The sequence below is a fragment of the Cucumis sativus genome, chromosome 2 (genome assembly GCF_000004075.3).
Source record: "Cucumis sativus cultivar 9930 chromosome 2, Cucumber_9930_V3, whole genome shotgun sequence".
Lineage (NCBI taxonomy): Eukaryota > Viridiplantae > Streptophyta > Magnoliopsida > Cucurbitales > Cucurbitaceae > Cucumis > Cucumis sativus.
In genome coordinates, this window is record NC_026656.2 from 14,869,181 (window position 1) to 14,938,868 (window position 69,688).

General features: G+C 29.9%; 6 protein-coding genes and 1 pseudogene across 12 annotated transcripts; 3 read left to right on the forward strand and 4 right to left on the reverse strand.

The window, feature by feature from the left end:
• The first annotated feature begins 264 nt into the window (after positions 1-264).
• On the forward strand, positions 265-4,680 carry LOC101217224 (terpene synthase 10). Its single transcript, XM_031880681.1, has 8 exons — positions 265-469; positions 860-1,003; positions 1,864-2,134; positions 2,342-2,717; positions 3,031-3,249; positions 3,622-3,760; positions 3,864-4,112; positions 4,198-4,680. The coding sequence occupies exons 1-8, from the start codon at positions 326-328 to the stop codon at positions 4,498-4,500; spliced, it is 1,845 nt and encodes a 614-aa protein (XP_031736541.1). The 5' UTR covers positions 265-325; the 3' UTR covers positions 4,501-4,680.
• Positions 4,681-7,971: 3,291 nt separating this feature from the next.
• Positions 7,972-12,529, forward strand: LOC101214342 (terpene synthase 10). 2 transcript variants are annotated; one of them, XM_004148424.3, is made up of 8 exons: positions 7,972-8,191; positions 9,558-9,698; positions 9,861-10,125; positions 10,244-10,619; positions 10,962-11,180; positions 11,513-11,651; positions 11,765-12,016; positions 12,106-12,529. In XM_004148424.3, the coding sequence occupies exons 1-8, from the start codon at positions 8,033-8,035 to the stop codon at positions 12,400-12,402; spliced, it is 1,848 nt and encodes a 615-aa protein (XP_004148472.3). In that variant the 5' UTR covers positions 7,972-8,032; the 3' UTR covers positions 12,403-12,529. The 2 variants fall into 2 exon arrangements, with proteins under 2 accessions (XP_004148472.3, XP_031736437.1); XM_031880577.1 differs by having other exon boundaries at positions 10,331-10,619; positions 12,106-12,422.
• A 3,409-nt stretch (positions 12,530-15,938) lies between these two features.
• LOC101214580 (serine acetyltransferase 5) lies at positions 15,939-19,741 on the forward strand. Of its 3 annotated transcripts, none has more exons than XM_011651086.2 (3): positions 15,939-16,268; positions 18,185-18,579; positions 19,026-19,741. In XM_011651086.2, exons 2-3 carry the CDS (start codon positions 18,187-18,189, stop codon positions 19,515-19,517), a joined length of 885 nt encoding a protein of 294 aa, XP_011649388.1. In that variant the 5' UTR covers positions 15,939-16,268; positions 18,185-18,186; the 3' UTR covers positions 19,518-19,741. The 3 variants fall into 3 exon arrangements, with proteins under 3 accessions (XP_011649388.1, XP_011649387.1, XP_031736927.1); XM_011651085.2 differs by having other exon boundaries at positions 16,009-16,268; positions 18,157-18,579; XM_031881067.1 differs by having other exon boundaries at positions 16,010-16,268; positions 18,220-18,579.
• A 4,658-nt stretch (positions 19,742-24,399) lies between these two features.
• LOC105434621 ((-)-alpha-terpineol synthase-like) lies at positions 24,400-30,786 on the reverse strand. 3 transcript variants are annotated; one of them, XM_031881064.1, is made up of 7 exons: positions 30,528-30,786; positions 26,826-27,114; positions 26,063-26,444; positions 25,651-25,869; positions 25,410-25,548; positions 25,048-25,296; positions 24,400-24,948 (listed from the first exon to the last, which is right to left on the reverse strand). In XM_031881064.1, the coding sequence occupies exons 1-7, from the start codon at positions 30,765-30,767 to the stop codon at positions 24,652-24,654; spliced, it is 1,815 nt and encodes a 604-aa protein (XP_031736924.1). In that variant the 5' UTR covers positions 30,768-30,786; the 3' UTR covers positions 24,400-24,651. The 3 variants fall into 3 exon arrangements, with proteins under 3 accessions (XP_031736924.1, XP_031736926.1, XP_031736925.1); XM_031881065.1 differs by having other exon boundaries at positions 24,708-24,890; XM_031881066.1 differs by lacking the exon at positions 30,528-30,786 and having other exon boundaries at positions 26,063-26,430; positions 26,826-26,984.
• LOC116402284 lies at positions 28,995-29,113 on the reverse strand (annotated as a pseudogene).
• Positions 30,787-43,318: 12,532 nt separating the features above from the next.
• Positions 43,319-45,980, reverse strand: LOC101217683 ((-)-alpha-terpineol synthase-like). 2 transcript variants are annotated; one of them, XM_031881331.1, is made up of 6 exons: positions 45,709-45,980; positions 44,946-45,327; positions 44,534-44,752; positions 44,257-44,395; positions 43,895-44,143; positions 43,319-43,795 (listed from the first exon to the last, which is right to left on the reverse strand). In XM_031881331.1, the coding sequence occupies exons 1-6, from the start codon at positions 45,968-45,970 to the stop codon at positions 43,499-43,501; spliced, it is 1,548 nt and encodes a 515-aa protein (XP_031737191.1). In that variant the 5' UTR covers positions 45,971-45,980; the 3' UTR covers positions 43,319-43,498. The 2 variants fall into 2 exon arrangements, with proteins under 2 accessions (XP_031737191.1, XP_031737193.1); XM_031881333.1 differs by having other exon boundaries at positions 43,594-43,737.
• Positions 45,981-57,251: 11,271 nt separating this feature from the next.
• On the reverse strand, positions 57,252-62,292 carry LOC101208179 (terpene synthase 10). The gene is made up of 7 exons (XM_011651864.2): positions 62,158-62,292; positions 61,646-61,916; positions 60,961-61,339; positions 59,349-59,567; positions 58,403-58,541; positions 57,645-57,890; positions 57,252-57,548 (listed from the first exon to the last, which is right to left on the reverse strand). Exons 1-7 carry the CDS (start codon positions 62,290-62,292, stop codon positions 57,252-57,254), a joined length of 1,686 nt encoding a protein of 561 aa, XP_011650166.1.
• Between the last annotated feature and the right edge of the window lie 7,396 nt (positions 62,293-69,688).

Below are 69,688 nucleotides of genomic sequence, written 5' to 3' on the forward strand. Positions count from 1 at the left end.
ATTTAAGTTTTTAATTTAGTTTAAGAACAAATGTGAACTAATATTCTATTAGTTTATTTGTGATAAACTAAAGGCGTCAAAATTGACCATTCTCACAATTTAGTACATAAATAAATCTAAAAATGATGAGAGAGATAATGCATGCTAATCATAAAAAAGACCTATGAACTTAAAATATTCAATAAAAGCAATGAAATTCACATGCCATAATTTGTACAAAACTCATCCTTACAAATACTACCCTATTCTTCCACAAGATTAGGCATTAAGAACCTTATACACAAAAGGAAAGAAATTACACAGAGAAAGAAAAACGATTGTTTCAATGTCTCTCGTTTACTTTCGTCTTCCAATTTCTAAATTGTCCATCTCTTGTAGGGTTTTCAATAAAGCTGTTACTGTCATTGGAAAAGTTTCTAACAACTACAATGTTCGACGATATGCAAACCATCAACCTCTTTTTGCAATGGTAATTAATACTATCGATTGTTTGTATTAATAACATCAAATTTATTTATTATTTGAATTCTTTTACTATTATTATTTACCCTTTAGATAGTTTCTTAATCCCGTAAAAGATTAATTCAAATAAGTCATTAGAGTATGATATTTTAGTAACAATGTGATACTAAAAGATGAGTTATGTAGGATAGTAGTTTTTAAAGAGTCTAAGAACAAGTATTATAAGTGGATAGTAACAATTTTTTCATTAATACAAGTGGTTTTTATTTATCTTCTTACCACGATCCTAGTCTAATTTTTTTTCTCACAACTATTATAGAAAGAAGAATGTTTGATCCCCTTCTTATGATAATTTCTAACATATAATTTAAACAACTTGTGACATAAAAATTTTCAGTTGAAATCTAATGGAGTTGGAGATGGGATGTGCTTAAAAGCATCAACACAATCTGATGATAATGTTGTTGTGAGGCAGAGTGCAAATTATCAATCTCCTCTGTGGAAAGATGATTTTATTCAATCATTACATAATGAATTTGGGGTATGTATTGATGCATTATTTTTCTCCTTTTGATCATTTCAATATTATTCTTATGTAAAAATAAAAATATAATAATAATTATAAAAAAAACATCGAAACCCATAGAAACAAAAAAAGTTTTTAAAGAATTATTTAAGACTTATTTGAATTGATTAGAGAAGAAATTTTTTCAAAAGGTCATCTTTTGTATAAACTCTTTATATTTATTTCTTTTAAATTCAGATTGGCTTTTAGACTTTTAGTTTGGCCTCTTCTCTTCTCTTCTTTTATTTTCTAATTTAAATTACCTTATAATATTTTTTTTCAAATACAGTAAAAATTATTAAAAATATTTATAAAATATAATCATCTTTTAGATTCTATCCCTCATCCACGTATGATGATAAAAGGTATAAAATTTATAAAATGTATAAAATTTATGTTCATAGAATTAGAATTTAAAATTTTATTATATTTTATAACTATTTTTATAATTTGCACCTGGAATAATTTTTCATTATTTTTTTTCATAATTTAACCAATAATATGTATTGAGAATTTGTTGTTTAAGTAGTCCCAAAGTATCTTTTAAACTTCTAGTATATAATATGTTTTCATTTTTTTATTTTCTAATTTAAAATTACTTTAAAACACTTTAAAACAATTAGTAGAAGTGTTTCTTTCACTTACAATCTACAATGCTTTTTAATTAGTGCTGTTCTTAAAATTTTCAAAACCCATTTTCCACATTGCAATCCAACCTTAACATTAAAACTTTAAAGAGACTCAAATTAATTAATTAAACCCACTTGTAACTACTATAAGAGCAATGCCCAAATATATTGATCTCAATACAATATGGTCTTTTATGTTAATGTTAGGGAAAAACATATAGAAAACGGTTCAACCAACTCAAAGGAGAAGTTAAAACATTGCTTCGAGAAAGAAGAGACTCTTTAGAACAACTTGAGCTCATTGATGTTTTACAAAGACTTGGAATATCATACCACTTTAAGAGTGAAATTAAAGATATCTTACAAAGAATAAGCAACAAGTTCTATGAAGAGGATGAAAACGAGAAGAAGAATACTCTCTATGCAACGTCTCTTGAATTTCGACTTCTAAGACAACATCAATTTCATATTTCTGAAGGTTAGTGACTTTTTTTAGATAGAGATTTGACACATCCGTAACATCCTCATTATGATTTTGTTATTTATACTTTAAAAAATAATTAGAGTACATGTTCCCCATATATGTAGGTTATTCACCCATATAACATAAATTTTAATTACTTTGAAATACTTCTTAACAAATAACATTATGGTTTTTTTTTTTTTATGAAATTATGGAAAACAGATGTTTTCAATGCCTTCAAAGATGAGATGGGGAATTTCAAAACATGCTTTTACGACGATATAAATGGAATGTTATCTTTATATGAAGCTTCATTCTTATCAACTAAAAGGGAGACTGTTTTAGAGGAAGCAAAATGCTTTACAGTAAAATATCTAAATGAATTCATCAAATCAAGCAAAGATGAACTCAAAGTAGAGATTGTAGAGCATGCCTTGAAGCTTCCTTTACATTGGAGAATAGAAAGATTGGAGGCAAGATGGAGTATTGATATATATGAGAGAGTAGGAACCCTGAATCCTATTCTTCTTGAAATTGCTAAGCTTGATTTCAACATGGTGCAATCTTTTTACCAAGAAGATCTTAAGTATGCATCAAGGTAAGGAGTGACAAAATTCACTTTTATTTTTTAATTTAGGTTATAGAATTGTTACTATTAGTTTTAGTTTTTATGGGTAAATCATGAAGGTAACACTTTTAAGGCTAAAAATTTAGTGGAAATAGTAACATTTAATTTTTTTTATAAATATAGCTAAATTTATCTGTGACATGTTTTTTTATCATTGATACGATCACTAACAGAGTTTGAAACTTGGATTTGGATTAATTTATTATACCTATAATTTTGTTTGTATAGTGCTATATTTGCAATTACTCCTTATTCTAATGACATATTTTTTATGTATAAAAAGTTGGTGGAGAAACACAGAGCTCGGACAAAAATTGAGTTTTGCAAGAGACCAACTGATGGAAAATTTCTTTTGGACACTTGGCATTGGATTTGAACCCGAATCTACATATTTTAGAAGAATGGGTACAAAGATTGTGTCATTGATAACAATGATCGATGATGTTTATGATGTTTATGGCACATTGGATGAACTCAAACTCTTTACAGACGCTATAGAGAGGTAATTTAATCCAATCGTTAATTTGGAAAAAATATTTTTTAAAGAAAATACATAATTAAGTTTTAGGATTTTTTTTCTCCTCATTAACAGTAGATCAATTGTTTGTAAGTCGATAATGATGCCCTAAAAAAGTTTTATATATACTCTTTCTTTCATATCAATGCATCTTTTGAATTTTTGGATATGATAGAGAATGTTAGAGAGGTGTCAACCTCGACATGTGGAGATATCTCGGTGCCCCTAATATATCCCTCTTGTCGTGTAGTTGGATTGTTGAAGAAAAAGTTATATGTATTCGCTTTCCCATGCTATTGTTAACATCCACTTTGGAATCCAATTGAGATCAAATTATCTTCTTAATGGTAATTTTAGGTGGGATATGGCAGCAATGGACCAACTTCCTGAGTACTTGAAACCATGTTTTTTTACTCTCTACAATTCAATAAATGAGATAGCTTATGAAGCACTAATCAACCATGGAGTTGATGTCATGCAATACCTTAAGAAAGTGGTATGGACTTGTAATACAAATTTCAAAATTTCAAATAAACTAAAATCTTTTTTATATAAATTATTGTTAAACTTTATAATCATGTAAATTTTCTGTGGTGCAGTGGGCGGATTTGTGCAAATCTTATTTAATAGAGTCAAATTGGTATCACAGTGGGTATAAACCAACATTTGAAGAATATATGAACAATGCATGGATATCAGTAGCAGGACCAATTATGTTAGTTCATTCATATATTTTTGTAGCATCTCAAATATCAAAGCAAGAATTGGAGAGATTGACAAAATATGAAGATACAATTCGTTGGTCATCAACAATTATGCGACTTGCAAATGACCTATTAACACCCTTGGTAAGTGAAGAACAAAATTAAATTTTGACAACTATATATATTATAAAGTTGACGAACTTTATGTTTATGATACTTTATGATTTAGGATAAACAAAACATTGGTGATGTTCCAAAATCAATTCAATGCTACATGAATGAGACAGGTGGTTCAGAAAAAGAAGCTCGTGAATATGTAAGACATCTAGTAGATGAGTTATGGAAGAAGTTAAATGATGAATATGATGATGAGAAGAGAGTATCCACTCAAGCCATCATTGGCGGCATGTCCAAGAATCTGGCACGAATATCTCAATATATGTATCAGTACGGAGATGGGCGATTCATTGACCATAACAAAACAAAAGAAAGTATAGTGTCTCTTCTTGTTCATCCTATCAGTACTCGTTAATATAGCCAATGTTCATATAGTGATATACTTGTATTTGGAAGAGGTTCAACGAAGTCTTGGATATAATATTTAGATGGATTATTGATGGATTTTAAATCATTGCTTACCATCTCTCAAAAATGATATAATGTAATGTGATTAACTAGATAAATTAAATGATTATTTGGAATGCATATCTCATTCATGCGTTGTTCTTATACTTTTTTTTCGTTATAGTTCTAAGTCGATCTCTTAGAGATCGAACTCAACTACTATCACTATAAGAATTTTTCTTTCTAGGGACAATTTTGCTTAGCAAAGAAATTTTTTTAACACAAATATTTTTTTTTAAAAAAAAAAGCAATTACTTTAAAAATAAACAAAAATAAAAGTTGCATGGAGATAGATCCAACCTAAGGGCACCTAAGGATTTTTCATTTCTAATAATTATAAATATATGACATGCAACCAAAGAAGTTCACACATTTCGTAGTGCTTTTTTTACGTTTCACTTTGCCGTCCATAACTTATGACCATTCTGTTAGATCACACGTATTTGATTTGATTTGATTAATAATATGCAGAGCAGTTTAGAAATTGAAACTCTATTGAGTCCTAAAAAAACTAGTTGTAATAGTTAAAGAACATTTTTAGGGTTAATAACTAATCACATGTGCCAATATCAACAGATCTCATGCTGTACACATACACATACACATAGCCATTATATTTAAGCCAAAACAAAAAAATAATAAGTGAATTTTGTTTTTTTCAATGGTGAATATTTTAAGTTTGACATTTATATATATTCGGCCAATATGAGTGTTATATATATTTGCCTCTGTTTTATTTAATTTTATTTCTTACTTTATCAAAATGGTGAAACACATGTGACTTCTTTCAAATTAATTAAGATAAAGGTCAAAAGCCAAAAGTCACATTTGTACAAAAGCAAAACAACTCCACGTTGAAAACGGGGCTATGACATTAGCAAAAATGAAAAGAACAAATAAAAAGGACCAACTTGGATCAAATTTTGTCCTATTAACTCATATATTTTTAAATATAATCAAATTAATTAATTTATTAATATATATATAGTCTAATATTAGTTTATCACACATATAAGCACTTTTCAAGAAAATTAATTTATAAAAATAAAATATATTTTATACTCTAAAGTAATCATAGACAAAATGGAAGCTAATCATTCATCCTTTCATAATCCTAATATTTTAAAAAGTAAAGGATCTTAAATCCACTTTTAAATATATTAGTTACTATAATATTTGAAATAATTTATAAAATCAAGAAGTAATAACGAATCTAAAATAAATTTAACTGATCGACAATTGACATTATTTCGTTTTAAGAATTTAATCCGTCGATATGGATGATTCTTTTTCTTGATAATGAAATTGAATTTTTCATCACATGTTAAGAAAGAAAAAACTTGGTACTTGTAGTTTTTATGAACAAGAGGATTTACTTCTCCTTCCTCCTTTATTTTTCTACTATCTTTAGAAAAGAACTGTGTAAAATTTTATATACTACTTTTTGGTAGATAAGTGTTATCCAAATAATTTTTGGGCAATCTTTGTTTTTTTAGAAGTGATTGTCTTAGATCTCATGGCAAACAAGAAAAGTAATTGGTTTGTGATTCAAAATAGTTTTGCAAAATAAAGAGTTTAGTAGAGAATAAAAAAATTTTTTTTTTTCCTTTTATTGGATTATAAAACACGTTTGGTTAAATTAATTTGTTGAATTTATAATTAAAATTTTATGTTTGATTGTAAATTTAGAAAAAATAACATATCCTATACTTATAAATTTTTAAAACAAAATTAAAAAAGAAAGTAAAACAAAAATATTAAAAGACATATAATATTTAATCAAACATTGAACACATTTTAAATGAAATAAAAATATTTCTTATAACATTAAATTGAGAAGATTGAAAGTTTGATCTTAAGATTATTTTATATTATAATTAAATTTAGAAAGAAATTATTATAAATGATAAGATTATTTTGAAATATTTATAAAAATGTAGTAAATTTTTAAAATTTTATCCGTAATAAACCTTAATAAATACTAATAAAAAATGTCATATAGTTGAAAATGTGGTAGTAGTTACTATTGATTTCGTACACATTTTTAGTATGAACAAAAATCTCAATTCATTTATGTTAGATGTTAAATAATATTTGAAGATGTGGATGAAAATTTGATCCTATGAATGGATGAAAAGAAACAAAAATCATTAAATCATGGTGGGGTTTACCCAAGCCCCTGCACGGTGGACCCAACGTTTTTAATCACATAATTCAAGGGAAAAATGTGTTGATTTTAACGAGTCACGATTATATTTATTTTTTCTATAAAAATTGTGACATACAAAATAAATCTCTCTTTCGGGTTCTGATCAAAGTCCTACATCAATTAGATAAATGGATGATCTTGATTATATAAAGAGGACAACTATCTCTATTGGTATGAAATTTTTAAGAGGATGTTGTATTCAAAGGGTTTGTTGTCTTAACAACAATTTTTGTATTTTTTCGTGCTCATGTCGTGTTTTCTAATTTATCTTGTTTTATTTTCACTTTCACAACTCCCACTCCCTTCTCTCTCTCTCGCTCAAGTCTCTTTGGCTCTCTTTTCTTATGATCGTGCACTCATCTCTTTTTCTTTTATGCTTTCCAACATCTGTCTCGTTCTGCAACTTCGTCCTCGTTGGACTTGGGCATGATCTCACTCACTGAAGAAGGATTGTGTAATCCAAAGAAGAAGAAAGTTGAACGAAAATCGAGAGAGAAGAAACACTAGATCTAGATGCTCTCAAAATTAATAATTGGAAGAAGAAAAAAGAAAAATAAGAAAGAGAAAGATAGGAGTAATTGTGTAAACTTATTTGAAGATGATGTAACCAATGGGTTAGAAAATCTAGAAGTTTTAGTATAATAGGGCATTTTTCATTTTGGACCTCCAAAGTAGATCACGTAGATCACGTGTCCCATTTTTCTATCAATAACTCAAGATGATTTTAGTAAGAAAAAAAAATTTTAATTTTGAAGTCCTCGTTCTAATTTCCACCTGATAGATAAGGAAATATTAAATAACTCAACACTACCAATTTCAATTGTGTTTATTCTTAAAACTTACATATTTACAGATAACTCTAATGTTTTCTTTTAACTCTAAACTAAACAAGTTTACACCCTAATTAAACACACATATTTCAAACTCAAAAATATTAACTCTAGACTTCAGAACTCAACCAAACGTATATACAAAATATTCCTCAAAATTTGATTACAGTAAAGAAATGTACCTTCACCGACATTTATTTATGTTAAAATATATCTTCACTCACATTTATTTATGTTAAAAAGTGATAATAACTCAATAATTAATTAAAAGATTAAAAAGCATGTGCTAAAAAAACTTCACAAACTTATCTATATAAGGCCAACCAATTCTCCAAATGATGGGCAACTAAGACAACCTTACCAAAAAAAAAAAAAGCAAAAGAGAGAGAAGTACAAAGTGTATGGTCTCAATGGCTCTTCTCCACCTCCCTCTTTCTTCTTCATTCTCTTTTCATGGGGCTGGTCTACCATTGGCTCTTCTCCACCTCCCTCTTTCTTCTTCATTCTCTTTTCATGGGGCTGGTCTACCATCTACAAACTATAAACCTTCTTTTACCATGGTAATATATATAATTTATGAGAACTTTCTTTAAGTCGATCCTTTTTTTTCCCTCTTTTAAGTACTATCTTCAAAATAATAATGATTTTCTTATGTGTTTTCATTATGAGCAACCATACGAGTATTGAACGTCTTTTATCTTTTGTTTGATGACATATGTCATTATTTATCAAGTTACGATCATATGCTAACGTAAAAATTACAAAAAGTTTACATGATGATCAAGGTTGTATCATTTAGTTGTGTGACTAATTAACGAAAACAAATTCAAAAAACTAAAGTTTGATAATCGTTAGGTTTTTGAATTTTTGTTTACGAAACTTATCCTTCTTTTATCTTTCAATATGGTTTTCGTTTTTCTTTTATTAATTGTTTTTTTTTGTCATATTTAAAAATTGATTTTCTTTAAAAGAAATTTCAAACACATGGTTTAGGAGAGAGAAAAGAAGAATGTGGGAGGATATATGAATTTGTTAAATTCTCATGGTTTTGGATCAAATTCACATTTAGTTCTCCTCTATCATATGGAGAACATGGACCCTCAAATATAGCGAAACATTAGACTTTATTTTGTATTTTCACCCTCTTACTTACAAATTTTACGTCTCTCATTATTTTTACTTCTTTGTACAAATTTGTAACTCGTCCAACTTACTCATTTAAGGGCCGTTTGACTCTCAGAATATGAAAGAGTGGTAGCTCACTCCATGTTTGCTCCAAGGATTATCATAATCTTAGTATTAGGACTATTCTACTTCTTATTACTTTATCTACGTTCCACAAAACTATAATAACTACATTTCAAACCTCTTCTAAAAATACATGTTTTGGGTGTGCTTTTTAAGCAAACAAAATCACTTTTCTCACTGTTCAAGTTGTCTGCAAGTTGTGGGTTTAATTGAATTGACAAAAGTGATACAGTTATTGCAAGTGGTCGGTTTTATTTGGAAAGTGATACAGTTTATGCAAGTGATCGATTTTCTTTCCAATTAAAACATGTATAAATTTGATGTCATTTCAACCTCTATTATCATGGGGGACCTAACTGGCTCCGTTGTATTGGAGTATTTATGTGGTTAGAAGTAGAGATCAGATACGTTTTTTCTTTTCCAAGTTTGAACCAATATTTTCATGAATACGATAGATGGCATTACAGTAATTTCAATATATAGGGAAATGTGTAAATTTAAGAAACAATTATAGATATTAGAAATAAAATTCAAAGTATTTTACATAAATAACAACCCAATATAAAAAATTTGTAAACTATATCATGTTATTTTTTTCCCAGAGAAATTGCGAGTTACATACTTTTTTCTTTATTTTTCTCTAACGTGTTTCAAATTGGTGGCATACAAATATTGCAGTTAAAATATGTTGTGATTGAACGTGGAATGTGCATAAAAGCATCGATACAAAGTGGTGATGTTATTGTGAGGCAGTGTGCAAATTACAGTCCTCCTCTGTGGAAAGATGATTTTATTCAATCATTACATAGTAAATTCAAGGTATGGTTTCTTTGAAGAACTGCAGAACTGCACTTGTTTGTTATTATTGATCTATTCAATGCGAAGAAATAGTCACACATACATTATGTTATTTTTGTAAATAAGTTATTTCGTTTTGTTATGTTTAAAAATACTTCATGCTACATGTTAATTGATATTCAGGGAGAAGTATATAGAAGACGATTTAGTCAACTAAAAGGACAAGTTCAAATGTTACTAAAAGAAGAAAGAGACTCTTTGGAGCAACTCGAACTCATTGATGCCTTACAAAAGCTTGGAATATCGTACCACTTTGAGAGTGAAATTAAAAAAATACTAGAGAGAATAAGCAACAAGTTTCTTAAAAAGGACAAGGAGAAGAATAGTTTCTATGCAACATCTCTTCAATTTCGACTTTTAAGACAACACCAATTTGATATTTCTGAAGGTTGGCATTTTTTTTTAGTACGATGTGAATCAAGATATTATCCAAATATGGAGGGTGTACTTTGAAATAATCTTTAAGAAATAATATTCTGTTTTTTTAAAAAAAAAATTATGGACAGGTGTTTTCAATGCCTTCAAAGATGAGATGGGGAATTTTAAAACATGCTTTTGTGAAGATATAAATGGAATGTTATCTTTATATGAAGCTTCATTCTTATCAACTAAAGGGGAGACTGTTTTAGAGGAAGCAAAATGCTTTGCAGTAAAATATCTAAATGAATTCATCAAATCAAGCAAAGATGAACTCAAAGTAGAGATTGTAGAGCATGCCTTGAAGCTTCCTTTACATTGGAGAATAGAAAGATTGGAGGCAAGATGGAGTATTGATATATATGAGAGAATAGGAACCCTATATCCTATTCTTCTTGAAATTGCTAAACTTGATTTCAACATGGTGCAATCTATTTATCAAGAAGATCTTAAGTATGCATCAAGGTATGAGTGAAAAAATTTATTCTTTTTCAATTAGTTTATAGAGTTAATTATTCTTTTTGGTTCAACTACAAATTTGGTCGGTATATTGTTTGTACAAAGTTAGAATTTATTATTTTTTATAGTTTGTTAAAACCCGTCGAATAGTTTCTATGGTTTGAAAAAACCTGATATATGAAACTATTTTGGATGCTTTTATGGAACTATAGCTAGGGACAAAATTCCAATTGTAACTATACGATCTAAATTCTAACTTTTCTTAAATTATAGGGTCCGTATTTAATTTTAACTTTATTTCTATTGATTCGGTGCATTATTCTAATGAACTTTTTTTTATGTATAAAGTTGGTGGAGAGACACAGAGCTAGGTGAAAAGATGAGCTTTGCAAGAGACCAACTGATGGAAAACTTCTATTGGACCGTAGGCATTGGATTTGAACCTGAGCTTTCATATTTTAGAAGAATGGGCACAAAGATTGTGGCATTAATTACAATGATCGATGATGTTTATGATGTTTATGGCACATTGGATGAACTCAAACTCTTTACAAATGCCATAGAGAGGTAAGCTAATCAATGATTAAAAGAAAAAGGTTAGATTAAGATTATAATTAATTCGTCGTAGATTTTTTCTAAAAAGATTCGCAAAGACCCAAGTTTAAGGTCTTTGTTAATTAAATCCATAAACTATAAGTTTAAGGTCTTTGTTAATTAAATCTATAAACTATAACCAGTGCCTAACACTTCTTCAATCGTGTCGAGCTTGTCACCTAAATCATTCTTATCAATATGCATCCTAGTTTTATTTGCTTAGACATTATTAATTGTATATGTTCAAATTGTTTGAAAATAGAACTGATATCTAATTCTCTCTTTTTAATCAATGGTAATTTTAGGTGGGATATTGGAGCAATGGACCAACTTCCCGAGTACTTGAAACAATGTTTCTTGACTCTCTACAATTCAATAAATGAGATAGCTCATGAAGCACTAATCCACCATGGAGTTGATGTCATGCAATACCTTAAGAAAGTGGTATGGACTTGTAATATAAATTTCAAACTTTCAAATAAACTAAGTTTTTTTTTTCTTTTGTATTAGTTATTGTCAAACTTTATAAACATGTTAAATTTTTGTCTATGGTGCAGTGGGCAGATTTGTGCAAATCTTATTTAATAGAGTCAAATTGGTATCACAGTGGGTATAAACCAACATTTGAAGAATATATGAACAATGCATGGATATCAGTAGCAGGACCAATTATGTTAGTTCATTCATATATTTTTGTATCATCTCAAATATCAAAGCAAGAATTGGAGAGATTGACAAAATATGAAGATACAATTCGTTGGTCATCAACAATTATGCGACTTGCAAATGACCTATTAACACCCGTACCGGTAAGTGAAGAATAACGTAACATTTCATTTTGACAACCATATATTATGTAATGTTGATTAACTTTATGTTATGATATTTTATGATTTAGGATGAACAAAACATTGGTGATGTTCCAAAATCAATTCAATGCTACATGAACGAAACAGGCAGTTCAGAGAAAAATGCTCGTGTTTATATAAAACATATGGTGGATGAGTTATGGAAGAAGTTAAATGAACATGATGATGAGAAACTTGTGTCCTCACAACCCTTCGTCAAGATGTCTAAGAATCTGGCACGAATATCTCAATGTATGTATCAATATGGAGATGGAGATATGTTAGATTACAACAAGACAAATGAAAGTGTGGTGTCTCTTCTTGTAACACCTATTATCATTCATTAATATAACTAACAATTAAAAAATTGTAACACTTCGAGTTTAGCTGGGAACGTGATTGAAGTGATATCACCATGTAGAATGAGATTGATCATAAGAACATGAAAGTATTTAAGAAAGATTTTTACTGCAAGTGTACATTTCTCATTTACTAAATTTCAAATGTTGTTTACACCTAATCATATCAATTGGAAAAAGGCCAATAAATTTGTCTTAACTAACACTAATTATATCAATCCAATTGATGAGAAACATACAAATCCAAATTGTTTGGGCCTATGTATGAAGCTTTTATCAAATGATAATTGTAATTGATGACCATTTGAGGAATAATAATTAAGGAAATAGTAATATTTTAAAAAAATTGCAAATATAGCAAAACTATCGCTGATAGACTTGTATCGTTGATAAACTCATATGATCTATCCGTGATAGACCAATATTTACAACATAGTCTATCAGTGATAGACTTGTATCATTGATAGAATTTGACAAATTTTGCTATATTTGCAAATTTTTTAAAATGTTGCTATATACTTAATTATTTTGAATCTAATTATTAAATTTGCTACTATCCCTTTATCAAACCACATGGGTAAATTTCAATTAGCCATAATGTAACACCTTAGGTCCAAGATTCGGTATTCGGATATCTGACATTCCCCTACGACCTAGCAACATCATCCTTACTTATGTATATATGTTATTAGAGGTCTATTAGAGTAAAAGTCGGTAAATTCTAATTAGCCATTATTGAAATGAAAGTTATCTCCACAAACCAACATGAGTCATTTCAAGATGCTTTATTCTCACTAACATGATCACTCTCATTCAAATGTGTGATACCGATTTATTATTCATGTACCCCTCCTAAACTCAGGGCATTACACATAAGACCTAAATTTTAACTTCTTCCGACAAAATGTAGAGAAAATTTTCATATAAATTTTATAATACTATAAAATAATAATTTACAAATTTTTTAATAATACCAAATATATATCTAAAAATTAGCACGAAATACAACTTTTAGGTGTTTTGCTAAATATAAAAACAACCCAAAGGGTAAATTGTGGAAAAAAACTCAATATCAAACGTCCAATAAGTAGATAAATTAGGTTTAATTTGAAAAGAACAAGAAATAGACTAGAATTTGAGGGTAGAGAATCCACCTTTTCTTTTAAATTGAAATAAAATTAACTAAAATATTAATAAATATGATATGTATCACTATTTAATTTATTAATAATAAACAATGATAACGTTGTTAATTCAACATTCAAAATGTAGAGCGTTATATCAATTATACAGATGATAAAGTTTTGCTATATTTATAATTATTTTTTTTATAGTTTTATTTAAAACAAAGGGCATTTGCACTCGTGGCAAAATATAAAATGAAAACTAAGTCCATGACCTAACCTTTTCAATTTTGCAAGAATGACAAATTATCAGGCTCAGTTCAATTGAAATTTTTGGATGACCAAAATGTCCTCAAAGTGAAAAATGTGTAACTGCATTTGATTACGACATGATTGCTATCTGATTCTCATCTTATTACCACTAATGATCAATTATATCGACTATTATTTGATTGTTGTTTGATTGTCATTTGATGTACATTATTATCTAATCATTAATGATACTGATTTACCATCTCATTATTATTTAATTTAATATTATAACATTTACTATCTACTGACCTTTTTTTTTTATATATATAATTACTAAGTAGTTTATCGATATCTTTCATCTTTTGTCAATGATTAAGTAGTTTCTAATTACCATCATGTTGTCATATGATTACTTTTCTTTTCTTTTGTTTTTGTCAATTGGTAAGAATTTTTTCTATTAACATTATGATTGTCATATGATTACCTTATATATATTTTTTTTATTAATTTCTATCCAATTTATCTGATTATTCTTCATTTTATAATTTACATAATATTATCAATCATCTCATTGTCACTATGAAAAATGACCATTATTGGAAACTTAACCATAACGACAAAATATTGAGATAATATCACTTGATTACCTTCTGATTGTCATTTAGTTATTTTTTTTCAAGATTGAAATCTAATTGGCATAAGATTATCATATGATTGACATGTGACTGTTTTATAAATTGACCTAAAAAAATATACAAGGTTGAGTAATTAACCTACCTAAAGTAATATTGTTCTCCTCAATTAAAATAGTTTGTCTTGATTTGTACATGATTCCACGATACCATTCAAATAGAAAACATAATGAGAAGGTATCATACACAAGAAAACAAGACACCATGAAATATCTTTTTTTTTTCTTTCTAAAACATATTAAGAAAAAAAACTAATTAACATGTGATTATCGTACGATGATTGAAATGTGATAATTGACATGTGATTATCATATGATTGAAATGTGATTGACATGTAATTGACATCTGATTATCATATAATTATCTTTTAAATTGACTTTAAAAAAAATATAAAATGTTTAGTAATTAACCTACTAAAGTAATATTGTACAGTTCAATTAATAGGATAGTGTGTTGCCAACGAACAAAAATTAAACTAAAATCAGATAGAAATCAAATGTTAATCAAACTAAAAATTTAAAATATGTACGTATCCTTACTTTCATTGTTTGTGGTTATATTTACAAATTGTAAACATAACCACACCTAAAATGTATAGAAGAAAAAAAATGCATATCGAAGAAAGAAATTAAACTAAAAAATAACCCATTGTGCAATTTTAAAGAAAACCCTAAAAAAATTAAAGTAAGTAACAAAAGAAATGGTACAATAAGACCAGAGATCAACGAAATAATACAATAACACAAAATCATAAACGACAAAATTAGAAGATAATGTTGAAGTAACAGAGAGGAAGAAAAAGAAGAAAATCATATCAGAAATCACAAAAAAAGGAAAGACTGAAATCGAATGTAAAAGGAGACTGAAAATTAAAAGATTACAGAGGAAGAATTTGAGAAAAAGAAAAGAAATAAAAGGAAAATAAAATTTATGAAATTCCAATATGAAAACGAAAAAAGAAGAAAGAAACACGAAAAAAGAAGAAAGTTAGGGGTAGTTTTGGAAATTTTAAAATATTTAACAAATTAAATATAGAGAAACTTTTAAAAATATTAAATTTTAGGTGCGATAAAATTCAAAATTTGGTTATAATTTATAAATATTTTAATTTATTTTATTATTTAAAAAAATGTTTCTCAAATATAATAATTTGAACATCTATTGCAATAAAATAATTGTATTTTTGTCTTATTAAATTAAAAAGAAATTAATAAATGTTGAATAAAAGGAAAATAATTGAATGAAAAAAGTAATTAAACTATAAAAGAAATTAAAAATAATATTTAAGTATATAACATTTTAAAAAAAAAGTTGTATATACAGTTCATGTACCTATCGATGCTTATAGAAATCATAAACTAAGATCGATGTATCCTTATAGAAATCATAAACTAAAATTTTTAAGATGATGGATCGTGGATAAATTGATATGATTAATATATTTTAACACGTTTTTTGGAGTATTTGTAAATTTGTAAAAGGTTTGATATATATGCAAATTTTTATGAAACCAATTCCTATATTTAGAATTATAAAAAAGAAAAAAGAAAAATTAAAGCTCTGACGAATCTCATCCATTTCTTTCTCTTCTTCTCTCCTCCGGTTCTTGGAAAACTCCACCCCTAGTCCTCTGTTGGCCGGACCAGCTTCAACCTTCAAGAAGCTTCCGGCGGCGCCTGCACCGCAGCCTCTTTGACGATTGCCACCTTCCAGGTAGCCACGCCACTCTTTTCCAGAGAACCCACGGCGTTTGACGATTTCAGCGATTTGGTATCACCAACCCAAGGTTCGACATTTACCCAGTCTTTGTAGGCCTAGATTTTAGTTACCCACTTCTTAACGCCTCCAATTATGTAGGATTAATCGTAGTTGGACATGTTCTAGGAAGGATTCAAGTGCCTTTCGATAAGATTTAGTGCGGAAAACACTGAGTTTCACTGAAGACCTAAGCTTTTTTCTTATTTGGTAAGATTTAGGTGGTAAACACCTGATTGGAGCTTTTTGAACGGAAAATTCTCTATTTCTAGTTCGAAATTGTTTCAAAATTTACCACAAAAGCTTCTGGTTGTTTTTGGGTTAGAACATCTTTACTGAACATCCTTTAGAACTCTAAATAAGGTTTTGGACTGAGTTTTGACCTTAGAGCCTTGGTCCTATGGTTTAGGGGCCTTCCGGATTGCTTTAGGAGCACTTTATCTAAGTGAAGTTCTATTCGATGGGTCTGTTTTCTCATTGATAGATGAGTGCTTTACTTGCGTTATATCTATTTTCTATGATGTAAATGCTTTATGTTCTCGAATTATGTGTTTTTGGCATTTAAGCATGTTGTATTGTTGCATTAATATTCATGTTGATGTGCTATTATCTGACCCTATGTTAATGAGTGAGCATAACCCGTTGCTATGCATATGATTTATGGTGAGAGCGTGTTATGATATATAATTAAATTTACCTTTATCCATCAGTTTAAGCTTTTGGGTTGAATTGGTGATTTAAGATGGGATCAGAGCAGGGGTCTAGGTAGGTCCTGTGTTCAAGCCAATGCATTTTTGTATTCTCCCTATTTAATGTTCATTTCCTCTTGTTGGGCCTTCTTCATATTTTGAGCTCACAAGTAAGAGGGAGTGTTATGATGTATTTACCTTCACCCATCATCAACTTAAGCTTTTGGGTTGAATTGGTGATTCAAACTATCATTCTACATGATTTTGACTTGAGCATTGCTTAGAAAAGCATGCATTCTGAAGAGTTTGTATGAGAAAAATGTTAGAGTTCCTTGTGTATTTATGAAGGAAAGTTGGGTGAATATAAGTTTTTCTTGAATAAAAATGATCAAGGGGTTGCATGTTGCATCTTACTGTTGGATTTAGAGGAGCATCAATGCTTTGGATAAAAATGGCCAAGGATTGGTGGGATAAGTCTAGAATGAGTATGTAGGTTAGCCATCAAATGTCTTAAATAAAAATGATCTAGAGGCATTGTTGAGTTTAAGGACTTGGACAAAAATGGTCAAGAGTCAAGCATTTAGTTTTGTTGAGAACTTTGAAGTCCAGAATAAACAAGGTGAAAGGTAAACATATCTTGAAGGAATCAGTCTCAAATAGTCTTAGTGTGTCCTAAATATGAATGTTGAGTGAGCTTTTCAAGCTTAAATAGAGAATGCATTACATGATATGTTGATTCGTGTGTTAGCATGTTATAGCTGTTGTTTATTTTTCATGTTAAACGAGCATGTATAAGTGTTGTGGATAACATGATGTGTAGATAAGTTACCAATTATCTTGTTGATGGTCTGATTCTCACACCTGCAATAGTTGAACTAAAAAAGGCAGTGTTTTGTTTAGAAAGAAAAATATAAATTGACAACAAAAAGGGCATCTTTGTAAGTTGTCCGTTTAAAGGTCCCTCTTGTAAATGTTGCATGTCAATAATTTTTGCATGGTAGCTTTCAACTTGTGATGAAATTGGGATGTTTTTGGAACCAAGCGGAAACTACTCTCCTTGTTAAATTGGTAGCCGGCCCATTGAATTTTAAATTTTCATTTCATTCCCTGTATCAATTTGTAGTTTTGTCACTGTACTTCCATTTTTTTGGCAGAGTTAATTCCTGGTTTAGGTCCATAGGATTCTAGATTTTGATTTCGTCTCCCCTCGTTATTGGCTATATTTTGTAGTTTAGTCACTGTAATTCCATTTTTCCAGCCATGCCAATCGGTGAGCTTCGATTTTCATCTCAGTCTCCGACAGCAGTGGTGGATTCTACTATGAATAATGATGAGACATGGCTCTGGGGGCAAATCAAAGCAGAGGCACGGCAAGATGCGGAGTCAGAGCCAGCCCTGGCTAGCTATCTCTACTCGACAATTTTGTCGCATTCATCACTCGAGAGATCACTTTCGTTTCATTTGGGGAACAAACTCTGCTCTTCCACGCTTCTTTCCACTCTACTTTACGATCTTTTCCTCAACGCTTTCTCCACTGATTATGGTCTACGATCAGCTGCTGTCGCTGATTTGCGAGCAGCTCGTGAACGGGACCCAGCCTGTGTTTCATATTCACATTGCCTTCTCAATTACAAAGGTTTCTTAGCCTGCCAGGTGAGAAATTGCACGTTTCAATTTCCTTTTGAATTTGGTGAAAATGACGTTTTTCTGTAAGTTGAACTATTTGGGATTATCTACTTTGCCTTAAAACAGAGGTTCTTAGGGTTCATTTTGATGATTTTGAAAGTTGAGGTGTTCTTAGATTTGATCAGTCTGTTCATTGTTCTATTTATTCTTCAAAGATTGTGATTTTGTGAGTTGACTGGAGACTACTTTTCCACATTTAAAGCAGAAGGCAGAATTAAAATAACGATATATCAAATAAAGAATAATGGCTTCCTTTTCACATGATGATTCTTTGTTGGATATATATTCATGTCTTGGGAAAAGTTACTAAATGTCAAAAACACCTTTTATGTTTAAATGATTTATGAAGTTCAAAGTCAGCTTTGTGTTTCGTTTGTCACTATCCTTAATACAGCAAGTCATTTCTCTTTTAGGCTCATCGTGTGGCTCACAAGCTGTGGAATCAATCACGTAGGCCGCTAGCACTAGCACTTCAATCACGCATTGCTGATGTCTTTGCTGTCGACATTCATCCTGCAGCAAGAATTGGGAAAGGCATTCTGTTCGATCATGCTACTGGTGTAGTGGTTGGTGAGACAGCAGTGATAGGCAACAATGTCTCAATTCTTCATCATGTCACACTGGGAGGGACAGGAAAGATGTGTGGAGACAGACATCCAAAGATTGGGGATGGTGTCTTAATTGGCGCTGGAGCAACCATTCTCGGCAATGTGAAGATTGGAGAAGGAGCTAAAATTGGGGCAGGATCTGTGGTGCTCATTGATGTGCCACCACGAACAACTGCCGTGGGAAATCCCGCAAGGCTGGTGGGGGGGAAGGAGAAACCATCGCAGCTCGAGGATATTCCTGGAGAATCCATGGATCATACTTCTTTCATATCCGAATGGTCAGATTACATAATTTGATAGTGTTTTATACAAATGAGTGGTTCTACATTTTCGTCTCTCCGGCATTGCAACTGTGGATTTTACTTTCCATTTATGCCCTTGTGATTACAATAACCATTAGAGCAGATACATCGACACTCTTTTAGGGGAGGCTTCCCCTGTAGTATATTCACACTCTTTTGCAACTTCTTATCAGAGAATACATTTTGGCAAATAAATAAAATGCAATAACTTAACAAATAGCATGAATGTCTTTTCTTTCTCCTCCTCTTCTTCTTGGCATTCACCATCATAGAAATTATTTCTGTTCACTCAGAGTCTCTTGTTTATCATTTAGATTAAGTTGTGTTTGCCACTAATATTACTTTGGACTTGGTGAGAGGAATGGAACAAACAAGTGATTCTGAAGTTGGTATTTCATGGATGCTATGCCACTTAACAGATAGGTGCCCTCTTTTATTTCTGTTAAACAGCCTTGATAAATAAAGATAATACACGATCCTTAGTCTCATGTTCTTCAATAGTGTGCCCATCTCTATGTTGGTAGACAGTATGAGAAATTCTAGCAAGAATTGAAACAATTTCAACGAAACCCTTACAGAATAATGGTGAATTATTCAAAGCGTGTACTTCTTCATTCATTTTTTTCCACAATTCCATAATCAAATCCTTTATGTATTGTCTTGCTTCTTGTTCTGACGCATCTGTGTCATTCATGTAACATTGTATAGATTTAGCAACATCTCCTCTCTTTCCTTCCTCCTATTTAAGATTTAGAGAAATTTGATTATCAATACTAAGAAATATTTATTAATACTATATATAAAGAAGATAAAATTTAAAACGAACTATACAGATGATGAAGCTAAGTCATTAGCAAGACGAAATATGATGGATGAATGTTGAATAATACGAGGGTAATGTTGTAAGCATTTCAAAGCCTCAATTGTCAATGAGTTTGTGGTAAAGACATAAGCATGAGCAAGAAGAAGAGATCCTGATACTGAAACCCAAGCATTCTCTAGATACTCTTGGAATGTTGGTTTGTAATTTGTGTAATACCACTTTGCTTCTATAAAAAATGCTTTGCATAAATCTATCCACTACAATATTTAATGGAGGATTAGTTGATAAGAATACTTTGGTATAACGATGAAAAAAAAAGTTTGGAATTAGAATAAAAGTTACCATTTTCTTAAAATATTGAATGACATTGACTTCATGATCATTGAGTAGTTTGAAAGCCATATCGTTGATGGTGTTGTGGAGAGTAATAAAACATAATTTCATGTAGTTAGGCAAGGGATCAATTGCTGCAATATCCCATCTGAAAATACAATATTTGTGGAAGATTGTTTCAATCAGAAGAAGAAAAAAACTCAATCACAAACTCCAATTAATTGATACACCAAGAAAATGGGTTTATAAGATATATTATGTACTTCCCTCGTAGCCAATTCTCTTTCCTCTGCAACAAACTACTTCGTCCTCGACATCACCTCTATCGACATCTTCATCAAGCAGATTGTTGAATAGATAGTGGCGCCGAGGAGATAGTGGAGTTCACCCACCAATTCAACCTTTGATGAGATTCAGAGGGAGGATAGAAGGTGATTTATATTAAAACCACACCATTTTTGTCCATGAAAATATTCATGAGTATAAAACAATATTAATGCACCAAATTCTGAAATTGGGTCGACACAACATATCTATGTCGACATTTTCTTAAAAAAATGTAGACATATAGTTCGAAATTCTTGTGGTGCATGTTAATCATGAAAGCGATTTTTTTTTTTTTTAATGAAATTTAATTAATTTAATGGTTTTTTAGTATAGAAACCTTTTTAAGTATATTTTTGAAAGTTTTAGAGTAAAAACTAACTAAATTTCGAACGTTAGAAACCAAAGAATATGACATACGTAAAAAGTTATTTTATCTGAAAGTTCAAAATTGTTCTTGAACTCAGCAGGTTTGGAGAAAAGTATTCATCACTTTTTTTCTTACTCTTTTGCTTTCTCAATTAAATTAATCTATAATAAGGGAGTTTTTTCTTTTGTAAAAAAAGATTAAATTAAAATTACATACTATTTTAATATATTCTTCTTTTAGTTCAACTTCAACAATTGTGGGATGCGAAACAAACCGTTCATGAAATTTTGATATTGAATTATGTTTAATTAATTTGTCTTTTTTTTTTTATTAAATTATTCAATTGAGTTTAAACCTAAAATCACAACATTCCTATCAATCTTGTCCAAATATTTTAATTTTAGCTAATAAATATCTTGTTTTCTAAATAAATTATAGAAAATTATATTGAATTTTATTGTTTTTTTATAAAAATTAGTACATACCAGATTTTGTTTAAAAAGTATTTTGTAAGGTACGTTAATATTCATTAAACCTTTTCAAAGGATAAACATACTTACCGCTAGTATGTGGTAAAAAGTAAAAAAAATAGATGAACTATAAATTTTTGTAATGACATGTGACAAAATTAAAAACAACGATGTGCAATATATACACATGAAAGAAAAATAAAACATCACGATGGATGTTGAATTTATTGAACGGATACCATAAGTAAGATTATTTAATAAAATAAATTTATGAAATTTGTGTATTGGATCTACATTATACATTTTAGAAGAAAAAAAATATCATAACACTAATATTTATAATCCTTCTCCCAAATACATACCATTATAACACTACTTATCATATTCCTTTCATAGACACATACTATCATAACAATAGGACTATTATAATACTAGGATTATCACAACACAAATCCTATTATAAATCACTCCTTCCCCTAAATGCCCAATAAGAGGTTATCTTTTATACTAATATTAGTTTGATACTAAATTATTAAGTTTAGTTTGCTCACACTAAAATTTGAATTTTGAGTGATTAGATTTGTGAATATTGAAACGTGAATTTTTTATACATTAGTGTTTATTTATTTCTTACGTAACGTGTGATGTTTTAGATTAATTGGGAGCCTTACAAAATTATAATGAACAATTTGTCCAAATTTTGTATTTTTGTAATTAAGAATGCTCTAGAATATATGGCTACATCATAATATGTACGATATAGAATGTGGAAGAAGTGCCACCTTTGATAGACATAAAGCCAGACTGGTTATGATAGTTCAATGACGATGATGACAACATTTGGCTCAGGGTATTTTGATTCAGAGGCCAATATAGGATATTTTGATTGAAGGGTCGATTCATCTTTTCATACATGCAATAAATACGAACTGGATCGTAGAAAACATAATGAATATTTGTACTATGAAGTACATATAGAGGTATCAGATCGGCAAGAGCACCAACAAGAATCAAATAATCAAGAGGAGTAAGAGCAACATAGAGTTCAAAGTCGATGAAGACAACTAGCTCCAAATCGATAGGTTGTGGAACACATTCATTTTCTTTTAATTCTTAGGTGGATGCAAAACATTAACACAAACGAAACATTTTAATTTAGACTGATTTTTATTATTGACCAGCCCCTTTAAAAAACGATTCATCTTAATTAGAAAATATAATAATAAATTTCCATAAAATTTAAAGACAAATGGAAGAGAATTAAAAATTTCACTAAGTATTGATTTAAATTAATTGTTTAGATTAATTACAAATTATAAATAAATCTTTCCTATTTCTCTATTTTTTTTTTTTTTACAAACTACAATATTCCTCCAAAACAAAACTCCACTCAAAGTTTATTAATGATAACATAAAAATTTTATTGCTAATAAATCTTGTTATATATTTATAATATTTTAAGAGTGTTGTTATACCCATCAAATCATTAGCTTTAAAAGTATCCAAGTTGTAATTAATTTTTTATTTTTGTTTTACACACTCGTTTCATCTTCTTTTTTCACCAATGTAAGAATACAGAAAGGTAACTTTTTGTTTGAGATATTCAATGGAAATTTAATACTATGTGTAAACAATTATTCTTTTTTGTAGTTGAAGGTTTTGAAGGTGGGTTCCTTCATGTGTTGTCGTTTTTTTTTTTTTTTCCTTTCTGATCTTCTACTTTTGAAGAACTTGATTAATTTCTCCTTTACCTCATTCAATCTCTATTTTTACCTTCCAAAAAGTTGTGTTTAAGCTCAAGGTGACAAACTTATAAACGAAGTTCTTACTTATAGGTTCTCATTTTGCTTCTATTTCTCTTAATGAACCTATTGAAAAACTTTACCAAAAAAAGATCAAAGAAAAAAAAAAGAAAGTGAGCCAATTGCTTATTAGTAGTTATATGAATCAAATCACAACCAATACATAAATAAATTGTTTACATGGTTCAAAGTAGCTTCCGATTGACTAGAAAAAAATTGTTTAAAATAAATCAGAAAAAATTTTGAAAGTTTTTTTAGTAGCTACCTAAAATTTCAAATAGAAAATAACATTATTAGAAGAAAGTAAAGAGTCTCCCATTTTAGGCTCTTCTAATTTAATAGAGATTTGACGAACATGTGCTTTTCGACCCACACACAAGAGAACCTTCTCCAATATTCTTCAAAACGATCATTAAAAGAACACAATTTGCTCTTAAATGTATGAGTAAAAGTTTGAAGAGCCTACATTAAGGAAAGAATAAGAAAAAATTAAAGAGACTTGTAAATTTAATATAAAAAGATTTATAATAATAAGATGGTAATAGTAGAAAATTTAAAAGTTAATTGATAACCTTTTAATAGTCTTTCTATAACCGTATAATAGCTATCACTAATTAGTTGTTATATTTCTTATATTCGCAATATGTAAAAAAAAAAAAGATGTCATGAACTGCTCATATGATACAATTTTTCAAAAGTAAAACCGAAAGATTGACATCTTCAAAGATATATTGTGAGGTATAACTTCTGAGCAATGACACCAAAACATCAAAAGATGCAATTTTATAACTTCTTAAAATGCTAGATATCGAACAGATATCATTTGACTTTGAATGATACAATTGATATACTTGCAAATACGGTAATTTTCTTAACAAACCCCAAAAGGAAAAAACAAGATCTCCTTGGTACACAAAACTATGTTCCTAACATTTTGCATATAGTGACCTGCATGTATTCATTCACCACAATATACAATATTTTGAAGTTTCTAATTATGTATGAATCTAAGCAGACTTGATAAATAAAGATAATACACGATCCTTGGACTCATGATCTTCAACAGTGTGCCCATCTCTATGTTCGTAGACAGTATGAGAAATTCTTGCAAGATTTAAGACAATTTCAATGAAACCCTTAGAGAGTAATGGTGAATTATTCCAAGTTTGAACTTCATCATTCAATTTCTTCCATGATTCCACAATTAAATCCTCAATATATAGTCGTGCTTCTTGTTCCGAAGCACCTGTGTCATTCATGAGACATTGTATAGAGTTAGCGACTTCTCCTCTCTTTGCTTCCTCCTATGTAAGAGTTTTAGAAAAATATCACTATATTAATACTAAGAAATATTCAGTACTGTATATATAACTAAGATAAATTTAAAAAGAATTTATACGCACCGATAATGAAGCTAAGTCATTAGTAAGACGAAAGATGATGGATGAATATCGAATTATATTTGGATAATCTTGCAAGCACTCCAAAGCCTCTGTTGTTAACGATTTAGAGGTGAAGACATAAGCATGAACAAGAAGAAGAGATCCTGAAACTGAAATCCATGCATTCTCTAAGTACTCTTCAAATGTTGGTTTGTAATTTGTGTAATACCACTTTGCTTCAATCAAGAATGTTTTGCATAAATCCGTCCACTACACAACAATTTGATTGTAAAATGAATTAATTAGGATTTCATAATATTATAATTAAGTTTGAATTAGCACAAAAAATGACGTTGAATAATAATAATAAAGAAATCCTTTACCATTTTTCTTAAATATGGAATGACATTGACTCCATGATCCTTTATTGCATCAAAAGCCATGTCATTGATGGTGTTGTGGAGGGCAATAAAACATATTTGCATGTAGTTTGGTAATGAATCAATTGCACCGATATCCCATCTGAAAGTTTAATACATTTTTTCAGTACAATACGAAATATAAAGACCAAAATAGAAATCATCGATGGTTAAATTTGATTGGATTTAATGGTTATTAAATTACCTCTCAACAGCATCGGTAAAAAGTTGAAGTTCGTCATAAGTTCCATAGACATCATAAACATCATCAACAATTGTTATTAATGAAGCAGTTTTTGTAGACATTGTTCTAAGATATTGAAGATGAGGTTCACATCCCATTCCCACAGACCAAAAGAAATTAGCCATCAATCTGTCTCTTGCAAACTCAAGTTTCTCTCCAAGCCCTGTGCTCTTCCACCACCTTCATATACACCAAAACGTCCACTACAGTGTATTAATAAAGAGGTACGAAGATGAAGGAATGGAACAATATTAAATGTAGCTACGAGGATAACTATTTAAAAACAAATTTTATCTTTTGGTACGTAAAATATAGTTATTTTAGTACTACACCTTAAACAATCATTTTCAATAGACCCTTATTGATTAAGTACCTGGAGACATCTTTTAGGTCATCTTGATGAATGGATTGGACAATGTTGAAGTCTAACTTGGCTAAATCCAACAACACCGATTTTGAGTTGGGTTTTGTTCGATACACATTATCGATAAACCACCTAGCCTCCAATATTGGCATTCTCCAATGAAATGGGAGTTGAAGAGCATGTCTTATCTTAGTACAAATGATTTGATCATTATTATTGGATTTAAGGTATTTTGAAAGATGTTGGATGGCAAATTGTCTCTGTTCATCCATAAAGCTTTCATCTTCCATTGCTAAGAAGGAAGCTTCATAAAATGATAACATTTCTTTAGCTTTGTCTTTGCAATTACAAGTCAAATTTTCTATCTCATTCTTAAACTGTTTGAACACGTCTGCATATGTAACCAAACAAAAACATGTTATAATATCGAAAAATAAAGAATACATATAAAACATAAAATAAAAGAACCCATCAATATAAAAATTCATGAGTACGTACTTCACCAATAATGTATTTGTTGCATCCACGGCCGGATAGAGAGAGAATAGCTTTATTAGAAAGAATCTTAAAATACATAATGAATACGCACATCTAGAGTTTAGAAGTGGCCGATACTTAATCGCTTAAAGCGTCATGCAAAATTCAAGACATATCGAACGAAATGCTTAGGAAATTAAATATCATTTTAGTTTTTAAAGATTATTTAACGGATTTGTTTAGATATATATTATCTAAAATGAAGAGCGGTAGAAATGAGAGATATGTGTGTTACCTTGAGGGATGTGATAACCATGTTGCCTTAAAATTCTAAAATGAAGAGAAGTGGCATATAAGCTTTTGTTGTTGTTCCATTCTAAACCTTCTTCTCCATTGTTGAATCTTTCATTGATTATCTCTAACATTTGATTTATTTCCATTTGAAAGTGATATGAGATTCCCAACCGTTGCAATTCATCAACAACTTCCAATCCTTTCAAACTATCACCAACCAATGGTTCTTTGTTGAGCATCATTTTCACTCTTTTTATTTGCATTTCCCTTCGATTTAAACATCTATCATCCTTACCAAACAACTCTCAAACTCATATTAACTTCGAATGTATGAGATTAGAAGAATTTTCAAATATAATAAAAGTAACTAAAATATTTATAAAATATAGCAAAATTGTTATCTATTAATAATAATATTGATGACATTAATAAAAATTTATCTCTCTATCATTAATAATCTAAACAAATTTATATACTTTCCAAATATATTTAACAATTGATCGCAATTTAGAATAATTCTCCATAAAAGATGTTTAATTTCTATCTTAGGAATGGATGATGTAATGTTTGCATCACTTCCAAAAGAAAAAAGTGAAAAAATATTATTATTATTATTATTATTATTGAATTATATTCCAAAACTAATTGAGTCATATCCACCTTTAAATTTTAAATAGTACAACTATTTGGTCTTTATTTTTCAAAAAGATTAAACTTATAAACTATTGTGTAGTGTTTTGGTCACAAGCTTTTTGATCTCTCACAAGCTTTCTTCTAGTGTTTTATAAAACAAATGAAAACTAAAAATAACAGGTTTAAAAGTTTTATTTTTAGTTTAGAATTTAGTTGAGAATATAATAATCATCCTAAAATAAAAAATTGAGAGAAAATAAGCTTTAGTTTTAAAAAATCACAAATAGTTGCCAAACCCGCTTTAATTATCCACATCATCATAGTTAATATCATCATAGTTAATTTAGAACCGTTGCAAATATAATAATGATGTTCAAATCATTGGCGAACATGAAACAACAACGAAAAAAAATTACAATTATAGATATAAGCTCTCAAAGTCTATCATAACAAAATGATCGATCATTGAAAACCTAATGATATGATAAATTTTCAAATTTACAATTATTAATCATCATCGTCACCTCTTTCACTACTTCTTTCTTTTCTAAAGTACAATTGACACACATCAAAGTGATAAAAGGTCTACAAAGTGGTTTTCATTTTTGTTTGCAATTACTTACGAGCAAGTCTATGACAAACCTAATGATATGTCATATTGAGACATGTATAACAAATGAGTGAGTTATAAATTGTCACTTGATAATAGACACTTACATTAATATCTATTTAACACATTGTCAAAGTAGAATTATTTAAGATATATTTGAAAAGTGTGTATAGATTCTTTAATCAGATGTTAGGGCAAATAATAATATGTAAGATCAATAAATGAACGTGGATGGGTGTATGATATTCTCCATTTATAAATAGAAAAAGAAGTTAAAATAATAGATATGGTAATGATGGTAAGATAAATAAACTAACACACCAAAAGGTAAAAAGTATATACTACTTTTAGTACATTTAAAATTTGTTAAATTTTACTTCATTTCTACATTCAAATGTCCATTTTCAATTCCTTTGCTTTTGAGTTTGTAAACATTACAATCAAATTTAAAATATTTTTAGATACATCACAATAATAAAAAAATCTCACAAATATAATAATATTTTATTTTAACTCTAAGCATCTATCACTGTAATAGATTTATTACTAAAAAAATATTATTGACGATGTTTGAGTCGATCGATTGTTATTTTTAAAAAAATGTTGGTAAACAATTAATTTGTTGCTCTCAAATGGTTGGAATAACTTAATCTTAAATTTCATCCCTACTGTTTGTGTATTTTATGGTTGATTTTGATATTTTACAATCAAAACAAAAGAAAAGGCAATTAGGACATGTTTAGTAGGCAACTCAGTTAATTTACTTTTACTTAGGGTGAAATACGAGGGCTTTCCAAGTGGTCATCCAACTTAATACTGCTCTCGTTCAAACACGCTTAACTGCAGAGTTCCTATGACAACTCAAATAGTTAGTTTTTTATGATTTTATATCTATGAGTTCAATAAATATGTGTTTGGTTTTTTTAAGGGGTGCAACACGAGGACTTTCCAAGTGGTCACCCAACTTAGTACTACTTTCGCCCAAACACGCTTAATTGTGGAGTTCTAATGAAATCCGGTGCATTAGTGCTGATATGATCGCACCTTATAAATATGTGTTTGGTTGGTCCTCCCATGTTTGGAAGATTCTATTTCGAAAGACTATTTAAATTCAATTATCTAAATGATGCAAATTCTCATAATTGTACATCTTTTATGTTTCTAGAATATCAAGATTTAGAATTCAAAATTTTTAAATGTAGTGTTAAAATAAACATGATAAAACAATAACAAATTAAAACAATATTTCATCTGATTAATAAACTCAATTATTTTTTGTTAGATTAAAAAATATATACACATATCTAGGGGCAAGAATATAGATTGAACTAGAATAATCAAGACTACCCAACTCATATTATAAGGGTTGGGTTCGGTTAGGTTAAAATGTGGATTGAATTGGGTTAAAAAATTGGGTTTTTTCAAGTTAAGTTAGGTCTTGGGTTGAAAACTTTGGTTCAACTCAACCCAACCAAAATTAATATAATATATATATATATATGACCCAAATTAATATAATATATATATATATATATATATATATATATATATATATATATATATATATATTTATTTAATAAAATAAAATAATAAAATTAGGTTAAGGATGTTCTTCCCTCGTGCGTCGCTCACAACCTCCCTCTTTGATTTTTCTCTCTTCGATTTTTCTCTTCCATCTCAGTCTCACCTCAGTCTCTGGTCTTCTCCCTCACAATTGGTGAGTCCCACCTCCGTTTCTGACTCCTCTTCGATCTTCTTCGGTCATCTCCGTCATTAGTTCTGATCATCATCAGAGTCTCTCTCTCTCCCTCTACGATCATCTTTGTCGTCACCGTTAGATCTCATTTTTCCCATTAGAAAAAAAAAAAAACAACTTAACAACCCAACCCATATTTTACGTGTTGGGTTAGGTTATTCGGGTTGCCAACCAATATAACCCGAAAATATGGGTTGGGTTGAGAATGTCTCCTAACCCAACCCAACTCAATCCAATTACACCTCTCTATATATATATCTATACATATACATACATCTATATATAAATATACATATACATCCATCTATATATACACATGCGTGTCTATATATATATATTACAAACCAGCAACTATACCCAACAACAATTATATATAGTATATGAATCATCCCAAAACAACAAATTATACCAAAAAAAAAAAAAAACAATTATAACATAAGACAAGTTCATAAATTAGTAATGTATAATTTATGTTCAACGTAGTAACTATAATTAGTTTTACTGTCTATAAATATATTTTCAAACACATATTGAAAAGAAAATAAATGGGAATTTCATATTACCTATCCAAACTTGTTGTTATTATTATTATTATTATTATTTTGGAATTATTTCTGCAGGCACATAATATAAGAATGGTAGAAGCAAATCATACAAGGAAAATAACATATGTATAAAAACTAAATTTCTTATCAACATATTACCATGAATTCACTGGTCAACGATTGAACAAACTCATACTTCCAAATAGGAGATCGGTAATTTGCAGATCGTCGAACGACAGAGTCATCGTAACCATTTCGAACATAATTAGTCGACGACTTAGCCATGTGGGAAGAAACATAAAATTTAGGATAAGAAATAGGAATATTGTTTTGTGTGGAGGGAAAGCAAGAAATGGGGGAAAGAAGAGGAAGCTGAAGAAGACTCATTCTCATATTCATTTAACAAAACAAAACTCTCCCAGTGACTTTAATGTTTGAAGCAAGTCTCTGTGCTTTTATAGACATCAGTTTACTAAAAAAAACTTACTGTTCTACACGATAATTAATTATAAAAAAAAACCGATGAATTTTTCTTTTTAAATATTTTGGTACGATGGTTACAGATATAAAACAGGAGTAAATTTGTCTGGAGAAATGAGGACAGATACTACCCATGAATTTATGGGATTTAGAGAAAAAATAAGCTGACATTGTATGTGTCAATACATTTTTTTGTTGGTCTAAATTTAATTATTTGAATTTTAACATTTATAACTGAAAAGAGTTACGTTGGTTTATGGAAAAAGTTCACTCTTCAAAATATATTATTGGACATTATAATTTGTTTGGAGATATTTTCCTTATTTATGAAAGTGAGATATATTGCAATAATATATTATAGACTTACCATATATTCTATAACACTGTATACAATAATTTTGAAAATGAAAAAAGTTCATATGCCTAAAAAAACATACATGCCTACAATGAAAAATAAAAAAAAAATGTTATAGACAATACTTGATTAATATATTGGTTACTCGAACGCATAATATATTTGGTACACAATTTTTGTACCAAGATCGTTTAGATTTGCCAGATTTGGCTATACGATTGTTTACCCAAATCTAAATAAAGGTGTACTAATATCCCAATATAAAATATTGATCGTTTAGTTTTGGCAGATTCGATTACACGATTGTTTACTTAAATCTAAACAATCTTGTAACAATATTTCAATATAAAATATTAATATTTGGTACACTGAGATTCTTTTATATTTGGTATACAAAAATTCTTTTATATTTGGTACACAATCATTTAGATTTGACGATCGTATACCAGTATTCCAACGTTTTGTCTTTTAAGATCCTTTGGTACATGATTGTGTAGCAATATCCAACGAATTTTTTCAAGCTTCTTTGGTATACGATTGTTTAGATTTGGCTACACAAATTTCAATGCTCAAATCTAAACGATCGTATACCACTATACAACAATTTTTTTGAGGCCTTTTGTATTTGTTAGATTTGGTTGCAGTCGAATCTAAATCAATCTTGTACAAATATCTCAACGATTTTTGTTCAAGATCGTGTACCAAGATCTTTTATATTTAGTACACGATCTTGAACCAAATAACACTTTGAAAAGAATAATACAAAATTTATGATTGATTGAAAACAAAAATCATGATTTTAAAAAAAAATGTAAAAGAAAAATTGGAGAACAAAAAATAAGAAAGAGGATGAAAAAGATGGGCAAACCTTGAATATTTAAAAAAATGGTCGACTTCATAAGCATTTTGATTTTGTTATATGGACCGTAAATGTTTTGGTGTTTTGTTATATTTATGAAAACAAACCTATTTATATATAGTGTGGGGTCATCCGTTTTAGGGTTAGCACTTTCTTATATTGACTTTATAAAGATCATTCATTGTAACACCTGAAATATTAAGGTAATTTTGAATTTAATTATTTAATTGTTATTTAATTATATTAAATTTATTGGGTATTATTTTGAGGTAATTGAATTAGAATGGTTTAGTTATGTGAAAATTGAAATTAATTAAATATTTGATTTGATTGATATTTAATAGAGAAATTTTTAAAAATAGTAAATTTTACAAAATACTTACTGTCTATAACAAATTATTTCACTCATAGTCATTAATAAATTATAGTGATAGAAGACTATCATTGATAGAATATAAAATTTTGTCATATCGTGTAGATATTTTAATTTATTTTGTTATTTTTTAAAAAATTTTTATTTAATTAATTAAATTATTTTCTTCGTATATTTTAGAGAATTAAATTAAATTGTATGTTGAGTGATTTTAATTAAAATTGTTAATTTTAAGAATTTTTGTAATTTTCCATTTAATATGGTTAATTTTCATAACGTAACAAAACACTAAAATATAACTCACGTAACAAAAACAAAATACTCATGAAATCGATAAAATATAGTCATAAATTTCATATTTGTCTTTGATATTGCAAATGATTTGTCACTTCTCTTTCTTCTTCTTTTTTGCGATTTATTTATCTTCTCTTCTAGATTTCTTCCGCTCTTCTTTCAGATCTTCTTTCATCTATATTTATTATTTTTCTTTCGTTCTTCATCTTTACTTTTCTTTCTTTCAGCCTCTCTTCCTGAATATCAAGATTATTTAAATATCACTTTGATATTATCTAAATGGTCGTTTATCTTTACCTAGTCAACACAATTAATTAGATTTGAAACTTTTCTCCCATAGTTTAAAAAAACTACATCATTTCGTGTGAATATGATCTAAATGATCACTTTCTTAGTCAATATGATCGTTCAACATGATCAACATGATCATTTAGATTTGAAGTCCTTTTTCCCATTTTTTTAAAAAAATTACATAATCGTATGAATAATAATCTAAACGATCGGTTACCATAGTTAACACAATCATTTAGCGTAGTCAACATGATCATTTATATTTGAAGCATTTTTTTCATCGTTAAAAAAACTACACGATCGTGTTGATACTACATATACGATTTTGTATTATTTCCTACATTATCACATATCATGATCGTTTAGAAGAAGAATTACATGCGCACGTGTGGTCAATTAATGTTGTGTTGACTGAAGTAATTTTGTTATTTTTTATTGTAGGTCTGTGAGTTTTTTTCATTTTCAAAATTGTTCTATACAATATAAATATTGTAACGGTTTGTTATATTTTTAAAAAAATCTCATTTATATATTTATAATTATTGTGAAAAAAAGAAAATAATTATATTTGTGAGTAAAATATAATTATTTAGGAAAAATTAATTACTTTTTGAAAAAGAATCTGAAGAAATGGTTGGATGTCTTATTTTGATTTCTGGAACGGAGACAAGAGAAAAGTTGATTGGATGATAGGAAGTAAAGAATTTATTAGGTAAGAGAAAATTTTGATTGAATTGTTGATAAAAGGAAAAGAAAAAAAAAAGAGAAAAATAATGATGATAATAATAATAATTATAACTATTTTATTTAAACAAGTCCTTGTTAGCGTGCACTTCGTCTTCTCTATCTTCTCCTTCTACAAACCCTGGTCGCCATCTGGTACTCCTTCTCCCTCACGTCTGTCGAACCTCATTCAAGCTTAGACGAAGACGTCTGACCATTCATCCAACTGCGTCTCTGTCTTCATGAGCCAACGGCCTTGCACCAGTCCATGTGTCCTTTCATGTCAAGGCCAATTTCAGTCACTTTTGGGTGAGTATTGGTTGGGTTTTTTTTATTGAGTTTTGGATATACTCACTTTCTTGAAAATAAATTTATAAAAATTCTTATGCTCAACGTTACTTTAAGTGATATCCATTTATTTTGCTACCTGAGAAAATGTTCCTATAAAAAATTATTTTTTGAACAAAATAAAGAGAATGGAAGAACTTTTTTTTAATATGAAATAATGGTAGTCTTTTAGTTCTCAATATGTCTCAAACAGTCACTTCATTGATCAAAAGTAATTGTAATTGATTGACCATTTTAAAAATAATAATTAAGGATGTATAACATTTTAAAAAAATTCTAAATATAACAAAACTATGATTGATATACTTTTATCGTTGATAGACTCGTATGGTTTATTAATACAATATAGTCTATCGATGATAAACTTCTATCACGGATAGTATTTTGACAAATTTTACTATATTTACAAGTTTTTTAAAATGTAGTTATATAGTTAATTATTTTTAATCTAATTGCTAAATTTGCAATCATTCTTAAGTAAACTCCCAATTATTGATTGAGAATTCACTTTACAACAAATTTCTCATAAATACAAAACATTACAATTTATCTTTCTCAAAAGTTGAGCCTAGTGATTTCAAAATCAGTACGGCGGATGCTATTAAAAAATTAAGGTAATTATAATAATTAAGATTGGGTTTTTTAAATAATAATTTAAATATATAACGTTATTTAAAAATTGTAAATATAGCAAGTTAATAACAAATTTATCGTTGATAGATTTCTATCCGATTTATAATCTATTAGTGATATACCAATATTTTCAATATATATCAGTGATATGTTTTCATCTACAAATTTTACTATATTTAAAAAAATTTAAAATAATATGTTTTTATATATGGTAATATAGTTGCTATATTTGTAACTTACCTCGTTATAAAAGAAGAGTTACATAAAATAATAAAAGATGTGACGATTCATAGTACCCATAGTACAATTATTGGTCCGATTTCAAATTCTGAAAAAAGAAAATGAAAATGAAGACGGATAAAAAACACAACAAAAACGTGGTTGTTGATTGTGATACCCCTGCACTTCACTTTAGACCCCACAGACTCTTTTTCATATTGGAAGAGGAAACAAGCTAAGCCCCACATAATATGACATATCTCAACTTAATTAATTAGGCCTTCACATGTTGATGCTCATTGCCCAACCAACATATTCTTTAGAAAAGGATACAACATATTACACACACATATATAATAAAAGCTCAAGATCGCTTTACTTTATACCGATTGATGAGGCTTTTTAAAGGAACCTAGCTAACTAGCTAGTTTGTCTATGATATGGTTCATATATTTCATGATACTGATGGATGTTTCATTGCAAATATTGGTTGAGATTATGTGAATTTTTTATAACTTTCTTGATTTTGCGTTTGATTTTATTCTAAAAGGGTTCATATGGTAAGCTCACACTTATCAACTACACCCTCTATAGCCTGTTCACCTGCTAGCTATCTGTATTCAAAGACACGTCTGCTGTATACAAAAAAAAATGAAAAGTACTAGAGAGACTTCCTTTGGAAAGGGTCTAGCAAGATAAAAGGATCTCACATCTTATTAGCTGGACTAAAATTACAACTCTAAAGGATAAAGGACGACTTGGAGTGACAAGGACCCAAATTTTGCTCTCATTTCCAAATGGTGGTGAAGATTTCATAATAAGCCAAATACTCATTGGAGAAAAATCATTTCTGCTAAATACAAAGAAACTCTTCTATGAAGAATCTTATCGTTCGGTTAGTTCAGCACTTCTAAAGCTCCAAGGAGGAGCATTGTAAAAGGTCTAGACTGGTTTGAAGTCAACATTACTTGGGAGATAAATAATAGAGAAATGGTTTCCTTCTAACACAGCAAGTGGAGTCCAAATGGTCCTCTAGCCCCTATTTACCCAAAGCTCTATGCTCTTTCTCAAGCTAAAAATTAAACAACTCTGTTAAAGAAATGTGGAATATCTCAAAAAGGAAGTGGAATATTAACCCTTATAGGACACTGAATGATAGAGAAAAAACAACCCTCTAGAATCAAATCTCATCAGAGCTTCCATATCCAAACGAAAGACAAAGGTATTGGTAACCTCTTTAGAAGCTGGAAAACAACAAAATTTTCACCATGGCTTCCGTAAAAAATGTGTTGGAATTCTTTCCTTTTTTTCTAAGTTTTTTCCTTATTAGAATCCTAGAATAATTATGAAAAGATTATGGGAATGTATTCCTTATTTTCCTAAATCTTTTCCTTTTTTATTCCATTGTGTACTCTATTTATTCTCCCATGTACCTATTGCTTTATTCATTAGAAAATAATAACAACAAACAATCGTGGTTTTTCTCCCGGTACTCGGGTTTCCACGTAAATTGGTGTGAACTCGTTGTCTCTCTTTTCAATATGGTATCAGAGCGGGACAATGAAAACACCCTAGAAACCCAAAAAAATCAAACCACTTATGAAAATCAAACAGAAAGGACAGCCATCAATTTTAGTGTTGCCGTAGCTGCGGCCGTCGATGCTCGGATGAGTGCTGCCATGGACGAATTATTAAGCCGGCTACAGAAAACGTCCGAAAATAATTTTTCGTCATTACCGCAGTCGTCCGCGCCGTCGCCGGACCACCACGCGCCTCCGCCGGACCACCACGCGTCGCTGCCGGACCGCCACGCGCCTGGTTTTCTTCCTCAGACGGCGCCGACCATCCCATCTGTCCAACCCTTTTCTTCGTCCGCGGCCTATATTGCTCCCCACGCCCCGATTTATGTTCTGCCATCTAATTCCAATCGGCTACCACCGCTTCTGCCGTCAAATCTGTATGGCCAGCCACCCAATGATCCTAGCTACCATCCCGATGTTAAAAACTCTCAAATTCACTCAACATTTGAGGTTGGTGAATCTTCGGCATATTCCAACCGTAACGTGCAAGCTTCCTCGGGAATAGTTCATCAACAATTGGAAGGGCTTCGACAACAGATAGCAGCACTTGAGGCTACCTTAGGGACGACATCCACTCTACCGATGTATTCTGAGAATCCGGTAAACTCGTTCCCTAATGTATCCTCTCCTTATGTGACTAATACGGTGGCTCAGTCTTCCATGTATCATCTTTCAGGAGAAAAGTTGAATGGCAACAACTATTTCTCATGGTCTCAGTCAGTAAAGATGGTCCTCGAAGGACGACAAAAATTTAGCTTTCTGACAGGGGAAATACCTCGCCCCCTACCGGGCGACCCACATGAACGATATTGGAAGGCAGAAGACTCTATTCTTCGATCCATATTGATCAATAGTATGGAACCTCAAATTGGCAAGCCGTTATTGTTTGCTGCAACAGCCAAGGATATTTGGGACACAGCCCAGACACTTTACTCAAAACGTCAGAATGCCTCTCGTCTATACACGCTGAGAAAGCAAGTTCATGAATGCAAGCAAGGAACCATGGATGTCACATCCTTTTTCAATAAGCTTTCTCTTATATGGCAAGAAATGGACCTATGCAGAGAACTAGTCTGGCGTGATCCCACTGATGGTGTACAGTACTCGAGAATTGAAGAGAATGACAGGATTTATGACTTTCTTGCTGGTCTTAATCCTAAGTTTGATGTAGTTCGAGGGCGTATACTAGGTCAAAGACCGATTCCCTCCCTGATGGAAGTTTGCTCTGAAATCCGCCTCGAGGAAGATCGCACAAGTGCTATGAATATTTCCGCAACCCCTACTATTGACTCTGCTGCTTTTAGTGCAAGATCTTCTAACAGTAGCAGTGACAAGCATAATGGAAAACCAATTCCTGTCTGCGAGCATTGCAAAAAACAATGGCATACCAAAGAACAATGTTGGAAGTTACATGGTCGTCCCCCAGGAAGTAAGAAACGCCCTTCCAACGACAAACAAAACACAGGGCGGGCGTATGTGAGTGAGTCTGCTGAACCTCCTCAACAATCCGATCCACACAAAAACCAAACTGATCTCAGTCTTGCCACTTTAGGTGCCATTGTCCAATCAGGTATACCTCATTCCTTCGGTCTTGTTAGTATTGATGGGAAGAACCCCTGGATTCTGGATTCTGGTGCCACAGATCATTTGACTGGGTCCTCTGAACATTTTGTATCTTACATTCCTTGTGCTGGGAACGAGACAATTAGAATTGCAGATGGCTCCTTGGCCCCCATTGCTGGAAAGGGGAAGATTTCTCCTTGTGCAGGGCTCTCCTTACATAATGTTTTGCATGTGCCCAAACTATCTTATAATTTGCTTTCGATAAGCAAGATCACTCATGAGTTAAACTGCAAAGCAATATTCTTACCTGATTTTGTCTCTTTTCAGGACTTGAGCTCGGGGAGGATGATTGGCACTGCCCGGCATAGTAGGGGACTCTACATTCCTAGGACTAGTCTCTTATCTTCCTATTTCACTACTTCTGAACAAGATTGTATGTTGTGGCATTTTCGTTTAGGCCACCCTAATTTTCAATATATGAAACATTTATTTCCACATCTCTTCTCTAAAGTTGAGATGACTACCTTATCTTGTGATGTGTGTATTCAGGCCAAACAACATCGAGTCTCTTTTCCCTCACAACCATACAAACCAACCCAACCCTTCACTCTTGTTCATAGTGATGTCTGGGGACCATCCAAGATAACAACCTCATCTGGAAAACGGTGGTTCGTAACCTTCATTGATGATCATACCCGTCTTACCTGGGTCTACCTTATCACTGATAAATCTGAGGTTTCCTCTATGTTTCAAAATTTCTATCACACCATTGAAACACAATTCCATCAAAAAATTGCTATTCTTCGGAGTGATAATGGTCGGGAATTCCAAAACCATAACCTTAGTGAATTTCTTGCTTCCAAGGGGATTGTTCATCAAAACTCGTGCGCCTACACTCCTCAACAAAATGGAGTGGCCGAGCGAAAAAACCGTCACCTTCTGGAAGTAGCCCGTTCCCTTATGCTTTCTACTTCCCTTCCTTCATACTTGTGGGGAGATGCTATTCTTACAGCAGCTCATTTAATCAATAGAATGCCTTCTCGTATTCTTCATCTTCAAACTCCCTTAGATTGTCTTAAGGAGTCCTACCCATCGACTCGTCATGTTTCTGAGGTTCCTCTTCGTGTGTTTGGGTGTACCGCTTATGTCCATAATTTTGGCCCTAATCAAACCAAATTTACCCCTCGGGCTCAGGCATGTGTGTTTGTTGGGTATCCCCCTCACCAGCGTGGTTATAAATGTTTTCACCCACCATCCAGAAAATACTTTGTCACTATGGATGTTACTTTCTGTGAGGATCGACCCTACTTTCCCGTTAGCCATCTTCAGGGGGAGAGTGTGAGTGAAGAGTCTAACAACACCTTTGAATTCATCGAACCCACTCCTAGTGTCGTGTCTAACATCATTCCTCATTCCATAGTCCTACCCACAAACCAAGTCCCCTGGAAAACGTACTACAGGAGGAATCACAAAAAGGAAGTCGGTTCCCCTACTAGTCAGCCGCCGGCTCCAGTCCAAGACTCTGAACCTCCTCGAGATCAAGGTATGGAAAACCCTACTGAACCCTGTACTAAGAATATGATAAGTGAGAATGACAGGTCTAATGTTGCTGTTCTTGAAAACGTGGAAGAAAAGGACAGTGGTGATGAGATTGAGGTCAGAATAGAAACCCGTAATAATGAAGCGGAACAGGGTCATACAGGAAAATCAGATGAGTATGATTCCTCTCTTGACATTCCCATTGCTCTGAGAAAAGGCACCAGGTCTTGTACTAAACACCCCATTTGCAATTATGTTTCCTACGATAGTCTCTCTCCTCAGTTCAGAGCTTTTACAGCAAGCCTTGACTCTACCATAATACCAAAAGATATCTACACTGCTTTAAAGTATCCTGAATGGAAGAATGCTGTCATGGAAGAGATGAAAGCTCTTGAAAAGAATAGTACTTGGGACATTTGTACTCTACCTAAGGGACACAAAACTGTGGGATGCAAATGGGTGTTCTCTCTCAAATACAAAGCTGATGGTACTCTTGACAGACACAAGGCAAGGTTAGTTGCGAAGGGATTTACTCAAACCTATGGTATTGACTATTCAGAAACTTTTTCTCCAGTTGCTAAGTTGAATACTATTAGAGTTCTGTTATCTGTTGCTGTGAACAAAGATTGGCCTTTATATCAGCTGGATGTTAAGAATGCCTTTTTGAATGGAGACCTCGTAGAGGAAGTCTACATGAGCCCTCCGCCTGGATTTGAAGCCCAGTTTGGTCAGCATGTGTGTAAACTCCAGAAATCTATATATGGTCTGAAACAGTCTCCCAGAGCATGGTTTGACAGATTCACTACCTTTGTCAAGTCCCAAGGGTACAGGCAGGGACACTCTGATCATACTTTATTTACAAAGGTTTCCAAAACAGGAAAGATTGTTGTTCTAATAGTTTATGTGGATGACATTGTTTTGACTGGAGATGATCAGGCAGAAATCAGTCAACTAAAGCAGAGAATGGGCGATGAGTTTGAAATCAAGGATTTGGGAAATTTGAAATATTTCCTTGGAATGGAGGTGGCCAGATCTAAAGAAGGTATCTCCGTATCTCAAAGAAAATACATCCTTGATTTGTTAACCGAGACAGGTATGTTAGGATGTCGTCCCACTGACACTCCTATTGAATTCAACTGCAAACTAGGAAACTCTGATGATCAAGTTCCAGTTGATAAAGAACAGTATCAACGCCTCGTGGGTAAATTAATTTACTTATCTCATACTCGTCCTGATATTTCCTTTGCTGTGAGTGTTGTCAGCCAGTTTATGCAGACCCCTAATGAGGAACACATGAAAGCTGTCAACAGAATCTTGAGATACTTAAAATCAACACCTGGTAAAGGGCTGATGTTTAGAAAAACAGACAGAAAGACCATTGAGGCATACACTGACTCGGATTGGGCAGGATCTGTTGTTGACAGAAAATCTACCTCTGGTTATTGTACCTTTGTTTGGGGCAATCTTGTAACTTGGAGGAGTAAGAAGCAAAGTGTTGTGGCCAGGAGCAGCGCTGAGGCTGAATACAGAGCTATGAGTTTAGGAATATGTGAGGAAATTTGGCTTCAGAAAGTTTTGACAGATCTTCATCAGGAATGTGAGACACCATTGAAGCTTTTCTGTGATAATAAAGCCGCTATTAGTATTGCTAACAACCCTGTTCAACATGATAGAACTAAACATGTTGAGATTGATCGACATTTTATCAAAGAAAAACTTGACAGTGGGAGCATATGCATTCCGTACATCCCTTCGAGTCAACAGGTTGCTGATGTTCTTACCAAAGGGCTTCTCAGACCAAACTTCGACTTCTGCGTTAGCAAGTTGGGCCTCATTGATATTTACGTCCCAACTTGAGGGGGAGTGTTGGAATTCTTTCCTTTTTTTCTAGGCTTTTTCCTTGTTAGAATCCTAGAATAATTATGGAAAGATTATGGGAATGTATTCCTTATTTTCCTAAATCTTTTCCTTTTTTATTCCATTGTGTACTCTATTTATTCTCCCTTGTACCTATTGTTTTATTTATTAGAAAATAATAACAACAAACAATCGTGGTTTTTCTCCCGGTACTCGGGTTTCCACGTAAATTGGTGTGAACTCGTTGTCTCTCTTTTCAATAAAATGTCATCCAAATCTCCCCTCATAATGGGAATAATGGAATTTGACCCTCATATATTCAAGGTTCTAGTAGATTGAAGAGCGGCAAACTTTCTGTGTGACACCTTATACGGATTCAAATTGGGTATAGTCAACCATTGATCAATGATCTAAAATCAGTTGGGCTCTTCCTTTTCCATTTGAATCCTTCGAACATGAAGAATAATATAGTTATTCTTAATGCTAGAGTGGCTATACTTTGGAGTAGGACCGAAAGAAATAGAAGAACATTTGCTAACAAGCAAAACAACTTAATAAATATTTTGAAAGACTGCTGTAGTTATATTAGTACTTGGTGGTACTGCCATAACCTATTCAAACATTATTCTTCTAGTACTCTAGCTCTCATTACCGCTCTAGTTTCTTAAGAGCTTTTTGGGCATCTCTCTAACCCTTAATAATCACTTGTGGCTCCTTAATAATATAGATGTCGAGAGTTTATCTCTTGACATTATTCTCCTTTTAAAAAAAATATGAGATTTTGGTCACATGCTCAACAATCCTCGAATCAAAAAGAAAAAAAAGAAAACAATTGAATCTCCCATCAAATAGTTATTTATATGCTTAACTATTATGTAAGCTACCTTGTTTTCACAGGAGAGCATCACCTATCTAACTATAGAATTAGTTCAACTACATATCTCACCATTTGACATTCCACTATGTTAACATAGCCCAACTAAAGCATATTTATATCAAGGCTTATCATTCCTTTATTGTTTGTTGTTTTAGCCCATTTTATAAGGTCCATTATTCTTCATATTTTACTCTGTGTATTCTTCTAGAAAATGTTTGTTATATGTGAGGTATTATTTAGTGTGGGTAAGCACCGCTGGATAAAGAGACTCTTTTCATAGTTTTGATTTTAATTACGTGACATTTTTTGAAAAAAAAGTCAAAGAAATAAATTACTTCAAAGATTAAAAACGTCAAAAAAAAAATTTATGAAAAGATTGAGATTGACCCATTTTTAGCTTTTGCATATACTAGTAATTAAGAATGCACGTGCACCGCATATGGCTATTAATTTTTTACGACATAAAGTATGAATGTATTTTTAAAATTTTGATTGAATATCTATTAAATTGAATTAAATTAGTAAACGTTTTGAAGCAATTAGAAAAATGGTGTTTAAAAAATACAAAATTTGTCTAAAATAGAGCGTTTGACAAAATATATACACTTCATAGAAAAATCAAGTGTGATAAATTTTGCATTTTAATAGTTTCTTATAAATAATTTGTCAATTTTTTTATTATTGAAAAAACCCTTAAAATATATACATTTCTTATTTAAAGATAATTTACCATAAATAAATGTATAAAAATAGTTAGATGAATCATATTACATTACATTTTCTCATTAGAGATAAAATTAAATTTTCGTAACTTTATTATAACAATTAATTTTTTAAGGATATATATATATATATATTTGCTTCTAAGATATTTTAGATGTCAAATTAACAATTCACAAAATTGTTAGACATTGTTGTTGAAGGTCAAGATTTTACTTGACATTAATTACAAAGATATATTGGGAAACAAATCTTTGTATAGATCAGTTTTTGATTGAATACATAAACTATGTCCTGAACTATATTTTATTGACTGACCCACACTATGTTTCTTTCATAGAAAACTATTTGATTCTATGCAAATTAATCGCCGACAATATACATAATTTAATTTGAAGTGTGTGTATATTTGTGTGAATTTAAGCAGGCTTGATAAACAAGGATAATACACGATCCTTGGTCTCATGATCTTCAACAGTGTGCCCATCTCTATGTTCGTAGACAGTATGAGAAATTCTTGCAACATTTAAGACAATTTCAATGAAACCCTTAGAGAGTAATGGTGAGTTATTCCAAGTTTGAACTTCATCATTCAATTTCTTCCATGATTCCACAATTAAATCCTCAATATATAGTCGTGCTTCTTGTTCTGAAACACCTGTGTCATTCATGAGACATTGTATAGAGTTAGCGACTTCTCCTCTCTTTGCTTCCTCCTATGTAAGAGTTTTAGAAAAACGTCACCATATTAATACTAAGAAATATTCAGTACTGTATATATAACTAAGATAAATTTAAAAAGAATTTATACGTACCGATGATGAAGCTAAGTCATTGGTAAGACGAAAGATGATGGATGAATATCGAATTATATTTGGATAATCTTGCAAGCACTCCAAAGCCTCTGTTGTTAACGATTTAGAGGTGAAGACATAAGCATGAACAAGAAGAAGAGATCCTGATACTGAAATCCATGCATTCTCTAAGTACTCTTCAAATGTTGGCTTGTAATCTGTGTAATACCACTTTGCTTCAATCAAGAATGTTTTGCATAAATCCGTCCACTACACAACAATTTGATTGTAAAATGAATTAATTAGGATTTCATAATATTATAATTAAGTTTGAATTAGCACAAAAAATGATGTTCAATAATAATAACAAAGAAATCATTTACCATTTTTCTTAAATATGGAATGACATTGACTCCATGATCCTTTATTGCATCAAAAGCCATGTCATTGATGGTGTTGTGGAGGGCAATAAAACATATTTGCATGTAGTTTGGTAATGAATCAATCGCACCGATATCCCATCTGAAAGTTTAATACATTTTTTCAGTACAATACGAAATATAAAGACCAAAATAGAAATCATACTCAAATAAAACTCAATGACTAATGGGGTATTCATCGACGGTTAAATTTGATTGGATTTAATGGTTATTAAATTACCTCTCAACAGCATCGGTAAAAAGTTGAAGTTCGTCATAAGTTCCATAGACATCATAAACATCATCAACAATTGTTATTAATGAAACAGTTTTTGTAGACATTGTTCTAAGATATTGAAGATGAGGTTCACATCCCATTCCCACATACCAAAAGAAATTAGCCATCAATCTGTCTCTTGCAAACTCAAGTTTCTCTCCAAGCCCTGTGCTCTTCCACCACCTTCATATACACCAAAACGTCGACTACAGTGTATTAATAAAGAGGTACGAAGATGAAGGAATGGAACAATATTAAATGTAGCTACGAGGATAACTATTTAAAAACAAATTTTATCTTTTGGTACGTAAAATATAGTTATTTTAATACTACACCTTAAACAATCATTTTCAATAGACCCTTATTGATTAAGTACCTGGAGACATCTTTTAGGTCATCTTGATGAATGGATTGGACAATGTTAAAGTCTAACTTGGCTAAATCCAACAACACCGATTTTGAGTTGGGTTTTGTTCGATACACATTATCGATAAACCACCTAGCCTCCAATCTTGACATTCTCCAATGAAATGGGAGTTGAAGAGCATGTCTTATCTTAGTACAAATGATTTGATCATTATTATTGGATTTAAGGTATTTTGAAAGATGTTGGATGGCAAATTGTCTCTGTTCATCCATAAAGCTTTCATCTTCCATTGCTAAGAAGGAAGCTTCATAAAATGATAACATTTCTTTAGCTTTGTCTTTGCAATTACAAGTCAAATTTTCTATCTCATTCTTAAACTGTTTGAACACGTCTGCATATGTAACCAAACAAAAACATGTTATAATATCGAAAAATAAAGAATACATATAAAACATAAAATAAAAGAACCCATCAATATAAAAAATCATGAGTACGTACTTCACCAATAATGTATTTGTTGCATCCACGGCCGGATAGAGAGAGAATAGCTTTATTAGAAAGAATCTTAAAATACATAGTGAATACGCACATCTAGAGTTTAGAAGTGGCCGATACTTAATCGCTTAAAGCGTCATGCAAAATTCAAGACATATCGAACGAAATGCTTAGGAAATTAAATATCATTTTAGTTTTTAAGGATTATTTAACGGATTTGTTTAGATATATATTATCTAAAATGAAGAGCCGTAGAAATGAGAGATATGTGTGTTACCTTGAGGGATGTGATAACCATGTTGCCTTAAAATTCTAAAATGAAGAGAAGTGGCATATAAGCTTTTGTTGTTGTTCCATTCTAAACCTTCTTCTCCATTGTTGAATCTTTCATTGATTATCTCTAACATTTGATTTATTTCCATTTGAAAGTGATATGAGATTCCCAACCGTTGCAATTCATCAACAACTTCCAATCCTTTCAAACTATCACCAACCAATGGTTCTTTGTTGAGCATCATTTTCACTCTTTTTATTAGCATATCCCTTTGATTTAAACATCTTTCAACCTGAAATTAAAAGCAAGTATATGTTAGTTCAACTTACTTTATTGAACCTTACCAAATAACATAAATCTACTTCAAGACTCTCAAAATTGTATTAACTTTGAACGTTAGGTTAGAAAAATCAATATTATCATAATTATTGAATTATATGCCTAAACTAAATTATATCCATTTTATCAAACTTATCTCTATCCTTCTTGTTCTCTTTCTACTCCATGTAGTATTGAAATGATGAGGATGTTAAGAGAGTGTCCAGGAAGTGAAGATATCTAAGTATGAGTCTGTTGATCCAACCATGTTATTTGCTTAATTTGTTGTGTGGGATATTTGGTTTTGTTTGTTATATTATGTATTATTTTCTATTTAAGCTCTACTTAAAATTGTTGTAAGTTCTAAAAATATTTTAGCTTAAATCACAGCTTTGAAATCTTTCTAAAATTTCTTTTTTAAAACCGTTTAGAAATTTTTGCTTTAAAATTATATTTTTTATGTTTTTCAAAATTAAAAATTAAATCTATACTCCCCAAAGTTTCATAACAACTTTTTGTTTTAATAACTCACATCTATTTATTGGGAGTTCGAGATTTGATCCAAGAAAAAATGAATTTAATCAATGATATAAAAAGAATTATTTATTCACATACTAGCATATGATAAATTTTGAGATATTGTAATAATTTCTTATTCTCTTAAGATAAAGAATTATTATTCAATATAGTCTAATTAATGAAATGTATGTCACTTATTTTACGAGGTCATTGCTTCAAATGTTGAAATGATGAGCAATGAAATAGGCAATTGAAAAAAATCTTATTTTTTTTTAATGAATTCTATTTAAATAATTATTTCAATTCAATATATTATATTTGGCCACCATTTTCTAAACGGGTGTTATGGGGTGCTAACACCTTCCTCTAAGTAGACACCCTTTTAGCACCTAACTGACCTAAGTCGTATTCTTAAAATAAAAACACACATTTCTCATACACAAATGACTCCTAAACTCCGCTCTAGTTTTTTTTTTCGCAAACCATTTTTTATTTAAAATTTTATTTTGGTGACAACACCATTTTTTGTTTTTAAAACTAACCCCTTTTAAGGACGTCAATCACTCCACGTCATCCCGAGTATATGACAATAGATATAGCTCTCAAAGTCTATCATTGATAGACCCTATCAATGTCAACCTACATCGTTGGTAAAGATCTATCAACAATAGAATCTTGGTAGACCCCATCATTGTAAACCTACATCGTTGATAAAGACCTATCAACAATAGAATCTATTATCGATATATTTTATTATATTTATAATTTTTTTTAAATGTTATTGTATATCGAATTATTAACCCTAAAAGTATTAACTATTATCATCATCATCACCTCTTTCACTACTTATTTCTTTCTTTTTTTGAAGTACAATTAACACACATCATAGTAATATGAATAATTATAATTTGTGGCAATTTTAAAAAATAATAATACTTAATTATAGCAACATTTTAAATAAATTTCAAATGTAGCAAAGCTTTCAGTAATAAACTTCTATATCACAGATAGACTCTTATGATCTATTAATGATATATCAATATTTGCAACATAGTCTATCAGTGATAGATTTTTATCATTAATAAATTTTGACAAATTTTACTATATTTAATTATAAATTTTACTATATTTAATTACAAATTTTGACAAATTTTACTATATTTAATTACAAACTTTTTAAAATGTTATTATACTTAATTATTTTAAATCTAATGATTATATTTACCACTATCTCTAGTAATAAATGGTATACAAAATGGTTTTCATTTTTGTTTGCAATTAGTTATCATGTCTACAAACCCAAAGAGAATAGGTATATATATTTTTTGGATATAGTCTATTGTTAATAGAAGTTTTATCTATGATGAAATTTATTCCCATATCAATAATTACACATTTCCAATCAGAATTGACACACATCATATAACAATATATATATATATATATATATATATATATGTTGTATAGTTCTCATTTTTTTGTTTGCAATTAGTCTTATCTGGCTACAACATAAGGGATCAAAAGGTGTGGCACAACCATACATTAAAAATTAAAAAGATTTATGAGTGGGATTAACCTTTTTATTTTCAACATTACATAAAATAATAAACAATATCTTGTGTTAAAATAATTATAAATGAATATAAAAATATATAATATTATAATAAATAAAATAAAATGTATAAATAATATAAATATAAATTAAATTAAGAGAATTGAAGAAAAAAATTACATCCACCAACCTCAATTTATTTGAAATTTTGGCAGGTATGTATCGGTTCCAAACTAACAAAACACCTCTAACTTATAGGCAAAATCACAAGTAGGTGTACATACAATGAATATTGAATAATAAATAGGTTAGTTATAAATTATCACATGGCAATAAACACTAAAGAGGATCGAGCATCTATTTAATACATATTATCATAATATTTGTAATATATATCATAGTGTAGTGATGATTATTGACGATAATGGTTATAATATATATATGTATGTGCATATACATGTAAATGTACTTTAATTTTAAATTAATCCCTAACATGTTTAAAAATGGAAATGGTATATTTAGGAAAAGATATGTTTCAAAAGTATGTATAGATTCTTCAATTAGATCATCATACGGCAAATAGTAATATATAAGATCAATAAATGATTGTTGATGGGTGGCTCCTATTAAAAAAAGAAAAAAAGATTTTTTATAACAAATCACAAAAGTATTTACCGTGTATAAAACAAATTTGAAAACAAAAATAACTCACGGCTCTACAATAAAAAGATACAAAAATGTCCAATTAACACGCGATTAATTGACCACACTCACACGTGTAATATATTTGGTACACAATCGTTTAGTTTTGACTAGAATATTTTACTACACGATCTTTTAGATTTGTGCAGCCAAATCTAAACAAAATTTTTGAAAATTCTTGTTACATGATCATTTGGGTAATCTAAACTATTTTTTTATTACCTAAACTATTTTTTTATTACCTAAACTATTTTTTTTCAAGATTTTTGGTACACGATTGTTTGGATTTGGGCATGATTTTTTTTAAGATTCTTTGGTACTCAATTGTTTAGATTTGACTATAGGATTGTTTAGATTTGACTACATAATCGATTTTTTTTCAAGATTCTTTCGTACACGACCCAAATTTAAACGATCGTGTATCAATATTCCAACTATTTTTTTTCAAGATCTCTTATTTTTATAACTTTTTTTTTTTCAATCTACCAAACTTTGTTTTATTTGAATCTGTCGTTTTTAAATTTTCATCTGCATATTACCTATCCAAACATGTTGTTCATTCCTCTTCTTTTTTTTGAAATTATTTTCTAAGACATTGAATATAAGAATGGTAGAAGCAAATCATACGAGGAAAATAACATATGTAAATAAACATATTACCATGAATTCACTCGTCAACGATTGAACAAACTCGTACTTCCAAATAGGAGGTTGGTAATTTGTGGATCGTCGAACGACAAAGTTATCGTAACTGTTCCGAACATAATTACTCGACGACTTAGCCATTTGGGAAAAAACATAAAACTTAGGATAAGAAATAGGAATATTGTTTGGTGTGGAGGGAAAGCAAGAAATGGGGGAAAGAAGAGGAAGCTGAAGAAGACTCATTCTCATATTCATTAATTCAGAAAACAAAACTCTCACAATGACTTTAATGTTTGAATTTAGTTAGTTTTGTTGAGCAAAGTGAAGCAAGTCTCAGTGCTTTTATATACATTAATTTACTAAAAAAACTCGTGTTCTACATGATAATTATTTTATAAGAAAACTATGATTTTTTTTTTTAATATTTCGGTGGTCACAGATATAAAATAAGAGTAAATTTGTCATTACACTGTTTGGTTGTTCAAAATTTAATAATTGGGATTTTGAAATTGTTTTTCTTCAAAACATATGAGGGGTTGATTTATGGAAAAAGTCTTTACTATGAAAGTATTGATCAATAAAGAACAACATGCTATGGTTTAACATTCCCAAAATTAAGATAATTTTAAAATTTATTATCTTATGTTTTGTTTAGTTATATTTAATTTACTGATCGTTATTTTAAATTCATTTAATTGAGAATTAATTCATCTTCTAAGTTAATTAAATATTTTTTTAAATGAAAATTTAATTATTAGAAGATTTGGAATATTTGATGAGGTTAAAAATTGATTCAAGTGTGATGTTATTGGTTTAATTAAATCTGTGGATTTTAAGAAAACTCCTATGTTAGGTATATAATTAGGAATTTTCTTTAAAATAGCAAAATAAATTAAAATATTTATCAGCAATAGCAAAATTTAAAATTTTGGATTCTATCACTGTAACATATCAATAATTATATAAAATTTGTTATAAGTTATAATTATAAATATTTTGTAAAAAGTTGTCATTTTTAAAAATTCCTCGTATAACAATTTATTGAATTGAATAATATTGATTTTGGTGAGAATATAATTATTAAAGATAAAATATAATTATATTTTGAAAATAAAAAAGAGGAAAAGATTTCAAGTGATAGGAGAATTAAATAGAAAAATTGGATTTATTTGTTGGAAATGAGAAGGAAAAGAGAAATATAATAATAATAATAATAATAATAGAAAAAAAGCATTATTATTTTTTTAAAAAAGACAAAGGTCCTGGGTGTGAAAAGGCTCTTCTCCTCGCTCACCAAAACCCTAGGGTCGCCCACCTCTTCACCGATCTTCATCGTTGGCAGCTGCCCTTCTTCATCGTTGTCCAGCTGCTCACCATCGTCTTCTCCATCAACGTCCACCGCGCCTCTATTCACTGTCCCACTCAAACGCTGTCGCAAAGCTTCCATCACCTCCCAGTCGCAAGCCTCTTGTTAACTTTGGCTGTTAAGCTTTTTACCCCAACTGGATTATGTTCCCCAACTGTATTATGTTTCTATGTACTGGGGTGACTCGTACGGCTAGAGGTGTTCCTATGAAACCACTCTCACGATTAGGAGTGTATCGCAGTGACGAATAACTCTAGTTGGAAGGAGGCTAACAAATATAATTACCACTAAACTACCTACAAATATTAAATATTAATTGATTTTATTTATATAAATACGATAAAGTTGAGGGAAGCACGACTCCCATAAACCTATACTAAATCTGTCGGTGGGTGTACTTGACATTACAAAAGAAATGGGTGTCTCACTAACAGTAGTGTCTACAATAAGTCTTATTAAACTTATGGATTATGCCTCTTCTTCAATTGGGAATTATCATCATTTGTGGTGGAAACAGGCTTGGGAATTATCATGATTTGTGGTGGAAACAGGTTTGGGGTTCTCCTCTCTTCCTGCTGAAGAAAAACTTTCATGGGGAAATCTTTTCATGAGATTCTTCCTACAAATTGTAATCTTGGAATTCAAAAACAGTTGGTGGATATGGATGGTGTGTGGTGGTGGGATTCAGAAATTTTGCTAACAGTTTATCCCCTATGAAATTTGTTCCTAATAAACTTAGATTTGTCGTTTTTAAAGAAGTATATCACTATCTTAATTAGTAGTCCTAAAACTATTGACCATATTAATAGTTACACATTCCCAATCAGAATTAACACACATCATATAAGAATAAATGTTGTATAGTTCTCATTTTTTGTTTGCAATTACTTATCTGGGTAGGACATAAAGAATAAAGGTGTGGCACAACAATACATTGAAAATAAAAAGAATTACAAGTGGGATGAACCTTTTTATTTTCCACATTACATAAAATAGTAAAGAAACCAGAAAAAAAAAACACGACTATCAAAAAATGTAATATTATAATAAAGAAAATAAAATTTAAAAAATTAAAAGAAAGAAATTCTCTCCGCTAACTTTAATTTATTTGGAATTTTAGTGAATATGTGTCGGTACAAACTCACCAAAGACCCCTATTTAAAGAGAAAATGACAAATTGGTGATGAATTCAATTGACACTAACTATGTATCAAATTGAGATACATAGACAACAAATGAGCTAGTTATAAAGTGTCACTTGATAATAGACATTAAAAATAAACCTCTATTTAACATGTTTTATTGTACAAGAAATTTACCTTTCGTCCACGAATGATTGACAAATGTATTTCTTTTACCAAGATAATGAATGGTTATGATATATATATATACTTTTAAAATCTCTCATGTCACAGACATGTTTAAAAATGGAAATATTATCTAGAAAAAGATATGTTCGAAAAGTATGTATAGATTCTTCAAGATCTTAGGGCAAATAATAAAATATAAGATCAATGTTGATGGGGTGGATTATATTCTCCATTTAAAAATATATAAAAAAAAGTTGAAATAATAGATAGGGTAATAATGGATTAATGGAGTACTTTTTAAATGCCAAAATCTAGCTTCCATTGATCTCTCATTTCATTGGTCGTGAGATAATAAACTAAAAAAGAAAGAGGCCAAAAAAATATATATTATTTTTAGTACATTTAAATTTGTTAAATTTTAATTCGTTTCTAGTTAAAAAAGCGTCCACCTTTAATTTAAATACTTGTGAGTTTTTAAATATAACAATCAGATTTAAAATATCAACATTTTGTTTTAGCTCTCATCTATTAGTGTGATAAAGTTATTCTATTAGTGTGATAAAGTTATCATTAATAGATATTTGATCGGTCGATTATTATTGTGTAAGATGTCGGCAAACAATTCATTCATTGTTTTAAGAGAGTTGTCCACTGTATATAATAACTCAATCATAACTTTCATCTCTATTGTTTGTGTACTTTTATGTGGTTGATTTTTCCAATTTTTATTTCTTATTTATTTATATGGACGTGCCATGTGTTTGTGAAGGCAGTGTGAGTTTTGGAAAAAAGACTCCTTTTACTCTCCTTGGCTTGATTTGTTGGACAATTTGGGAGGATGGAAACAAGATAATTAACACTTATTAGTCCACTGTTCCTATTGATTGTAAAGTCTCTTGGCTCCTTGGTTACCTTTCTGAGCTTGTCGGCCATCAGTTTGGAGGGAGAGTGTGGATGGCTTTTCTTTTTCGATTATGGCATTCAGTCAATGGTGTGGGATCAGGTAGGCGGGTGTGGTTCATAGGCAAAGCTTACATTTCTTGTAATGTAATATTTTTCATGTGTCCAAACATATAACAAAATCACATTCAAGAACAAAATTGAACAAAAGATTACATAAAAATAAATTCAAATTGTCTTAGAAGGGAGAATATAAGAAACTCAAGCAGTACCTTACATCAGATAGTGGCACTAAAGCTTAGTTTGACGCCAAAATATACATATTATTATTTAAGACACTTATACAATAATTTAGCCGTTTAAAATTAGACACACTGTAATCAATTTGATTGAAGAAATGAGTGGTTTGAATTGAAAAATATGTATATATGTTATAAGGTGAAAACAAGAGGATTAAAAATAGTTTGAGTGTAAGTGTGTCCGGGAGGGACAGTAGATAGATTTAGCTTTACATAGTTACCCTAAATTACCCTTTTGTTTTGTTTTTGAAGCCAAAAGAAAAAGAATGAGACTTGCACTTGATCAAGATTTTGTCTTATTTAACATATTTGCTTTCACTTCAGGTATAGGAAATTCTGCAGTGTTTTGTCTCTTCTCCAAATGAGTGTTTAGACTGATGTTTCTTTCTTTCTTTAATAACAGAGGAAGTGAAGTCTACACATCTGAAGAATCACTTATCCAGACCTATACCACGTAATTGAAATGGTTATGGTTTCACCTTATTTTATGTGGAACTGAATGGAATATGCATTAAAGGAATCATATGCGTTTTAAATCTTAGCATATAGCATATAAATATGTTATTTTTTTTACCAACAATATATAAATTGAGACTAGAGGAACAGGACTACCTTTTGTGTTTATCCCTACATAAGATTATCCTCCATTAATATGTTTCAATTTTCTCTTTTGTTAATCTTAACGTGAGAAATATGTTTTTATTGAAATTTTTTTTAGCATATAGTTTGCACGTACTGTGATTTTTTTATTTTACTTGAAATAATGTTTTTGTGAAAATGTCTTGTAATTAAAATTTTAGACTTGTAAACATTGTTGGGTATTTTGGGCTGCACCCTAAATTAGACATGTAAACGTTGAAGTTATTTGCGTAACTTAGGTTATGCATGTCGAACCTTCACATTAAAATGAGACTTATTCATTTTAGTGTACCTTTTTCGGGTTTATATAATTTGAAAGAGCGAAAAATGAAGACTTTTTCTCACTGAGTTAACTATTTGTTGTGTATATAATATTTTTTTTTGTTCATTTTGGTATGTCAAAATGAAATTTAATATAGCTCATGAACCTTGGTACACTATAGAATGATTGTTTGTCATATTTTGACAAAGTATATTGAATTATGGATTGTCATATTTTGACAAAATATTCATTGTTGAAAATATTTTCATTTTTAAATTTTTGTTGGCGGTGTTCAATATATTTTGTTATAGATAAAATATTCATTCTATATTTGAAATTTTATTTTGAAGCATACAATATTAATAATAAATGTGAAAAAAATTAAAATTATTTTTGCCACGTTTTTGTATGGCTAGAAATATGTTAGCAATTAGAAAGTTTTGCGACGTTCTCCTTGGTGTAGGAAGAAATTTTGTTTTTGTCGATAAAAATCTTTTTGTTGGAAGAAACCGTTTTTGTCCACCAAACAAACGTGGACATCAAGTTTATTTTTGACGACAAGATGATGATCGTGGCAAAAATACATTTTTGTCGACGTTTTTTTGTGGCTAGAAATATCTTTGCTACTCATGATTTTAATTTGTGTGGACATTTCTGCCGACACAACGTCAAAAACATGGGCTAAGGAAAAAATGACGGTGTTTCGGTCACGCAAAAAAAATATATATATATATATCAGTAAAAGCTTTACCCACATTTTTCATAAGAACTGTCTACGTTTTCCTACGTTCTCTAAAGACAAGAATTCTTGTATTGTGGTGTGGTTTAGAGGCAAAGCTTAGATTCTGTAGGTGTTGAGGCCGAGTAGGAGGTGTCCACTAGAGATGGGTATTTTAAAAATGAATGTGGATATATTTGCTACTTGTTTTTCGTTCAGATCGGGATTGGGTTTGGATTGTGTGATTTGGAATACTGCAAGGGATTTTATTACTGTGGAAGCGTGTTTTCAGTCCGATACGTTCTTTTGTGGCTGCTTTTATTAGTCGTTTAAATGCTAGGGAGTTCACGTATGCCCCTCCCACATTAAATGTGATGGTGTGGCCTATTCTTTGGCCAAAAATTTGCCTTATTGTCAAGTGATTCTTTTAGATGGATTCATTTTTGTTTTGATTGGCTTTTCATGTTGTCAATCCCCATAAGGTTATTTCTTATGATTATGTTGTCTTTTGATGACTTACATTTCAAAAATAAAATAAAATAAACAGTACATACATCAATTTGCTATCACCACCGATCAATCATCTAAAATTAGTTGATTATTTTAATATAAAATTAAACTTTACTGGAAAAATAAAAAAAAATGTTTCTGAGAGAGATTGAAATGTTTTAATAAAGTGATAATGTTAAAGCCATGGTGTTATGAAAATTAAAGCCATTGATTTATTATCAATTAGTCGTTTTAAGTTTTCGAATTCTCATATTTAATTTTTTTTAAATATATAAAGGCGTGAATTCGAACACAAATAAGAAAGTTACAAGAGTTATATTATAAAAGTTGATTGTGACACTCAAAGTTTGTTCTACAAAAGCTAGACCGATGAAATTCTATAAAAGATATGTGGAATGCTGAAACAATGGAATGAGATTTATTTTCTGGAAGTCATATGAGAAGTGTGTAAAAATTCGACTCTAGGAGGAGATGAAAGCTCCCTCAACCCACACGATTCTACTATCGTATGTGGAACTTAAATACAAATAGGAGCTTCACTATTGCCTCGGTAAAAGATGCCTTTCTTGACAGGCCTCAAGGGGAATCGAACAACATTGAATCTGTGATATATCAGCATCTTTGGAAATGATCTACAATTCTAAAAAATGTAAATTTTTCATTTGGTCTCTTCTCCATAAATGTATCAGCACGTCTGAAATTTTGTAGAGAAAACATTCGATGTGGAATTTAAAACCTTCTTGGTGCATGCTATGTAAATCTGATGAAGAAGAAATGAACCATCTTTTCATCACCTGTCCTTTTACTAAAGGTATCTAGGAAAAAGTTGGAGCTTTGATAAATCAATCTTTCAACATTCAAAATTTTGTTTCCCTTTGCAAGTATATATGCAAATCAAAGCCCAAAACAAGTAGAAAACTACACTGCTAGTAGAGATTCGAAAAGGGAAAATAATAATGTTAACCTATTTTGTATTCACCAAGAATATTTTGTTTTATATACTTTCTTTGGAAATGTTAACCTACTAGTCGCTCTCCTTTTAACACTTTTTTCGGGCTTTCGAGTCTCATGGACTTCTCTCTAGCCTATTTTGTATTCTTGCTCCTTGTACTGAACTCCTATTATTTATGAAGCGAGAATGACGAGGGCGCTAAGAGGGTGTATCCATCTAGTAAAGATGTTCTAGTGCCCCTACCAATCTATCGTATCTTTTTTTTAAAAAAAAAAGATTAAATTTCATATATGGATTTATTTGAGAGACTTTTGTTAAGTTGTCATCTAGAATATTTAATTTTTGCAAATATCTTCGTGTTGTTCTAAGGGTGATGAACATGTAAACTTTCCAAGTCACCTAACATAGTATTACTCTTGTTGAAGCACGCTTAACTGCAAAGTTCAAATGGAATTCGGTGCATTAGTATTGATATGATTTGACCCCTATTATATATTATGCTTTTTTAAGCCTTTGATTCTTCATCTAATAGTGAGGATCAACCCATTGTTTTACAGTTCCATACTTGAGGAAGACGATATAAAAACAGGTAGAGAACCTCACATGATCTTATTGATTTTGGCTTACAAACAATGCTTAAGGTCTTATGAAAGATAATTTTATTAAAGTTTAGTTTTCCAACCACAAGAAGATATACATTATTATGTCACACATATGCAGATTTTTGCAATTATGCTAAAAAGTTTGAAGTCACAATTCGTTTTCCATAAATTAACATTTCCAAATTCACCTAGAATAATATTAATGATTTTGGTATTATGTAAATAATAACCTTAGCAAAATTATTCACCCTATCAAAGAACAGAAATTGGTTGAATAAGAAGAGACATTACACGATCTTTTGTTTCTTCATGCGCTGTGCCATGTCCATCCCCATATTGATACATACATTGAGCCATTCTAGCGAGATTCTTAGCTCTATCCACAAACACTTGAGGGATAATAGAATTCTCTACTTCAATCTTATTTATCTTCTTCCACGTCTCATCAATCAAATGCTTAATATATTTACGAGCATTACTCTCTGAAGCTCCCGTGTCGTTCATATAACATTGTATTGATTTTGGAACATCACCTCTTTTTAATTCATCCTAAATGAAGTTAAACACTAGGTTAGTCAAATAATGATGAAATAACAAATGAGTTAAAGTTTTATGTTAAGATTCAAGACTAAATAGTTCATGTACCGATGATGTTCCTAGATCATCAGCAAGTCGTAAAATTGTCGATGAATAACGAATCAAATCAACGTAGTGTTTCAAGTTTTCCATATCCTTCAAGGTTGGAGATGTGACAAAAACATACGCATGAACTAATATAACTGGTCCTGATATTGAAGTCCATGCATTATCTAGATATTCTTTCAATGTTGGTTTATAGCCATTGTGGTACCATGTTGCCTCCACCATATAAGTTTTGCACAAATCTACCCACTGTGAAAGGAAAAAAAAAAAGTGAATTAGACAATGATTTTGATGATGTTAAATCAAATTTAAAGTAAAAAAAGTTTTTAAATCATAAACTTATTCCCTCTAGTTGTAATTAAAATTTAGTATCTACAATCAAATAAAAATGGTCATAGTACCTACGATAGAGGTATTAGAGTTTAGAGTTCTATTAAACTATAGAAATTATTGATGAGGTAATTTTATTAAGCTATAAAATGATAGAGACTATATTCTAATTTTCTTCAAATTATAACAAAAAAAAATTGTTTAATAGTACAAATTAACTTTAGTACAAATAAATCAAATTTTGTTGTAAATATAGCAAAATACCACTGTCTTGTCTGTTAGTGATAGACGTTAATAGGTTTTGTTAGAGTACTATTTATCTATTACTAATAGATCACATCAATGAATGCTCTTGATAGACGGTAAGATTTTGCTATATGTTTGTAAATATTTTTAGCAATTTTATCATTGATTTCATTTAAACTTTATACCCCTTTCTTAAGGTATTGGATGACGTTAATTCCTTGGTCTCTTAGTACATCAAAAGCCATCTCATTTATAGAATTGTGAAGAGCAAGAAAACATATTTTCATGTAGTCAGGAAGCTCATCCATTGCAGCAACATCCCACCTAGAACCACAATTTTCAATAGAATCATAATATATTAAATAGATTCAATTTTTAAATTTGAAAAATAAATATTTCATGCATGCAAAAATTTGAAACCTAAAAAGTACTATATATTTGAACAATATTTCTAGAACTTGTTTTAGAAAAATACTTAGTTGAACTAGCTTAGTAATTATACTAAAAAAAAATAGAAGCAAACATAGCAACTTCACCCATATGAGTAGAGATATAGTATAATAAAAAGAAAAATGGTATACACAGTGAAATTTAGATTCCAACACTTCTAAAATGCATTAGTGATATATATTATATCTATTGAGTTGAGTCGGTAATAATTTAGAAAGTTGACACGACTAACGAGGTGAAAATATGAGTTGACACGAATAATCGAGTAATAAACCTTTTAACTATTAGGGAACCAAATAGTAGTGGAAGTCTCTTAGGAAATAAAATTGGTTACTACGTATTTAAATGATATTTTTCATAATTTGTTTTGTAAAAAAAACATAAAGTGAAGAAGTGTTGGATAAATTTTAAACTTAAAGATCAATGTATTATAGTATATAAATTTTAAATTGGAATTAATTTTAGTATTTAATTAGAAGATGGGTATGAATTCTTTTAGAAAGTTAAACTTATAAACTAATGTTTAGGAGTTTTTCTTACGTGGTAGAAGACCCTCCTCCTTTTCATGCATAAAGAAAATTTTAAAAAATGTCATGTAAAACATTTTTTCTAAATGCAGTCGAGTTACACAAACATGATTGTAGACCCAAATTTTTGGGAGTGATATAGTTAATAACTTACCTCTCGATTGCGTCGGTAAAGAGTTGGAGTTCATCTAATGTGCCATAGACATCATATACATCATCAATTGTTGTTATGAACACATTGATTTTTGTGGCCATTCTTCTATAATATGAGAATTGAGGTTCATATCCAAAACCGACTGTCCATAAGAAATTCTCCATCAATCTATTTCTTGCAAAGCTCAATTTTTCCCCTAGTCCACTGCTTTTCCACCAACTATATATTCATATGCAATAAATCATGTTAAGTTTGTAAAAGCATTATTGATATTACTAAATTCACAAAATAAGAAATAAAGAAAAATGTAAAAAGAAAGAGAATTGACGTATAAATTTGTGTAGTTCACTAACCGTCTGTTAGATACATTTAAGCACAGAGAAAGTATTACTTTACACGTGTAGGGTGTTTACCTTTTTATCTATTTTTTCCCTTTCTTTTTACATTTTATATAACTTTGCTTCGTTGGACAAAAAATTTCACAGAAACACTCAAGCTAAGCTTGATCTCTCTTTAGTCTATTCTATTTAATGGTTTTAATAGAGTTTTTAGACGAAGATAGAAGAAGAGAAGATGGAAACAATCAAACACAAGAATATTAAAGTGGTTTAGTTATAAAACAACCTACATCCACTCTACTTCGGACCATTAGGTTTTATTAAGAGAAACTTTAGCAATTGATACAAGGTTGATCTCTCTAATCCTTCTATTTATAGAAAATAAAAACAAGATTAGTTATAGCTCAAAATTTGGAGAGCTTTTCTTTTACATTTATTCGAGATAACTTAATCTTAGGTTATACCTTTCCACATGAAGGAACAATTTTAGCAGGAAGGGTGATTACAAAATCTGAATGAAATAGCAAAATAGGCTGCTTATGTGTTTTTCTAAACTTTAATTTGGATCGTAATTATAAATAACCATAAATAATTAAGTATCTAAATATAAATTCTTAATAGGTTTCGGGGGCAACAAGTGTGTTGTACGTGTTTGATCAATCAAAGTTTTATATAACAGATTCAAGATATTCCAACGAATGGTCTAATTTATTTGAGCATAGAATTTCCATTTAGATTAAAAATCAACGCACTCTATATTGATACAAAGATGATTGAGAGTGTTTTAAAATTTATATACAATACATGAATTACTTCTCTTATTATTGTTTTATTATTTTAAAATGGAATATTTTGTTTTTGTGTTTTGGTATAAGAGTTCACAAGGCCAAAATGAATATTTTGTCCAAGAACATAAAATTTGAACCCATAATGATGAACTTAAAAGAGGCATAAGTCTTCGAGGGCATTTGAGGATTATCTCATGTTCCGAAAGATGAGTTGACCTCGTGATCTTTACGAGATAGGGTCTCGTCTTCTATTTGTCATTTAGATTAATTTATGGTTGAATTTGATGTTACTCTAGCTAATATTTGAAGGAGATTGATATATAATTCATTGATTCGTCCTTTGGGATTATTGTCTATAAAGGATGAGGTTTGACCCAAACAACAAGAAACATATATATATATAGTGTAAGGAATTGATATGGTACTGATATAAATAAATTTTGAAAATAATGTTCTAGATATATGTTTATATATAAATAGTGTTACCTTGATGTATATTTCAGATCCTGTTGGTGGATAGATTGCACCCTATTGAAATCAAGTTTAGCAAATTCAAGAAGAATAGGATTCATATCCACTTTTCTCTCGTAGATATCAATGAACCATCTTGTATCCAATCTTGGCATTCTCCAATGTAAGGGAAGCTCCAATGCATGTCTAACAATCGCTACTTCATTTTCATCCTTGCTTGACTTCATGTATTTTTCTAAATATTCCACTGTAAAATGTTTTGCGGTCTCTAAAATATTCTCCCCTTCTATACTCAAGAATGAGGCTTCGTACAAAAATAACATTCCATTTAAATCCTGATACATTTGTGTGTTGAAACTTTTCGTCTCACTCGAGTAGAAATTATTGAAAACATCTGACATTAAAAATACAAATATATATTAAATATTAAAGATGTCTATATACATTTTGTAACTCATGCCACATGACCCTAGTAATATATATATGAAACTTTCATGTATATAAATTTTTATATTCAATGGATTCGATATAAGAAGTGAAATTGACATTTTCATTAGGATATAAACTTACAGATAGGATTCAACTTTCTAGGTAGAATCCAAAAAGAAAGCTTGTCTTGAAAGAATGAGAGAAATTAATATTTGTATGCATGCATTAAAAAGACATAGCAAGTGTTTAAGAAAGAATTATACATTAATACCTTGGGAAAGATTGAATCCATGTTGCCTTAGAAGTCTAAATTCAAGTGATGTTGCATAGAGATTATTGTTTTTCCAATGCTCCTGTTCATAGCTCTTATCGTATATCGTTTTCAACACGTTCTTAATCTCATTCTCAAAATGGTATGAGATTCCAAGTCGTTGTAACATATCAATGAGCTCGAGTTGTTTTAAAGGATCGTCAATTATTGTGTTCATGATGACTCTTATTTCTCCCTTCAATTGATTGAATCGTCTCATATATATTTCTTCCTAAACACAAAACATACATCCATGTAAATTTCCAATTATTTTCAAAATCAAATTTAGTGTATTAAATTCTTGTTTGAAAACTCTAAACAAAAAGTTTTCAAAATCCTCTTTTTGAAAAATACGAGGAATCGAATGTCACTTTGAAAACAAAAATCTAAAAGCAAAACCATTGTTATCGAATAAACTCTAAATAGACGTACCAAACAACCAATTTAAAGATTGACTTTCATCATTCACATACCGCAAATTCACTTCTCAATGATTGGATAAACTCGTGTTTCCAAATAGAAGGTTGGTAATTTCCCGATCGTCGTATTACAGTCTTACTACACATTGTTGCAACACCAATTACTTTAAAGGTGCAAGGCACGTGCATGCATAAACGATCAAAATTAAATGAGACCCGTTCGACGAAAGGACTTATGGGAAAAGTGGGGAAAAGTTGGTGAAGAGCCATAGATAAGAGAAAAGAAAATGAAGAGTTATATATGTGTATATATAGATGATATATTTAAACTCAAACTTTGTTGGTTTTGATTTGATAGTTGTAATTGTGAAGAGAACCACCCTAAAGTATATATAGATGATACGAACATTGCTTTGTTCTTCCATAATATTTTTGGTTTGCATTAGATTAATATCATATAATATGGTCCCATTTACACTAAGCTTTTACTAAATAATTGTTATTAGTTATATCTACAACTACTGTTGTTTGATAGATTTTTTGTTAGAGCATTATTTACTCCTCAAAATGACATGTACTTTTCTTTTTTTATTCTTGATTCGGCAACTGGCTATATTTGTTATTACTAGTAATTTTGTTTTTTTAGAAAGATGATGAATGAAAAAAATAATATTTAAAAAGCATACACACTAGCTATATTTATTTATTAATGGTAATGATTTAAAAAACATACACACTTGTAATAAAAGGATAAAACATAATCATTGTTAAAATTTTAAAATATTCGTAAATCATACTTACGTACTGCCTTAGGAATTAATGAATTCCATTGTCTCTTTTTCGTTAATATTAAAGATTTGCTTTTAGGAGACTTAGAAAATATAACAATCCGCCGCACAACTGTTTGTAGATATAAATATATAAAAGAATTGAAATGGTACTTACCAAACATTCAATGTATATACAAGATACTACTACCTAATACAATTATCCAAATAATTTACAAACAAACTAAAATTTAAATTCAACTTACCGTCTATCAAACATAAATTTGGTTATATTTACAATATTGTTTAAATATAGTAAAATTTATTTATTATCCGTAGAAGTACTAGCGCTTATTCAATTCATTACGATTATGCGCTTATTTATATGTGTAAACTTAATCGTTTATGAGCAGGATTACAATTAACTAAAAGATTTAGAGTTTGGGATGGAGACATAAATGAGATGAAGATAACAATTGAATGAGAGAGATCATATTTTATGGGTTTAGTTAGAAACTAAATTCGGGTCATTTAGGTTGCCAACCCAAATAACCCGAAAATATGGGTTGGGTTGAGAATGTCTCCCAACTCAATCCAACCCGATTTCACCATTAATAGCTAGCTACTACTTTTCTTAGCCTTCATCGTTTATTTAAAAAAAAAAATCTACAACATCCATTTTGTTTTCTCTTATAATGGGTTATCTAGTTCGAAAAGCTCTCTGCAATACTAAAAATCCAACACAGGAAAAACTGTAACTTAGTTGAAGGTATATGATACGGCTTAAGTCCCAATAATCCACACTTCAAACAACGAGAGAGTTTAGTGTTTCGAATTTCAACATTTTTTTTTTATTTTTTAGTTATTGTTGTTCTTATTTTCCTCTATTTTTACATTTATTTCTTTATTATTTTGTGAGCTTTTATTTTATATATAATTTTTTTTTATTTTACATATTTGCTTTGATTTTGTTGGTTATTTATTATTAATATTACTGTTATTATTTGTTTCATTTATCGATTTATTCTTAAACTTTATTTTTATATATTTATCTTTAATCTTTATAATTAGCATTTTAAATTTAATTCTTCTTTTTCTTTTTATAGCATTGATGGTTGTTTCTGTATTATATTCTCATTAAAAAAATATGCTATTGAAAATTATAACTTTTTTTTCCTATATTTGTTTATTTTTTGTTTTTATTTCTCCATTTTTCATCTCTTATAATTATTTATTTATTATCTTATTTTTACCTTTTCTATAACAAATTTATTTGTTTTTGTACATCTTATTTATCTTTTTTTCACTCACTATTCATTCTTACTTTCTTATTTCTTTTTCTAATAATTTTGTTTTTTATTTTATTTTATTTATAGATTATTGTTTATTACATTTTTATTCTTGTACATGTGTTTATTTAAATGTAAGTGTTTATATGTTTATTTAAATGTAAGTGTTTGTGTTGAACAAGAAATTTCGGCCAATTAAATTCTGCCCCATAATCACAACAAATATTCAATAATTATATTTTATTGAATTTTGATAATTAAGTTTACTCAATCCAACCCAATTCAAGTTCAATAAGCAGATTAGTCAAGTCCAAGCTCAACAAGCAGATGGACCCAAGCCTAATAAGGCAAATGGGCCCAAGCCTAAGTCCAACAGGCAAATTGGTCAAAGTCCAAGCCCAACAAGCAATTGAGTCAAAGGCCACCTAAAGGCCACAAAATTTCTCTATAAATAGAAACATTTGTCATTGTCTTTTGTTGAAGGAAGAATTGAAGCTCTGAAGAATTGAATATTCAAACTTCTATAAAGCTCTTCAATAAAGCTCTTAAGACGTGCAAGTTCTTATCAACTTCGAGATTATCATCCCTTGAAAGATTGAAAACTTGGAAGAACAAACTTTTCTTGAATTTCAGAAGACTGAAGCTCAAATTGACTTGCAACTACAACATCCTAAAGACCGAAGATCAAGAAATTCTAAGTTTTTAACTTGTATTCGAGAAAAAGCATCAAAGGAGTAAATACTAGAGATTGTATTCGCAATATTCATCAATATAACAAAGTTTAATCTCACGAAATACGTTTCTTAGAAATCTCGTGTGAACAGTTTGTTTCATGGTCCATTTAATATATTATTGCTAATAGTTGTTTAATTTTTTCAATACTTTTAATTAATTTTCATAAAAAAAAAACATTCAACGATATAATCAAGAAAATTTGGGAGACCAATTTTTTAGAATTCTTGAAGTGTGAGAAAATCAATTCTTTGAAAGTTCAAGATCGATCTTCAATATATTTTTATTAAAATCTCAAGATGTTATTTTACGTTTGCTTGATTTATTATGATGTTTCTTTACTCTGGTTTTTACTTATCTAATTTTCTTATTAAGGCTCATTTTCATCTTTATTTAAAATTTATAAATCTTTCTAATTAAAATTTTTAATATTTTAAAATACTCCCAATTCTAATTTTTTTACGTTTTAAAATCTTTCACAAAACTCTTTTTTTTCAAATAAGAGTTTTGTGAAATCATTTAGAAAAAAATTCATTTAAAGCTATAATTTGTTATGTTCTTGAAATGCTCAATATTTAATATATGATTTTATGATGTTTTCTAATCAACAACTTTTCTAATATAACTTATACCATTTTTATTAAACCAAATCGTACCATACAATCTAGAAAATTTGGAAGTCCAATTTTTTATAATTCTTGAGGTAAAGGATCACATATTCAAGAATTACAAGATTTGATTCTAAGAAAAAAAATGATCTTAATTAAAGTTTTAAAACAAATCTATTTATTAGAATGCAATTTCTATGACAGATTTTGAGAAACTGTACTAGTTTCTCACTTTCTTTGGGTGAGAACTTTTTTTCAATATAGTCTAACGGTTGAAATGTTCTCCAGTTATTTATAAGATCATTGCTTAAAATATTAGAGTAAGGGTAAAATAAGACATTATTTAAAATAAAAAAAAAAGTTAAATAATATTTCCAATTCAAGATTTGAAATTTGGCCATCATTTTCTAAACGGGTGTTGTGGGATGATAACATCTACCTCATACATAAATGACTCAGGAACTCAACTCTAGTTTTGAAGACTATTTTTTTTTAATCATTTAATATAAAAATTGTTAAATAATTTTATTTTGGTGTCCTAATCACACGGTAAAAAATATTGGTGGCGACTCATTTTTTATTTTGCTTTAAAACGAAACCATTTTAATTAAGGACGTCGGTCACTCCACATCTGTCTCTGGCATATATATATAGACACGAAATATATAGTGTAGATAGGCGATTTTTGTCTATACTCTAACTATAAGAGCATTTTTATCTCTTTTATTTGAAAAGTCTACGTCGATGCAATGTTTGAAAGATTAACTATATTTTTTAAATGAGGTTATAACGGTTTTCATCCATATACTAATTAACCGTAAGAGTATGTGTTTGATTTTTTTTTTAAAAAAAATTAATAGTATATTAATGAAACTTTTGAAAGGTCCGATAGACATTTTTGAAATAATGATGGGTGAATTATGTTTTTTAAAGTTCACTTCATAAATATAACAAAAGACATAATATTTAGGACCCACGTTACAAAATAAAAGTGTCCATGAAATTTTTTTTTAAAAAATTCAGGTTTGTCATTCCTTAACATCGTATTTCTTCTCTTCTCTTCTATGATTTTTTTTCTTTGCATCAATTTTTTCTCTTCTTCTGTAATTTTTTTAAATATTTTCGTTGACCCTTCTTTTTCATATTCGGTCTTCTCCAATTTTTATTTTTTCTTTCCATCGTCTTTTTCTTCTTTATATAAGTTGTTTTCCTTTCCATCGGACTTTTCTTTCTTTGGTAACCTTTTTATATTTTTTTAAACGGTTATTTAATTTAAGATCGTGGTATTTTTTTCGAATAGTTATTTAGTTTTTTAAGATCGTGTGCCAAATATAAAAGATCCTGAAAAAAATGGTTGAGATTTGGCTACCCTAATTTAAACTATCAAATCTCGTGTATCAAATCTAAACAAAAAAAAATATGAAAAAAATCGTTTAAACAATCATGTGTCAAATATATGACGATCATGTGCCAAATCTAAACAGTATCGTAGCAAAAAGGGTGTTGTATGTCAATTAATCATAGACATTTTTTGTCTTTTTCATTATGGACATCTGAGTTTTTTTCATTTTCGAAAATTTTTTAAACGTGTAAATATTCTGCCGCTTATATTTTTTTAAAAGACGTCTTTTTTTAAATATATATTTTTTTTTAAAAAAAACTTATTTAAGGATATTAATGAGAGGTTGGAAAGTTCAAAAACATTTTCAAAATTACATTGGATAGAATTCTAGCATATTTTCTATAGTTTAGCTCTATTACTTAACAGTAGATAAAAGGCTAAAGTCAATATTATAAAGTTTGAATAATATACCAGCCTCAAAGTTACATATTCGATTTTTCCAATCAACCTATTTGCAAAAAATGAAAAGTTTAAAGTTCAATTTACCGTGAAAACTTTAAAGTCACATAAATACGAGTTCAATAAAAAAAATATGAGAGAAAAGATTTGTTACTATCAAAAAAATGAGATTTTCTAACAAAACTCATAATTGGCTAAAATCATTTCAATTTGAAATAAAGTTATGTATAGCAGGATATAGCAATGTTACTCAACGGTGATACAATAATTGCAAAGACAAACAAAAAAGCAAAGTGTTAAATTTTAAAGACAATATGATCCTGACGATCCTATAGGAACTCTTGTTGGCATGAGGCTATTAAAATAATGGAATGGAGAGAAAGAAGTCTTCCCATTCAGTCTTTGATAGATACACTATTTGTAGTTGGATGCCATTCCATTCTTTTGTTGAAAAAAAATGAACATTGTAAACTTTTGCTAAAATGAGTGATCTAGATAGTTATTTGCTGGCCTTTGATGAACTAGATTAGGGGGAAAACTAGAGGAAGATCTTTCCCAAAAAGCATGTTGAACTAATAAAACTAAATGAAAAGGAGTAGCTCCTTGTTGGGGGATAAAAAGTACTTTTGGCCATAAAGTTTCTTAACAATGGACGTAGTAGAGCATTTCTCTCAAAGGATTACTAGCCTGTTTATTTTGAATAGTGAGATTCGAATCTATTGCATGTATGTTTATAATTTCTCTCTATTGTTTTATTTTTATTATTTACTGAAGTGGAGAGTAGCAAAATTTTAAGTTTGGGATGGTGAAATTCACTCAAAAAGTGCTTTTTCTTAGCTTAAGTTTTTTAAAAATCAAGCATGAAAAAATAACCACGGAATAAGATAGAAAAAAGTCTTTAGTAATAATAGTTAACAACAAAAGAAACAACAAAAAGAGTATAGACAAGAGAGACACACGACATTGTTAATCCAGTTTAATGATACAACATCTATATTTGGGGGTTCTTGACCCATGATTATCTTATTACTTTGATAAAGTTTGATCATAATCGACGTATTAAGATTCTCACTAACTTATTCACTCAATACTAATCGTGATACTCATAGCAAAATTTTAAGTTTGGGATGCCAAACAAAAGCTTCGATCTTAATCAGACAAAGTTCTTCGCATTAGATCATAAAGTTATTGAACGTTGTCTCCCCCTGAACTAACAACCTTCACAAAAATACAAACTACAACTTCTAAAATTTATTTGCTAACGTACATTCAATCGTCAATATAACCTGCTACTAAATACATTTGCAAAATATAATTTCCAAGTGTCGAAACAACCAAGAATCTTAGCTGATAGTAGAACGATCAACCCGACGTCCTTTTCTTAAAGACAATATGCAAGCGGGGTAAACACCTTTTTGCACTATTCCTTTTCTTCTACACAAAACACGGTGAACAAAAATACTCATGCTCACATATTCAACAAAGCAATTTGAGAATGATAGAAAGAGAAATCAAATTTTCTTTTGCATAAAACAATCTTAGGAAGGACAAAATAGTCCCAAGTCTGAAAATAGTGAGAAAAAATGTGCATGAGACGTCCCAAGTCTAGAAAAGAAAAATTAAAACAAAAACAGGTTGTATTTAGGGTCATACATAGCGCTTGATAACGCTTAAAATGTGCCTAACTTATCCCGTTTAATTAACTCGAAACCATTTTCTAGTATTTTACGTGTTAACTTGAGGTTATGTTGGTGTTAAAGCATAATTTGGGTGAAAGAGACCCTTAGCACCAATTTTGGAACATAAGGAGCTTAAGTTGAGGTTAGCCTTGTGATATTGTAAGGTAACAACCATCATTTAATTTGGTGAGTAGCGGGTATGAAGCAGATTTTGATGAAGTGAGGGTCGTGCATTACAACTTAAAAACCTCAAGCTGCCTCCAAGTGTCATTGGGCTTCCTCGATTTCTTTATATTGGACCGTAATTGCTCACATTTGAACAAATGTTTTCTACACAGCGGCCTTCCTCCATTATTCTTAGATCTCCTATGTATTTTTTTACATCAAACAATCTCAAAACCACCCTTTTTTTTTGTTACCTAAGATTGCAAACAATTTAATTGACAAACTCTTGGATTTTCTAGGGTCGACCTCGGCTACATATATTACTACTATGGAATTGAACAGAAACAGTTGATTGTTTGATCTGAAAATAGAATTTTGATTAGTAATCCACCATTCATATTTTTTTAAAAAAGGAGTTTAAATGTTGAATTATTTTTAGTAGTGACCTTTTTTTGTTTCATTTTTTTATACTTCAAAAGAACTTTCACAACAAACACTTAAAAAACTGTAAAATGTTTATTTAAAATAAATAAATAAAATAGTG

What these genes read in the sequence shown, in the direction of transcription:
- LOC101217224 (XM_031880681.1), top strand. Translation starts at nt 326, where the DNA reads ATGTCTCTCGTTTACTTTCGTCTTCCAATTTCTAAATTGTCCATCTCT. An exon ending in ATCAACCTCTTTTTGCAATG is followed by an intron (nt 470 to 859) that starts GTAATTAATACT and finishes AAAAATTTTCAG; the next exon opens with TTGAAATCTAATGGAGTTGG. An exon ending in GATCTTAAGTATGCATCAAG is followed by an intron (nt 2,718 to 3,030) that starts GTAAGGAGTGAC and finishes ATGTATAAAAAG; the next exon opens with TTGGTGGAGAAACACAGAGC.
- LOC101214342 (XM_004148424.3), top strand. Translation starts at nt 8,033, where the DNA reads ATGGTCTCAATGGCTCTTCTCCACCTCCCTCTTTCTTCTTCATTCTCT. An exon ending in ATAAACCTTCTTTTACCATG is followed by an intron (nt 8,192 to 9,557) that starts GTAATATATATA and finishes CAAATATTGCAG; the next exon opens with TTAAAATATGTTGTGATTGA. An exon ending in GATCTTAAGTATGCATCAAG is followed by an intron (nt 10,620 to 10,961) that starts GTATGAGTGAAA and finishes TTATGTATAAAG; the next exon opens with TTGGTGGAGAGACACAGAGC.
- LOC101214580 (XM_011651086.2), top strand. Translation starts at nt 18,187, where the DNA reads ATGCCAATCGGTGAGCTTCGATTTTCATCTCAGTCTCCGACAGCAGTG. An exon ending in AAGGTTTCTTAGCCTGCCAG is followed by an intron (nt 18,580 to 19,025) that starts GTGAGAAATTGC and finishes TTTCTCTTTTAG; the next exon opens with GCTCATCGTGTGGCTCACAA.
- LOC105434621 (XM_031881064.1), bottom strand. Translation starts at nt 30,767, where the DNA reads ATGAATATGAGAATGAGTCTTCTTCAGCTTCCTCTTCTTTCCCCCATT. An exon ending in GACCTAAAAGATGTCTCCAG is followed by an intron (nt 25,870 to 26,062) that starts GTACTTAATCAA and finishes GTGTATATGAAG; the next exon opens with GTGGTGGAAGAGCACAGGGC. An exon ending in TTCCATATTTAAGAAAAATG is followed by an intron (nt 25,297 to 25,409) that starts GTAAAGGATTTC and finishes ATTGTTGTGTAG; the next exon opens with TGGACGGATTTATGCAAAAC.
- LOC101217683 (XM_031881331.1), bottom strand. Translation starts at nt 45,970, where the DNA reads ATGCTAATAAAAAGAGTGAAAATGATGCTCAACAAAGAACCATTGGTT. An exon ending in TTCCATATTTAAGAAAAATG is followed by an intron (nt 44,144 to 44,256) that starts GTAAATGATTTC and finishes ATTGTTGTGTAG; the next exon opens with TGGACGGATTTATGCAAAAC. An exon ending in ATGACTTAGCTTCATCATCG is followed by an intron (nt 43,796 to 43,894) that starts GTACGTATAAAT and finishes ACTCTTACATAG; the next exon opens with GAGGAAGCAAAGAGAGGAGA.
- LOC101208179 (XM_011651864.2), bottom strand. Translation starts at nt 62,292, where the DNA reads ATGCACGTGCCTTGCACCTTTAAAGTAATTGGTGTTGCAACAATGTGT. An exon ending in GATCTGAAATATACATCAAG is followed by an intron (nt 59,568 to 60,960) that starts GTAACACTATTT and finishes ATGAATATATAG; the next exon opens with TTGGTGGAAAAGCAGTGGAC. An exon ending in ATGATCTAGGAACATCATCG is followed by an intron (nt 57,549 to 57,644) that starts GTACATGAACTA and finishes AACTTCATTTAG; the next exon opens with GATGAATTAAAAAGAGGTGA.